This window comes from Clytia hemisphaerica, unplaced genomic scaffold (assembly GCF_902728285.1).
Source record: "Clytia hemisphaerica strain Z4C2 unplaced genomic scaffold, Clytia hemisphaerica genome assembly, whole genome shotgun sequence".
Lineage (NCBI taxonomy): Eukaryota > Metazoa > Cnidaria > Hydrozoa > Leptothecata > Clytiidae > Clytia > Clytia hemisphaerica.
In genome coordinates, this window is record NW_027103841.1 from 189,479 (window position 1) to 261,567 (window position 72,089).

The 72,089-nt window shown below is 34.2% G+C and overlaps 1 protein-coding gene and 4 long non-coding RNA genes across 6 annotated transcripts; 2 read left to right on the forward strand and 3 right to left on the reverse strand.

Moving 5' to 3' along the window:
* Window positions 1-27,100: 27,100 nt before the first annotated feature.
* Window positions 27,101-29,130, reverse strand: LOC136807511 (uncharacterized). The gene is made up of 4 exons (XR_010846685.1): window positions 29,045-29,130; window positions 28,831-28,887; window positions 28,654-28,681; window positions 27,101-27,163 (listed from the first exon to the last, which is right to left on the reverse strand). It is a non-coding gene; the product is annotated as an uncharacterized lncRNA (long non-coding RNA).
* A 7,648-nt stretch (window positions 29,131-36,778) lies between these two features.
* LOC136807512 (uncharacterized) lies at window positions 36,779-38,346 on the forward strand. The gene is made up of 5 exons (XR_010846686.1): window positions 36,779-36,864; window positions 37,010-37,168; window positions 37,358-37,467; window positions 37,629-37,970; window positions 38,209-38,346. It is a non-coding gene; the product is annotated as an uncharacterized lncRNA (long non-coding RNA).
* An 8,960-nt stretch (window positions 38,347-47,306) lies between these two features.
* LOC136807504 (uncharacterized) lies at window positions 47,307-48,344 on the reverse strand. The gene has a single exon (XM_067064088.1). It carries the CDS (start codon window positions 48,342-48,344, stop codon window positions 47,307-47,309), a length of 1,038 nt encoding a protein of 345 aa, XP_066920189.1.
* A 563-nt stretch (window positions 48,345-48,907) lies between these two features.
* On the forward strand, window positions 48,908-50,021 carry LOC136807513 (uncharacterized). Its single transcript, XR_010846687.1, has 3 exons — window positions 48,908-49,000; window positions 49,257-49,342; window positions 49,973-50,021. It is a non-coding gene; the product is annotated as an uncharacterized lncRNA (long non-coding RNA).
* A 9,389-nt stretch (window positions 50,022-59,410) lies between these two features.
* LOC136807514 (uncharacterized) lies at window positions 59,411-63,220 on the reverse strand. 2 transcript variants are annotated; one of them, XR_010846688.1, is made up of 4 exons: window positions 63,162-63,220; window positions 59,884-59,997; window positions 59,611-59,679; window positions 59,411-59,493 (listed from the first exon to the last, which is right to left on the reverse strand). It is a non-coding gene; the product is annotated as an uncharacterized lncRNA (long non-coding RNA). The 2 variants fall into 2 exon arrangements; XR_010846689.1 differs by lacking the exon at window positions 59,611-59,679.
* Between the last annotated feature and the right edge of the window lie 8,869 nt (window positions 63,221-72,089).

Consider the following 72,089-nt stretch of genomic DNA (forward strand, 5'->3'; position numbering starts at 1 on the left):
CCCTACCACCCCCAACCGCCACTTGACCTTTTCCTTAAGATTCATGTAATAACAAGGAACTACCAGACACTATTGGGAACAAGCAACCTTAATTTTTGGAATAAGATCGGAATAAGGAGGGTGGGGTCACCCTACCACCCTAACCGCCACTTGACCTTTTCCTTGAGATTCATGTAATAACAAGTAACTACCATACACTAGTGGGAATAAGCAACCTTAATTTTTGGAATAAGATGGGAATAAAGAGGGTGGGTTCACCCTACCACCCTAACCGCCACTTGGCCTTTTCCTTAAATTTCGTGTAATAACAAGTAACTACCATACACAAGTGGGAACAAGCAACCTTGATTTTTGGAATAAGATGAAAATAAGGAGTGTGGGTTCACCCTACCACCCTTACCGCCACTTGACCTTTTCCTTAAATTTCGTGTAATAACAAGTAACTACCATACACTATTGGGAACAAACAACCTTAATTTTTGGAATAACATGAGAATAAGGAAGGTGGGTTCACCCTACCGGTGCAAGTACTTCTCCTTAAGATCAATGCAATAATAATAATAATAATAATGATATATTTCTGGCATTTCCAAAATTTACATTTGGCTCTTCACCTGAAAATTCTGTATATAATATATGTGCAATGTCTAGAAAAAAAATTGTAAAATAACCTGGTAGTATACTGAAGAAAAATTGGGACCGTATGCGGACAAGCAGATAGGGACGAAGCGGTGGGCTAGTATGACGAATAAAATGATTAGGATTAAGAAGTATAAGGGGTAAAATGTGAATAGTGATAGAGCTAGACTAAAACCTAAACAAATCCGAGTATCTGAGTATGCTAGCTGAGGCCATCGCAATGTGTGCTATTATAAAAAATTAAGGAATATATTTAAAAAAAAATACTAACATAATGTTATAAGCTAGACTAGACTAAGGTTCAAGTACTATTGGTGGCTAGAGGTAAAGTAAGCGAAATAATAGATCTAAGAACTCGGTGAGATAGAATCACGACAGAGCGTAAGATAGAATGAGTAAAACTTGCATAGATTGCAACACCGAAGGCTGTGTAAAAGTGTACTGGACCTTGCAAAACACGACCAGTATTTTAACATAAATAAGTGAGCTATCAACTATCTAAATTAAATTAATTGAAAATAATTAAACATCAAAATGGAAAAAAAAAAACTTCATAGAACTAGAATATAATAAAGTCATATATATGCACTGAAGAAAATACAGACTAAGTAAACCTAAGAACAGATGGGCTAAATCTAAAAATCAGAATGGAGACTAGGGAACCAAGGCTACGAGTAGGGATATTAGAAGAATTGAAATCAGAATTAAATTTGAAACTAAAATGGCGCGTGAATCAAATCGAGAATTAGACTAAAACTAGGTATAAGAAATAATATAACATAGAAAGCACCAGCTAGGAAATAGCGAGTAGCAACGCAGGGACTACAGTTGGTAGAATATGGTACTACTGCAAGCTCCTAGCTAGGGCTTTGTCGAAAAAATATTTTTTTGTTTCTTGACAAAAGGCTTTGTAAGTTTCTGAGTCACGACAGTTAACAGGTAGTTCATTAAAAATTTTAGAAGCTTCAGATTCAAAGGAACCACTAACGTTACAGGTTTCACGCAATTTAGTTCCACCAATTACATCCGTTCGAGTCTTGGCTTGCACATATTTCTCCATAGGGAGGAATTTGGGCCAGTCATTCATATTCACTGATTTCCACGCAAGCTTAGCCAAACTGTATTCGGTCCGTTCTTTGACAGGTAGCCATTTCATATCTATTACGTCAGACTTGCGAGAGTAGCTCTTCCGGACGAAGCTAGCTGTGGCATTTTGGACTCGTTGTAATTGGTTGAATAGATATTGTGGTGCGTTGTGAATTACGGTATTACCATAGTCTATTTTACTCAATACAAGAGATTCTGCCAATTGGCGTCGTACACGGTATGGTAAATATCGTTTGATGAGGGATAGACTCTTCAGCGTGCCATATGCTTTAGTGACGATTTTTTTGACATGTTCATTCCATGTTAGGTTTTCGGTGAAGATGATTCCTAACAGCTTGAATAGGGGAACACGCTCAATCACATTTTCGTTATTTGACTTGATTTCGAATTCAAAATTATGCCTCCTTGCCATTTGAGATGTGGCAAAGAGCATCGATTTAGTTTTTCTGGCGTTAAATATCAAGTTCGAATCCAGCGACCATTTCTCAATTACGCTAATATCAGAGTTCATTTCAGTGACACAATTTTCAAGCTCGTTTGGTTTGGTGTGGCGATATATTGTCGTGTCATCAGCATATTGAACACATTTTGCGGTGGTTTTTGTTGCCATGTCGTAGACGTAAATGTTGAAGAGAATGGGTCCAAGTATGCTTCCTTGGGGGACGCCATTAGTAACTGTGAGAATGGATGACTTCTTGTCGTTGATCTGTACGTACTGAAGTCGATTGCTCAGATAGTTGGAGATAACATAGAGTGACTTTTTTGAGAATCGTAGTGTGTGAAGTTTTTTGATAAGAGTTTCAAAATCAACTGTATCAAATGCTTTTGAAAAGTCAGCGAGAACTGCAAGAGTGATTTCGCCTCGATTCATCGCTTTCAGGATGTCGTTTTTGATTTTGATGCAGGTGGTTATTGTGCAGTGACCCTTTCGAAAACCAGATTGATGTATTGATAGTAGTTCTTCACTTTCTAGATAGTTTGTCATTTGTGTCATAATCAGTCTCTCGTATACTTTTGAAAGGATCGGTAATATGGAGATTGGACGGTAGTCGCTCGGATCAGCGGGTGACTCAATTTTAGGAATAGGGCTGATTTTCGAGATCTTCCACTGGCTAGGAAAGACGGATTGTCGAATGGAAGAGTTGATAAAATGGCAAATGGGACTACAGATTTCATCGATGGCGAGTTTAATGTATTTCGACGGTATCTGGTCATGGCCGGTTGAGCAGTCGTTTCGAAGATTACATAAGGCTTTACGAACGTCAGCGTAGGAAACTTCGTTTATGTCGAATGGATTGTCTTGTGCAGGTAATTCGTTGATGAGTTGATGTAGGATTTGCTCTGATTTAGGTTTTGAGTTAAGAAGTCTCCCGGCTGTTGTGTTGAAGTGGACATTGAGTGTGTCGGGGTCAGCGGATATCTTTTGTGGTGATGGTTTCAGGATGCGATGGATGGTTGACCATACTTCTTTCGGTCTTTTGGAGGATAGTGCGCGTCGGTAAAAACTGGATTTTGTTACTCGAATAAGAGTTTTTTAATTCGTTTCGGATTTTACGAAACAGATCCCAATCTTTTTGCTCGGACTGCGGGGAATGACATTTGGTTCGTAAATAGTCTCTTTCCTTTTGCTTCTCGCTGATGTTGAGATCTTTTAACCACGGAGCTGGTGGGCGCGTTAATTTCTGCCTGATGAGGGGTGCGTGTCGGTCTAGACAATCAGTAAAAAGTTTGTTAAATATGTCTAGTTTTTCTTCAGCGGTATCAAAAGCGTAAACAAGATTGAACGGTATTTGTCTGATATCTGTTTTAAATGCTGCTAAATTAAAGTTTTTCTCATTTCGAATAAATTTATATCTGGGTTCAAACCGTGGCTTGCGTAGATTACATATGACGAAGGCAGCATCACGATCGCTCATTTCGTCGCATGGGATAACATCATCGTGGATGACTTTTGAGAATGAGGTAACGATATGGTCAATGCAGGTTTTTCCCTTCCGGAATAAGCGGAAACAGTTAGATACTATTAGGAATAAGAAAGTGTCTTACATTCAAGTGTATCGGATACGTCCAGTGAAAAGTTGATTTTGAAGATTTTCATATCGTCAATTGTCTTCAGTATTTCTTCTTTTATATTTTCCGGAAGTGTTGGACGAATTTTCAATTTGGCAAGTGGTTCACCTTCTTCGAATTCAGAGAAAACTGGTTTTTCCAATAAGGATAGCCGATCTCGCTTATAAGCTTTTATTCGCACGGCTTCCCAATAGAAATGCATGGCTTTGTTCATTAGTTTTGTTGAATTGTGATCTTTCAACACTTGACATAAAGATCTTGTATAAGCTTCTTCGGTGCCGATCTTTCCTTGCCCTGAAAGAAAGCGCAAGAGAATTGATTTACATAATTTGAAATAAAACCTGACAGTTTCTTTAATATGCTTTTCTATGATTTCTCCATTTCAAAGATAGAATTTAGTTAAAATTTAAAAACCCTAATGTGATATTATAATGAAATCTTGTTTGAATTTACCCATTTTACAGATAGAATTTAGTTAAATTAAATTCTTAATAAAAATAGCCTAATACCATTGCGTAAGCTATTTCTTGTTCACATTGATAGTTAACATTTCTTCATTTTACAGATAGGATTTAGCTTGATTTTGGAAAAAATAGTCTTATGACATTGCTTTAGTTACCTCTTGTTTGAATTGGTCGGCAAGATGTGACATTAAGACCAGCAAGCATGATCTTTTTGGATATTTCCGATTCAAATTTTGAGGCACCATATTTTGTTGTGGACAGAGCAATCCAAAATGCCACCCCTGAAGTGATAAAAAATATTATAATTAGGAAATAAATTTCAAAGGGCGTTATAGGAAATTAATGGACGTCAGTTAGAAAATAAGAAATATAGAGAAATCTTCGTTACCTGGTATAAGCGAGTCGTCCTCATCGTAATCTTCAAATTCATTGTCATTTTCATAACCAACAACATCCCGTTTTTTCTTCAGCTCCTCTCTCAAATTGTTCGATACCATTGCACACGTGCAAGAAAAGTATGCCACAACATTTTCAAAGGAGTCAACAATATTCTCCAGTTCGAGACGCTTTGTATCGATATTATATGCAGCTACTCCTAGATCTTTTTCAACGACGTCCCATAAACATCGAATAGAAACTATGTAGAACCGATCTTTAAAAATTGGAATGAGGAAATTCCTCAATCCATTTCTTACAGTGCCATCTCTCAGTGTTCTTTGAACTGACATCTTGTTCACGCGAAGTGAACACTGTTTGATACTATGCCTTATTGGTATATATTTTCGCGTGTTACAAATTTTCCTGGGTACTTAATTTCGCGAGTTATTTGGTCAAATTTTTCGCAAAATTTAATACTGTTTAAATTTTTCAAAATTACAAAATCGCGAAATTAAATACACGCGAAAAATTTTTTCTTAGTATTTTGTTAGTATTTTTACATCAAAAACGTTGTGTTTCAAGCAAAATCAGTCTTTTTCTTGCTTTATATTCCCACTTTCTGAAAATACCTAGTTTAGTGAATCTCGAAATTTAATACACACGAAAATTTTCCAGAAGTCGGCAATCGCGAAATTTAATACACACGAAACACGTAAAATATATACCAATAAGGGGGGACCTTTACAGAGTTGTATTTTAAAACCGAGATTATACTTTTCTCAGAGTAGAAGGAGGTAATTTTTCCTAGGACACTCTTAGATTTTTCATGACACAAACTCAATTAACAATAATGACATGATTTTGCTCAGTACTTTTTCCGGATATACAGTATTTATTTTTAAAAGACTATCCATTTACATAATTTTTGAAGGGTACCCATTTTTAAAGTGTTGCTGTAAAAGTTTAAATTTATTTTCTTGATGTTATTTATTATTGATGAAGTTTTTATTTAGTATAGATTTTATAGAGTAAACTTATATTTTCGCCAAGATCATTCATTACATTTTATCACTAATTTGTTGTTAAATTAATTGACTAAACCTTTTTACACTCGTAACATGGGAAAAACTTTCAATTAAACACATACAATTTTAGGCGTGAATAAAGGATTCAAACAGAATTTGACCTACGAGTAACGGGTGTGAAACGTAAAATTCGATGTGGGATTTTCACTTTCACACCCGTGTGATTTGATGACTTTTTCCTGTGATCTTTCCTAAGCTGTGTCGTCATCCATTAATGTTTTAAAAGCAATTATCGTTCGTAAAAAAAGTTTCTCAAAATCTGATGCGTGGAAAAAAATTCATGAAAAGGGTACTTTTACACAGAAGTCTTCTCCAAATCAACAGATTGTAATTTTTGAAAACCATTGATATTTTTCGGTGTACTTTACCTTTTGTTTTGAAATTTTGGGAACTAAATTCTTGTAGTTTCATTTTTCTTCATCTCAAAATTTGAAGCGTGAATAGAAATCTAATCAGAAGGAATAACTAATTTCGTTGTAATCTCTATGAATAAGAATTTCTAATTAAAAGTGCGTTTTCAAATAGTTTTTAAGATAGGTAAATATTAAATGGTGCTGAATTCAAAAATATATATTTTATTTCGATTAAAAGGACTGAAGTGCCCTAAATTCCCGCTCAAAAATCTTCTAATTATGTGAATAATTTTCTAGAATTGAAAAGAATTCAATCAGTCGTGAGAAAATACGCAATTAAAAATACGATTAAAACAAAAGAATGCAATTACTACTTCGCACATTCAAAAGAAATCCCAATGGCACTAAGGGACCCCTCACAGGCGCACTTCATTTTGAGGAAAAACGCTTGATAACTCTTTATTAATTCATATCTCTATGAATAAACAACGCCAAAGATGCGCTCAGGCTGCAGGAAGACATCGATGCCATGGAAAAATGGTCAAGGGACTGGTTAGTTTCATCCAAACAAGTGTCATGTTTTAACACTGGGTAAATTTTGGAACATCAAATATGCCCATCCCTATACCATAGCTGGATCTGTTCTAGTACATGTTGACCAAGAAAAAGATCTAGGAGTGATGATCGATAGTGACCTGGCCTTTGAAGCCCATATATTCAGTAAAATCACGAAAGCTAACTCTATCGTTGGCTTGATTAGCAGGAGCTTCGAATTTCTCTCACCAGATATGTTTCGAACGCTTTTCATTGCATTTGTCAGACCCCATTTGGAATATGCACATGTAGTATGGTTCTCCAAGGGTAATCAAACATATCAATGCAATCGAGGGCGTCCAACGAAGAGCTACAAGGCTAGTTAGTTGCTGTAGAGACTACTCATACGAAGATCAGCTACAACTCATCAATCTACCTAGCCTAAAGACCAGGCGGCAAGTTGATGATATGGTGGAAGTTTTCAAGAGCCTCCACATTTATGACGATTCTATAAGATCAGAGAAATTTAGAAGAAGATATTGTTGAAGCACGATCCTTACAAGTCTTCAAAGAGCGATTCGAATTTATACGAAACTTGTAAATCTAGACCAATCAGTGTTGACCAAACAGAGGTGGCAACTGTTCAGGCACATCTTGCGTTTGGATACCGATACTCCAGCGTACCAGTCAATGTTACGCTATTTTCAGTTCCTACTAAAAGAGAGTTTCAGAGGTGTAAAACGCACAACCATTGTAACAACTTTAAATAGAGATCTAGAGCTTATTGAGAAGATTATCTGAGACACTGATCAGCAGATTCGATCTTGAAGCCCTCGGGACTTTCGCTTAGGACAGAACAGCCTGGCGTTCACTTGTTGGACAGGTATACTCAGCTACCGAAGCGAGTAAATCATTTATTTGATGTATTTGCGATACGGTTTATTAACCCTTTAACTACCAATGACGAGTATACTAGGCATAGCCCTCCTGTAATGCTCAGTTTGAGTTAGAAATCATCATTTTTGGTCTAACTCGTAGGAATTGGATTAGGTTTCATTGTCAAGCAAGAAAAAATGAGTGAGTCCGCAAGGTTTTAAGCTAAAAAGTCAAAAAAATGCAAACATTTGACAAAAATCCACTTTTTAAAGATTTTCAAGAGCAGCCGCCGGTAGATTTTTTTGAAATATCTGTTCTTTTTTTCCAGGAAAGTAAATGTTATGGATAAATCTAGGAGAGACTTCCATCAAAACACCCAGTTAAAATGCATGGGTCGATTTAAAAACAACAAAGCTAGTTGCATTTCCACCCTTGATTTTTCTACACTTTATACGAAAATCCCTCATGACAAGTTTTTGTTTGTTCTAAATGAGTTGACTGATGTTTGTTTTAATTGGGGTGATGGGGAGGTGTTGTATGTTACTAAGTCTGGTGCCAGATGGGTAATGGGACCTTTCCATAAAAGAGTGAATTTTACTAGGGATTCTTTTAAGGAAGCTGTTAAATATTTGATGGAAATTGTTTTTTTTACTTTTAGGGGTGTCTATAGACAAAAGATTGGTTTTCCGATGAATTCGCATCCAGCACCATTCAAGGCCAATCTTTTTCTGTATTATTATGAGTCAGCTTATGTCAAAAAGATATTAAAGGAAGATATTTTTATAGCCAGGCGGTTCTTCTAGCCATTAATGATGATGAGTAGAAATGATAGAAAAAAGGATGTAAATGTAATGTAATGTTGAAAAGTCAGTGTTAATAAATTCATTTTAAAACAAGTTTTTACAATTTGGCAGCAACTTTAGGCTGTTTACTTTTTGTGTTGTCTGCTCGATGCCAATTTTTCAGGATGTCATCAAAGTCAGAATCTGTCAATTGTCTGAATTAACAGATTCTCGTGCAGTTTGAAAGTTTCTGTGTTGTCATAGACTTTCGTAACATGGTGCATATGAGTTTCATCAAAGAAAAAGAACGTTCAACTTCTGCTGTTGATGGTGGAATAAGTCCAGCCAGCTCTAATATGGCTGGAATGTGTGTGTGCTGAACGTAGAAGTTAGACTTTTTTCCTGAGTTTTTTTAAATTTTTCTCAATACTTATTATGCGCCTTCTGTCACTTAAGAGTGCCTTTCATATGATTTAAGGTCATCTACGTTGGGTGGAAAATTTAATTGATCGACTAAGGTGAACTGGGATGTCTTTACTTATTTGATCAACTAGAACTTTAATGAAAGGCGGCTTGATTGTGTTAAAAGCCTCAGTGTCTAAAGAAGAAGACGACCTTTTATCCCGCATCAGTAAGATTCTAACGATTTCATTGGTCAAAAGACATCACGTGCAGGTGGGATATATACCGTATCTGTCTCCCTCACGTTCGATTGAGAAAAAAAAGAAGACATTGCATATTGACGAATGTGCTTTCGAATGTTTTGATCAAAATTCGAATGTTTTGTTTTGAAAATAATTGAAATCGAAATTAAAATGGTCGGGATTGAGAAAGTCAACAAACAGAAAATATTCAAAGTTATTTTGATTTTTACTTTTCATGAGTTTGTATGGATACAGCACGACTTTTAATTGCAATGTTATAAAATGCAACTTTCATGATCCCACTTTCACTGTTTGATTTACTTTGTAGCTCTTTGATGTAAGTATCTACTTGATGGATAATTCTGAATTTTGTTCGTGCTTTTGGAAAAGATGAAGGGACTTCAACGGGATAAATCCGTTGCACGGTCGTCTCGAGGTGGGATACGGAATATACAGGGATCAGTAAAACCGTATTGGGACTCGGCAAGCCTCGCCACCAATACGGTTTTACTGACCCTGTATATCCCGTATCCCACCTCGAGAAGACCGTGTAACTAATAGTCTTGAATCTAGATTCTGCAGACTTGGATGTAATTTCTAGGAATTCATTCAGCCGAGAAAAGTAGCTACCAGTTGGTTCCTCTGGGGTTAGTGGTTTCTGTTCCAAAGTTTTGACTGATTTTTCCACAGCTGGTGGAATGTCCAGAAAGTTTAATCGAGAGCCCTGCAAAACAGTTTGGGGTGAATTCGTGCTTTTTGAAATATCTACCAAAAAAATAACATGGCAATATTTTTGGCTCAACAAGTTTATCACGTACGCCTCTTACAGCAGGGTCGTGCTTCCGTAGATACATTGAATCCAAAGGAGCATCTAGACTTTCGAATCGGTCTAAAACCTTTTCTGCTGCTTTACCATGGCTCAACCATCTTGTCACAGCTGTCTTTATTAACTTAAGTGATTTGAGTCCATAGGCATTTTGAACCTCATTGAAAATAGATTGTTTAACAAATTCAGTAGGAGGCTATCAAATTTTAAAAATCTGAATATCTAGGGATCAAGTGTGCATAGGAAAGAGCTAGACGATGGTTCCTGCAATGGATGCAGTGGAAGTGTGAAGTCGCTTTCTCTAAATGATTTGACTCTATCATATTCCCCAGCCATCCATACCAGCAAACTTTATTTATTTATTTTGCTGATCTCTAACTCTTTTTCTCGGATTTGTATATAGTAACGGTTTACTTGGTTTTGTGACTATCAAAGCATTCTTTTGAGGAAATTTAGCAAAATTTGGAGTAAATGTTTTAAGATTTTCAGTTGTTACACTGTCTATGTGTCCTCATAGTGTTCAGATAGTAACTGCATGACCCTCCCTGATCAAGTGTTTTTCATGATTGAGAAAAAATAATGAAAAATGAGTAAAATAAAATGATATCAATTACTGTCATCTTCTTTAACATCGTTATAGCCTTCAGACCATGTTTTTGTAACAAGGTCCTTCTCAAGTGTTTCGAATATTGTGGTAGCATCACATCTTGGAAGATGTTCCAGATCAAGAAAATGATTCTCAATACTACCATTGTTGACAATCTTTGCAATTTTTCTCGTCCGTTGACTCGTCAAGCATGATTGTGAGATAGTCACATTTTTTAATCCAATCACTGATGTGCTGGATAAATTGAGTTAGCATTTTTATTGGAATCAGCCTGCTCCAAGTAGGACTTCAAAACTTCTTCCTGCAGACCTTACCCCACAAACCTCAAAAATCTTCGTAATTAGTGGTGTGTGCTCAGTGTTTCTTCATGATAAAAACTGTTATTCTCAAAAGTTTGATTAGAGCTTTCTTAGTAATCTCAGAATCTTTCAGATTCTGCTTCTCCTTTTTTTCCTTCAAAGATTCAAAACTATGTTGGTTCTTAAAATCTGAAAGTAAAAAAAATAAATAAAAACAAACAAATCAGTTTTAATTTTAAATAGGGCAACCACAAAACTGTTGCCCCTTATGAAACTAATGGGGGATTACTTTGCCCCTCAATTTTCCTGAGTAGGTGAATTTGAAAAAAGAATTGAATGAACAGTAATGAGGAATAAGCGCAACTATTGTTAAGTGTTGTGATCAATCGTTCTAGACAGTCAAAAAGTTTAAAAAGATTGCATATCTTGTCTTATGTCAACATTCAATAGTCTGTCCGTGTTAGTTTGTTAGGTATTTGGATGATCTTGTACACTATACGTCAATAAATAAAATATGTTATTTCTTAAGTTCATATAGTAAATAGTCTGCTTCATTTCATTTATTTATTAATATTTAAAGGGGGTCCCCCAGCGGTTTGCGTGAATGCGTGAATGGGTATTTTCGGTTGCGTGAATGCGTGAAAATTGAAAAAAAACGCGTGAATGCGTGAACGTGAAAATCCACTTTTTGATTGCGTGAATACGTGAATACGTGAATTTTTCCTTTTTTCCACCAATTATGGGTTGTTTTCCCGATTTTCCAATGTTTCCCCGATTTTTCCCGAAAATTTCCCGATTTTCTGAAAAATCAGATTATTGCATGAAACTCGAGGAAAATTTGCGTGATTGCGTGAATTGAGGGTCCGCTGGGGGGCCTCTTAAAGAGGAGCATACATCAGTTAAATAAATGAAAATTTACAACTGCTATCAACGTCACTCCACTCACCCAAATCGTACACTCGCTTCACATCACACCTATGAAATTAGCAAGCATTCATTCAAAATACGCACCGTTATAATTGTTTTTAGCTTTTGTATGTTTTGTATGTTTTGTTGAATCGTTGTGTCCCTTGAGTGTACGTTTAGGATGATCCTAAGGTTTTGAAAACAAACACTGAGAACTGTTTCTGTGCACTTGGACCAGTTGCTAGAAACAATTCACAATATTTACACTTGTATCCCCCTTTTGCATGGTTATAATATAACCAGTCGTACGTACGGCAAAATTGTTCCATATTTGTTGAGCGATAGTCAATTTCATTTGCACTGGCATCTATGATGATGGTTTCCTCTTTTGATCTAAGATACAGAGAGACGATTCATAATTTAGACATTTGAAAAGGTTGATGGTTCATAGCTTGTCAAAATTGAGATTTCCGGTCATTGAAATTAATAATAAAGCTTAAAAGAGAAGTGTTTGTATACCTTGATTCTTCTAATTTATCATCTCCACTCTCTTCTCCTAATTCTTCCTCTTACTTTTATAAGTTGGTTTATCATTCTCATCTAGATTTAATTCAGCAATTTCGTCCGAGTCTTGAATTTGTACATCCAAATCCGAGTCAGCTAATAAACAAAAAGAAATACTTGAGAATAAATTGAACTTAGCACTAAAATAGTCTTTTCAATGCTCCCCCTTGTGCTTTATTAAGATCTTATGGTCAATTTTAGTGAAAAACTAAATCTTCATAAAAATTGAAAATAGTCGATAGAAAAAAACAATTATATAATATGTCTCTAGTAATCTTATAACTCAATTAATCGTCATCTTCAATAAAGGAGAAGGGTGACATATAAAACTCAAGTAAAAGAATCAATGCAGCTGCAGCTTTTTAAGTATCCTTGACAAAGGTCAATCACAAAGAAGACGAATCCGGAAAGAAGATTATTGGGCGCAAACAAAAGTTTTGTACAAAACTACGCAGAATTTACAAAACTGCGCAAAACATATAGGTTTTACGGACGCGTTTTCGCAAAGAGCGCCATGCTCTTCGTGTAAGATTGCCCATTATTCTTGGGATTATGCCCAGCAGACACTTTATCCGGTGAGTCCCCTTCAACCAGGACCGATGTATTTCAAAACACCTCGGAAATGTGCAGTTTTTGGTATTTGTAATGACGGAATAAAGCTCCAGTATGACTACTAGATAGATGAAATTTGTACGACTGAGAAAGGGGCTAATGCGACTGTCAGCTATCTCCACCACGTTTTCCAAACTTATGGCATGGGAGAAAAGGATGCTTATCTTCACGCTGATAACTGTTCTGGTATGATTAATTTGTTTTCAAATTTTACTCTTCTGTGCCTAGTTGGAAAATTCTCAGAAAGAAATTAGTATAACATAACTTTCTGTAATTCGAGTCTTTCTCTGATTCGAAGAAAATTCAGCCCTAGAAGATCGAATTCGAGAGAGTCTACTGAACTTTTTTCGGCACCATGAGCATCAAATTTTTCTGCGTCTTTTCTTTATGTTAGGGAGATTTTGAGTCATTATAAGCTTTGTACTCTATTTTTACAAATTGACTAAAGTTCTATCATACCAGGCTCAACATTTGTTTTTCAGTATTTTTGAGCCTCTTTGTTCTTTCAAGGATTTATTATACACTGGATATACAAGTAACAGATTTTTGCCGATATCTCGTGTTCTAGCTATGTCCCTATGTCCGCAGTAATTTTTCACTCTCCTTGCCTCATTAAATCATTTTTCGAAGCATTTTTATTGCATTTCTTATCGAAAATCACTCATCCAATCCCAAAAGAGACTTAAAACTTCCCTGTGAGAATCAGATTCTTCTAGTTAATTGCTAATTATAAGTCGTTATGACGTTTCGAGCTGTGAGAGGGATGCAAAAGACGTGTTGTTTATAAGAAATTGAATGTTGACACCGGAAATGTTCAAACTTCAACTTCAAAAAAACCACCTTGCCACCACGTGCCTCCGAAAGATTTTCATACCACTGTGGAGCCAAGACACTGCGAATTTCATCCCTATCGCCGAAATCGCTGAAGTGTGCAGCAAATCAAAGTTCGATTTCCCCGTTCTTGTTGGCGACCACAACAAGGAAATCAATGTTGTCACAGACGATTGGACAAAATATTTTGAGAAAGACTTGAGCTATCAAGGACATTTTTCAATACCACTATTTTCGAATGATTAAGGAGGAACCTGGTATTGTAACCTGCTTGCAATCGCTTGATTAGTTTAAATATAAACTTATTTCTTTTTTTATGATTTTTGTTGGCAAAAAACGTTTAGAACATCCCAGACTTAGTCAAAAGTTGCAAGAAAATGAATTGGCGAATCAGAAACTTCTTTTTTGTTTTTTAACCGTATTGATTATTTGTAAAACGTCTCTTTAAAAATGGTGGCTAAAGATGGCAGTTCAACAAAAAACCGCGATAAAAAAAGCACAATTTCAAGCGTTTTAGAGCTGTTTTCTTCCTTAAAATACAGCCCTACAGAAATGTTTTTAATCGGAAAGTTTATACCGCTGCTTTAGCCGCAATTTTTACTGTTATGTTTTTATTTTTCTTTGCATTTTACAGAACGTTGAATCTCTTAGAATCCAGTGTGAGTGTTGATTTGTTAGGTTTTTTACATGTTTTTGAAGAGAAAGAGAACACGAAAGAGATCTATTTAAAGGCTCTCCGGTGAAGCGTTTGGCAAACCTTTTATATCAACTAAGCAGAAGTAAAAAAGTATATATATATCAATCTCTATCACGAACTGAAAAGTTTGCAAGGCATCGCGCAGAAGAATCTAAAAACAACAACAAACCTTGGATCAATGCAAGAATTATTGCACTAATCAAAGAAAAAAGTAAAATCAATTACAAATACTACAAGACCGGTTACCCAGAATATAAAAAAGCACACAAAATTTTAAAAAATCAAATCAACCACGAAATTCGACGAAGCAAGTACCATTATTTTAAAAATTTCTTTGTAAACAATGAAAATAACATCAAAAAACACTGGAGTGCTGTTAACTTAATTCTTTCAAAAAAGAAATAGGACCTAACACCAACCTCTATTAAAGATGGAAATTTGATCACAGACTCAGACCAAATAACACACCATAAACAAATACTATACCAATGTAGCCTCTGATCTTGTCACAAAACTTCCGAAAACAAACACTTCTTTCAAAACTTTTATAAAATCAATGAAAAATCCCATTGATAGTTTTTACTGCAGACTAACCAGTACTGAAGAGGTAAGTAAAACCATAGATACATTGGATGAGAAAAAAACTGAAAACATTTTCAAGATCCCAATAAGAGTTGTCAAAGATCTAGGTGAGTATATATCTGAACCACTAGCCCACATTTTTAATGCATCTTTTACAAAAGGAACCTTCCCTGATAAGCTCAAGCTGGCCAAGATCATTCCCTTACACAAGGGTGGAGACCAAAGTACACCCAAAAACTTTAGACCAATTTCAATTTTACCTATCTTCGATAAAATATTAGAAAAACTGATGCATGTTAGACTCAACTCCTTCATAAAAAAAAACACAAAATCTTAAACAATGCACAATACGGATTTCAAAAACATAAATCAACAAGTCTAGCATTGATAGATCTTCTAAACAAAGTCTCACAATCTCTCAATAATAAATTATTCTCATGTTGTATCTTTCTTGACCTAGCTAAAGCCTTTGATACAGTAAGTCATGAAATAATGCTCCAAAAACTTTCTCATTATGGTATTCGTGGAGTCTCAAACAACTGGTTTAAATCATACCTATCCAATAGGAAACAATGTGTATCAGTTGGAAATTCTTTATCAATCCCTCTAACAATCGACTGTGGAGTTCCACAAGGTTCTATCTTGGGACCCCTCCTTTTCATTCTGTACATCAATGACATCATAAAATCTTCTCAAAAACTTTACTTTGTCCAATTTGCAGACGACACGTGCCTCTTCATGGAAAATAAAGATAAAAAACTGCTTTCAGAAGAACTCAATCCAACTAAACAATGTCAATGATTGGTTAGTATCAAGCAAACTTAGCCTTAATGTAAATAAATCAAACTTTCTTTTTTTCAGCAACCGAAAAGATAAAGAACCCCCTGAACTGAAAATCCAAGGGACCACCATAGAAAACAAAGAAGTGGTTAAGTATTTAGGTATTATGATTGATAATAAACTTAAATGGGATCATCGCATGAAGATGGTCTCCCAACGAATATCTCGTGGTTTAGGTATATTACATTCAACTAAATTCCTAGTCCCACCTGCCCTCCTATGTAATTTATACCATTCTTTTATTCAGTCCCACCTGTTATATGGTATCCTTGCCTGGGGATCACCATTGAGTCACCTTACAAACATAAACAAACTTGTAAATAAGGCTGAAAATATAATACAAAATCACACAAATACTAAAATTCTACACATTGACCAACTTTACCAGATTGAAAGCTGTAAGCTAATATTCAAACTTAAACAAAAGACTCTTCCAGAAAATGTCAAAAAATACATAAACGACGCTAACCATAACCATGACCTTGGCACTCGTCAAGGTGACCAAGGCATGTTCATTAACCATCTAAATACATACTTTCCTTTAAACAGTCTTTCATGTAGATTCTGGAATGCTCACTGTAATAATATTTACGAACAAGACATGTCACTCTCATCTTTCACTGATAGATTGAAGAATAAATTCTTGCAATAAACAACTAATTTCTGATACGAAATCAAGTCGTTTGTATTCCCTTTACTTTTTCTCTTGAGGAATCATACATACCATGTAAATATCTGTAAATAGTTCTTCCTCTGTTTCTCTTTGTTCAATAAATTTCATTTACTTACATTCTTGTTGCCAATAGGCACATTTAAAGCTGTCTTTGCCACTATATATTTTATGTTAAGTCTATTTATTTTTCTTAGCATAGCTTATGCTAATACTTACATTTTACTTATATTTTATTTAGAAGTATATTATTTAGGACCCATTATATTTATTTTAACTATTTAGCTTTTAGGAACAACCATTATCCTTTGTATCACCGCTAAAATGATATTTTTTTTAGATATTCTATTTTTTAAATGTACATAGAACCAAAGCCCAAAAGGGCTGACTTGTGTACATAGACATATTTCGGAAACTATTATTAGAAAAGAAATCATATCATAGAAATCATATCATATCAATTGATGTTGCGTTTTTTGTCATCTCAAAAATGAAGTCCATGGCATGACCTTTACGGCCAAAGTGAAATCAGCTTTTCTATTTCTGAAATCAGCTTCTCTTCTTCCCAATGTCGAGTTACAATTAATCCGAGTTAAAAAGATGATTTATGGTTAGCCCGAGTTGAGCCTAATCCGAGTTAATAAAGCTACTAAGAGTTAATCCGATTAGAGTTAATCTAAGTTCTATTCTAATTCCGAGCTGATCAAATTCGAATCGGAGCTTTAAAGTGAGTCAGAATTAGCTCGAGTTGATCGAGTTCGAGTTAATCCGAGTTGTTCATAACCGAGTTGTTTTGTCTATCTAATTCGAACGATTCTTTTTTTATTGATCACCCTCTCTATTCGAATGATTCTCTATATCGATCACTCTGTCTAATTCGAATAGTTTTCCATATATCCACTATTATTATTCTGATTAATCCGGGGGCACTTTAAGCCCGGGGGCACTGACCTTGACGACCGGCAGGGAGGTGCCGCTCTAGATTGAAAATTGGACCCTGTCCGTAACTGGTTTTTGACGAAAAATGGACCCTGTCAGAGTCAAAGTGCTAAAAAATGTCCGAACTTTTTTTTAAAAAGTGCTAATAAAATGACAAAAAGCTGACCCTGTCAGAGAGCCATATCTGGAAATTTCATGATTTTCGAACCCATGTCACAGATTTCCAGAGGTTGAAAAATGGATCCTGCCCAGCGATACCTAAGTGCTCCCCCTGAAGCATTAAGACGAGTGTTAGCCGGGGGGCACCCATAGCGTCAGTTAAGGCTAGTTTTGAATTTGAAAAATTGCCTCGTTGTGCTGGTTTGGTACAGGCTAATTTACCCCCGGAGAAGTCAAACTATGACAATCTTTTGCTTTACTATCGTACTTAAGGGGCCCCCTACTTAGCCTCAACTTTAAAAAACTTTGCAATTGCTTTTTGGCTCGTTCAATAACGATTTTCGTCTAGAATATCCAAAGCTGCCCTAATTGCCGGGTAGGGGCTTCCTAAAGGCCACCAGAAATTAGAAGTCAAATGTTTTAAAAATCTGTTGACTGTTTTTCTTTTTTCAAATAAATACTAACTGAAGATAAATATTAAAAAATAAATTCTATATAAGTATTGTTTTATCAACTTAAAAATTATAAAAATATATCACCTAAGTTGCAGTTTACGGGGACTTGAATTTCAAGCCTGGCTTACCCTCATTGAGAGAAAATTTACGAAACAACTGGCTTTATAGACTATAGTTAATGATAAACAAAAGATTTAAACAAGAGTAGCACTAAAAGAGTGTTTAGCACTAAAAGAGTGTTACTAACCTAAACAAGTTTTTACGCGCTCTCAGCGTTCTCAGGTCTAAAAGACCTGTTTTTCTTAAAAACTTCCAAGCATACCCTTTTGCGTTTGTAATAACAATAGCTAACATAAGATCGAAATGGACATAAGAGAATGAAAGACCTCTGAACCATTCAATTTGTCCGTTGGTTTTACAGTGCGTTATATTGTATTGCGTTGTAGTAAGCGTGTCTAACAGCGTGAGACATTCGAAAAATTCAACCGGCTGACAATTTTTGCCATTTAGTCGTCTCGAAATTCAAAGGAGCAACAAAAGCTAACATAAGATTAAACATCAAAATAATACTAAAAGTCAAGCGTGCAAGCATTAGTTTAATTCATAGTAGGCCATAAAGATCTGACTTATTCAAATTTACATTAAATTTGACTAGCATTTTTTATGAAAATCAAAATTAACATAAAAATAGGGGGATAATCGACTTTTTTTCTCGATCTTTCACCTTAACAAGTTGTTTTTGGACGTTTTTAGGTGCTGATTCTGCCATTTTTAGCACTTTGGCTAACTTGGTTCATACTAGTTCCAGTCCTCTTAATTGACCAAATGCTTAAATTGTTATCCTAAAAGAGTATTACTTGTACAGTTATTCTATTGATTAAAAATACCTTATAGTGGAGCCATGTGGACATCATGAAAATGTTGCAGAAAATCACCAAAATTTTCCTTTTTCTAGTATTATTATAGCCAACTTGGTTCGAATTTTTACTGCATTCAGTATTAAATTTAGACGAAACTCAATCATTTCAATGAAAATCAAGACACAAAATCGTATCTAGGATCAGAAATTAAAAGCATTATTGCAGGGCTAAATTGGTTATTTCTATATAATTAATTCGTTTTAACTAAATGCTATACTTTGAAATCACACGAACAGAGTAAACGGGTCTCCCAGCTAGATGGTGGTATGCAAGAAATTCTCGAAAATCCTTTTAGGCGTTTTAGTACACACTATATGTCCAGGATTTTAGTACCGACCTCCCCCTGAAAGCAGTGGACCAACCCGGGCAGATTCTTTTACAGAGCCATGAGGTATATTATTGCTCTATTAATTGTTTCCATGATAAAATCAAACTTACCACGAGTGTTGGGCATATCTCTGATTGGATTGCCATGTTTTTTAAGAAGCACATACTGATCTCCACCAACCTGACGGCGAATCTCTTTACAAATTGTTCGAACATTCAAATCATTCATTTCTGAAATGGTTATCGGAATTTCAAAGATCGGATTTAGGCGATAGACAATCTTCTCATTTTCCATCTCTTTCTTTTCTACCAATTCGCACATTTCAATAGATCTTGTTGATTGCTAGGCAGTGGGCACTTCAAAAGTGCTTCTTTTCTTTTGAACCCAGGAACAGCCCGGTCACCAGAAAATGACAGAAAGACAAGTTGCCTCTTCGTCCTTTTGACTTTTTGGTTTTGTATTCTTGATCATCATCTTGATCATCATCAAAAATGCTTCGAACTTTTGACTTTTTGGTTTTTTGTTCTTTATCGTCATCTAGATCATCATTAAAAATGTTTCTGTCCTCGAAAGCAACCAATCTGACAACAGAAGCTCTAGGTGGAATTAAAAAATTGCTCTCTTCATCAGGCCATAGGTCTCTCACATTTGTTCCCAGTCTTACTTTGAGATGGGCACCTGCCCTTTTGCATTGGAATGCTTTGACCAATTCTGTTATTGAAATTGGGCGATGTGTATTTATCACTTCCTCGTTAACCCTGCCTGTCTAAGGACATGGAGGAGAACAGTAAAAGTTTGACTGATTTTGAATATGAAACTTATATTAGGCTTTTGGCAACCAGTTTTTTAAAAAATCACCAGGGCAGCTTTTCCGTTTCGTCATTCTGTTGTTCTGTATTTTGTTTCTACCCATTGTTTATTTGTAATACTTGAAAAAATTTTCTTCTAGGCCGAATTATTCTCAAAAAAAAAATTAAAGACGAAAAACAAAACTTTGTTCATTCTTGACGTTTCGATACTTCTTGTATCATGATCACAAATCAAAATTTCAAAATCACATCTAGCAATTATAGGTCATAAAATTTACATAATTGAACGCATACAAATAATCATTCAAAAAAGCTCTAGAGGATAAGAAGATACCGTTTTATTTAAATCAGGTTTCAAATCCCTAATGATTAAAGATTCTTTTATATGGAGTTCTTCATCAGTTTTTCCTTTTTCATAAACCTTTATGTTCTCTAGGGACACGTCGTGCCCAGATAAAAACTTTGGAATTGTTTCTTTGTACGATGTAATAAATAAGTATAAAAAATATAAAAAGAAGCATAACCCAAAAATAAACATTTCCTTGGATTTTTAAATAAAAAACAACAAGAAAATAGAGTCGATGTTGTAGGACCTACAATGTTTATTTTTGGGTTATGCTTCTTTTTATACTTTTTGAAATTGTCTGGCACTGTTGGATTTTGGTAAAAAATAAAATAAACTTTTTATTACTTTTATTACTTTATTTTTGCATGATGCATGTAATTTATTAATCTCAGTGGCTGATTTCACTAATCAATATTTTGGCAGAGACACTTGACACTCAAACATGAAAATCTTTTTTATTTTCTTATTTTTTTCCAAAAATATGTCACAAATGCAACTGGTTATATTCTCAACTACCTAGTAAATTAAACAAATTCCCAATTAAAAAATTAGTAAGATAAAGATTTTCGGCAAATGGTTTTTAGCAGAACTAAATACATCTATGGGCAGAAAATCAGAAAATCTAATAACAGAATCTTGAGAAAATCCCAAAAAACTAGTTTTTCCGGCACATTTCCGACATTTTCGGCTGGAAAATTTTTTTTTCTCGAAAATCAGGCTCAGTCACTTTTTGGGCATTGCCATTTTGCATCATTGTGCCAAAAATCAGAAAACACTAATGAGCCAATCCCGAGAAAAGCTAGTAACAGATGAACGGACGAACGAACGGACAAACAAGGGTTAATTTAAAGGACCTCTGAGGTAGGTTCAAAAATATTTAAAAATACCAGGGTTCGAATTATAGCTTCGCACTTCGCAAAATGCGAAGTGAATTTAAGGTTTAGCGACCCAAAAAGATTTGCTAACTCTAAAATGCGAAGCTAAAGAAAAAAAACTATCTTGCTACTTTATTCATTCGTTTGTCTATTATATACTTTATAAACTCTCTACCTCGGAACTTTATTCACTCGTTTATCTATTGCGTTATCGACTTGCTACTTTATTCAATCGTTTATCTTTAGTTTACAAGCTCACTACTTTGCAGCTTTATTCATTCGTTTATCTATTGCTTTATCAACTCAAGGAACTTGATCAACTCAATACTTCAAAAATTTATAAACTCACTACTTCGCTTTTCTAGAGAAATGCATTAAAGATACTTTCGCATTTTCTTCCAAACAACATCGCAAAATACTAAAAATACTTCTCAAACAGTGAAAACGTTTTCGCCTGCGTCGCTGCCTTTTTTTTAATTTATAATTCGAACCCTGAATACTCTGAATACTACTCAACAAATTGATCAGCCAAATTTACTGTAAGTAAACATTTAAAAGCTTCTTCCAATGGTAAGTGGTCTCCATGTACAACAGAGCTGAAGAGGTCTCTACCAGTTGGTTGGTTTGCTTGAAACACACAATGTCTGGATTGAAATGCATGGCCAATAGCACCCAAAGGGTCATACCCAAAACCAGCATTCCTTGTTAGAGTTCCTCCATTTTCTTCAAACATCCTTACAGCCTCGGGTGTTGTTGGAATGAGCATTTCATTCAGGACAGCAGTTTGCTTTGTATCTACCATATTCTGAAATGGAACACAACCGTTTCGACCAGGGACTCTATGGAAATTCCAAGAATTGATTAAGTGTTCAGCTGCTTCTGTTGCAACGTATATGGAAATCCAAGATAAGCTGTACTTAATGACTGGGTCAGATGTGTCAAGATCATCTTCCTCACAAATCCTGATCATGCTCTTTTTATAGGGTATTTAACCCTGGAATTTTGACATTATTATCTGTGGATTTTGTTTGTTTCCAAGGATCTTTTTCTTGAGATGAGCTGTGTCTTTTGAGCAGTTCTTGAACAAAAAGACATAACCAAAATTCTTTGCCATGATCAACTCGAAGCTGATTCCAAAGTCCATATTTACTCAAAGCCTTTCGATATACAAATTCATAGATAAGAATAGGGTTTTTAACTTCCATGGCTGCATAACCACAGATCATTCTGGAGCACCCATCAATCATTGCTACGTGTGTGCAGCCAAATGTTTGTCCTATTTTCTCATTTTGGTCTATATGGACCTTGTAGCCAAAATATGGAGCATAATAGGGTACTGGGTTGGTTCTTAAAAGAACATCTCTAGTTCTGGCATCAAATGCATCAGGTGCCATTCTTCTTAATGAACTTGACACTCGTCTTTGTGAAACAACCCCTTCTGAAACACCGAACATTGCACGGATACTCCCTTGCATTAATGATCTTCCATAGCCATGACCATAGTTGATAATGAAATTTCCTACAATCCCATCCAGCTCATCATCTGTCAATCTTGATATTCCATGATTCCTGCAGTACCTTCTGACACTTCTTCTGCTTAAGCCTCTTCTATTTGGGTAGAGGTCTTTCAGAAATCTGGCAATATTCTCATGGGAGTAACCCTGCTTTATCAAATTATCTACCTAGACAGGCTGCACCAGATTTTCTAGAGCTGACATCTATGAACAATAAAGAGTTTCTTTGCAAGGTTTAATGAATCATTCACTCCACCAATTTCAAAATCTGTAACAGTTACGGAAATCCTTGCATTTGCCAGGGTGTGCAAATGAGCTAGAACGTGTAAGGCAAAAAGGCGAAAATTAACAAATCTCAACTTTAAAATGAAAATGGCATAAAACGAAAACGAATGGCATTTTCATTTTCTCTTTAGAAGATTCTTTAGCCTTTTTAGAAAATTTTTGTCTACGGGTTAAAATTTTGATCTGTGCATTTTTTTATAATCAAGTGTAACATTTTTCCACTCTGTGTTGTGTAAATGCAACGGGTCGCAGTGATCGAGTGTATTTATGCAAGGATTTCTGTGACTGTCTAAATGATTGAACAAATCAAAATTGGTCAAAGAAAATGCCATATAGGCCACCTTCGATTATCTAGATAATTATCGATTAGGCGGCGATCAAAAATATGTTGCGTTCGGGTCGTCCGACGGACTGTTTATTTACAAGAAAACCCGATCCGGAAAGTCGGTAAAATCGCCGGGTTTTTTTGGGCGCTGTTCGCCAGGTTCGGATCTTTCCCATAATGGCGGGCACGGGCAAACGAAGCATGTCTTTGAATCATTATTTTTTGTTTACTTAACCCACATTGAGTCCCGTTCAAGTTTTTTCATGTACCCTTATTGAAATTTTCATGTCAAAAGTCAGCAACGCTGTAGGGCCAATACCCTGGGGGTCGAAAGTAAGGGCCACTTTAAGGTTAACACATACGCGCGCACATTTAGTTTGGCAAATTAAAGATGGCGGCATAAGATTCTGTTGATTGCTTACTTGATTCATCCGGATTTACTAGATCTTAAAAATCCGACAAAATTTACTAACGACCGACCGACCGACCGACCGAAGATGTTTTAGGACCCGAATGGAACATATTTTTGATTGCCACCTTATTCCAATCACAATCAAACGTTCGGTTGGTGGCACCCCTGGTGAAAAAAAGCTTCAACAATTCTAGAAAAAGCAAGAACAAAATATGAACTCAGTTCAAGAATATCCCGGCTGGTTCAAGAGAGCAAATTTCATGAATAAGCTTGAAATTTCAAGCACCAAAATTAGCTTCAGAAAAGGTTGAATAAGCTTGAACAAGCTTGAACTAAAGTCAAAAAAATTTTCATAGAAATTGTTCAAGCAAATTCAACCTTTCATGAACCAAATTAAGCAGATTCAACCTTTCATGAACCAAATTGTTCAAGCAGATTCAAGCTTTCATGAACCATACTTTTCAAAACTGTTCAAGAAAGTTCAAGCATTTTCAAGCTTTAGAAAAAATGGTTCACGCAAATTCAACTTTCTGGTCAAGGAAGAATACTCACAACATTAATATCAGAAAAGAAATATCGCAACTAAAAAAGCTCAAGCATGGCTTTTTGTAAACATACTATTTCCAGATGGCCAACCATCACATTACCCTATAGAAATGTTTCTGGCAAGGTTTACAGATCAAAAGTTATAAAATTTTGTTCAAAGATAACATTGTTATAAATCGTTAACATTAAAAATAACATTCCCAAAGCCTTCAAATAACTAGCATATCAAAAACAAGAACATGCAGTAAGAAACTATTATCCTGCCGGAATTTGCTGTTTTAAAATGTATATTAGAACCAGAACCACCTGACTTAGAAGACAAACATTTTACCAATAGAAGTATTTACCAAAGAAAATCCCTATTCTATCATATATTTTCTTATCTTTAGTACATACAAACATAACCCAAACTTTTCATATCACCAATAGTTATAACTGAAGATAAGGATCGAAAAAATCAAACCTTTTTATTAAAAGTGAACCACCTGGAACCACAGTACTTGCCAGCCAAAGCCAATCAATTTAAAATGTTCCAAAAATAATCTGTCCAATGGTGAAGTTTGATAAATATTTATTGGTCGATATAATTGTTTACTTTACACTAACAATGAAAAGTTATAGAATTAAATGTGATAGGTATTAGACAAGAAAAATTAGACTTCCAAAAACATTTTCAGTAAAACATGGGAAAACAAAGCATACCATAATTCAAATCCAAATGAACAGGCTACTTTCTAGAGGTTTTATTGTTGCTAAATCGATTTCAAAGAAATTTGAAAAAGATCATTCCGAAAATCGTTATAACGGAAGATTCCAAAAACAAAATTCCAGAAATCCAAAACAAATTATCATGATGTATTTGACTTTTTCTTTTCTTAATGAACTATATAGAACAGCAGAAGAGCTACAAAACAAAATAAACTAATCCTTATTTCCCTTCGTAGCAACCTTGATGACATTACCAAAAGCTTTGGTAAACTCGGACTTTTGAATATCCTTGTTATACTGACTCTTCTGGTATTTTTTCACAAGATCTTAAAATAAAAAAATGTTAATTGATATTATATTTTAGAAGGTACATTATGATGGAAAACAAATTAAGAGAGAGAACTTTAGATATTCAGTCAGGTTGATATTATAACTTGAATACTCAACTTTGAAAGCTTCTTACCAATGATAAAATCTTTTTTTTTCGGGGAAGGCCTGGCTTTGATGTATGGTCTGGCCTTGTTCTTTTCCCCTCCACAGAACATGACAAGAGCTCATCTTTTGTGAAAAGCTTCAAGGTCATTTCTCTAATTGCTTGGTTGAAATCTGACAATTTTGATACAGTATGTGGCCCCCAAAACGGCGATCAAATTTGAAATTTCTCTCAAATCTAGAGGAAAAGAGATTTTACAAAAAAACTTTGCTGCATGAAAACCTTTAACATCTCTACTTTATTTCCTGGAAGTTCTTTTTCAAAATTTTCAATTTCAACAATATTTTTCAATCGCTTAAAGATAGGTAGCTTTTTTCTAATGGCCCCCAAAACGGAGGTTTGAAATTTTAGCGATTTCTCGAGATATCTTTAAGATATGTTTACAAAATTTTGACCATAGTTTTGAAATATGATTTAGAGGGTTTTGGGTATAAATTTATTTGATAAAATTTTTTACAGTATACCCCTGGTTGTCAAAATGCAGGTTTGGGGCCCCCAAAACGGAGGTGTAGCTAAAATCAAATTATTAAGCCCGGTGGTAAAAGGGGGAAAAACTATGAACATATTTGTGTTTTCCCTTAATTTTACGACCCGATGGATGTAAAATTTATGATTTTTATGAAATATTTCAAGATTTTCAATATTGCAAAGTCCAAACTGAAAATTTAGAAATTTTCAAAATGACAATTTTGATTTAACAACGTCTTAATCAAGTTTTTGAAAACAAATCTCTTTTGAAAATAGTTCCATTCATGTATGGTATAAGCTGTGAAAATTTTAGAAAAAAAGCTTAACTGAAACTGAAAATATTAAGCTTTAAAGATATTTTTCTCCTATATTTTGCAAAAAAAGGACATAATTTGCCGTTTTTTTTTTGCTGATTCAGCAAAAATTTTTACATATAATGTTAATTTTTTGTTATAAATTATTAACTCAAGGTGATAGGAATAGAATTCCAAGAATTTTTCCTTTTTCTCATATTTAGAATTTTCGGTTTGTCAATGCTGATTCTAGGGCTCCAAAATACTGGTTGACCTTCAAGATGCTATATCTTTTACCCAGCCTCTAAAGTCACAGATGTATTTGCATTTTCTGAACGGCATTAGGTGTAGAAAGTTTCCTATACCCCGTTTTCATAACTTATTTTCAATATCCAAGGAGCTAGAGTGAGTTATTTGCAATATTTATCTAATTTTGGTGTTAAAATATTTCCTTTAGACGCAAATATGTTATTTTGAATCCGTCTCAAACCAGCAAAAACATGCTTATTTTTAAGTATAACCATCATTCTTTCAAAATAAACAAAAATCGTTTAATTCTGATAAATCTACAAGTCAGAATCTTCATTTTAATGAAAACCTCCGTTTTGGGGGCCGTCTCCGTTTTGGGGGCCATATACTGTAACGATTTCAACTCTTTCTATGAAAAAAGGAAAGACTGTTTTAAGAGCAAAGGTATTTCAGGTTGTGATTCAAACTGGTTGTGTGAGCTGCAAATCCTATGAAGCTAAAAGGATTAGGAAAGGTACATTGGGTACAGATACTTATATATAATAAATCAGTGGCAATAAAAAAGAGAGAATAAGGTTTCTTTTTTAGAGATTTAAAATTCTATAATCACCTTAAGTTCTTTACTCATCTCATCTTCCTCGTCAGGCTCCGGTTCAGTGTCACCTGGTGCTTTCTATAGTGAAAATAGCCATTTAAAAGTTTGTTTTAAAGCTAACCTATACATAATGCGAAGTGTAATGATCATGTATAAGTAATGCAAAATATTTACCTGGTACATCAAAAATATTCTATAGATAAAAACAAACAACATTTAACTGACATAAAAAGCTCAGAATATTTCATCGCGAGATTTTTTATAATAAATTAAATCTGATTCTATGATATGAAATGTGCAATAAAAATTTGAAATCTTCTCTATTTATTTTTCAATTTTAAGGTATTATAAGGTGAATTAGATAATTTAAATTTTTGTTTTTTTAATTTTTAGAAATTTTAAATTTAAACTTGTTTAGTCAAAAATTGGGTTTTTGTTTTTCTTCATTCAAGGTAAGTAAGTACCTTGTTCTCAACAAGCATTTTGATAATATTGAATTGCTTTTTCTGCTCCTTCTCCAGTTTAGCTATTCTGCTATTTAATTCATCGCAGTTGCAGTTTTGTGGCTGTTGATATGGTTGATAAAGTTGTTGTTGTTCACTAAGTTGCCGTTGTAGGGGTTGCAACTGTTGTTGGTGAGATGACTGTTGTTCTTGGATAGGTTTCTGTCCGTATGGTTGCAGTTGATAGTACTGCTGTTGATGATGGAGTTGTTGGGGAGTTGTTTGAGTGATTGGAGAGCTTTTTGATTGATGGGGTGTATTCAGAGGGGTACGGTAAGGACTTGGTTGGTTGTTGATTAAATTATTTGAAAAACCAAAGTTTGGTCTAGGCAGGCCAGTTATATTTTCATTTTCTCCCTTGTTCTCTTCCTCATTTTGTATCTCTTCCTCCAATACTCCTGTATGAGACTTGTTTGAAAATAAGCCCATAAAATATTCTTTTGGGTTTTTCGGTCTCCTGTTTATTGACCTTACTCATGAGAGGAAGTTTAGCGTGAGGTGACCCCCCTACAACTGTTCTCCTTAGGGCATCTGGGTCACTTGTGAAGTTTTCGGGTTGAGGAGAGCTCACAAGTGTATCTGAAATTGATTGTTAATAATGTTTTAGAGGTCAATTAATAACAAATTAATAAAAAATTTATCGACTTAATTTAATAACCTTTATGTTTAAGATTTATAAAACATCTTTTTGTAAAGCAAACCAAAATTTGAAAAAATCACAATGGCTTTTGCTTCCTAAGTTTGTACACTTACAGTTAACATTATTTATAAGACGAAACATTTCATTTCCTAGATATTTTAAATGTCATCTCTTAGATATTCTCGATTCCTTTTTAGTTACAAAAATATTAGCTCAAAATTTTACAAGCATTAGCTTTCTGAAGCTCAGTCACTCTCATTTTCAAATTGTAAATCAAAAGTGCATAAAAGAGCTTTAAGTTGAAGGTTTTTAGCAGATAAAAGCATTTATTCTCATTACTTTATAGTGTAAAGAATTAACAATTTTTAGAAAAAAGTTTGAAATAAAAAAGCAATTATATTTGAATTGACAGAAATGTAGTTTACCTTGGGAAAAATTTTCCTTCTCCTCTGCCTATAATAATAAATACAAATATAAATTTGCAATACTAATTTAATACTTAGGTCACAAATGTTGCAGAAAAATACACATTTTGATTTAAGAATTTCGATTTAAAATCAATATATTTAATTTAAAAATTTCGATTTAAAATCAATATGTACCTTTTTCAACAGTTCTTTTTTAAAGTCTTGGTGGACTATCTTTTGGGCATGAACAATCTTTGATAAAAAATATATTTTCTTTGTTATTAAAGTTGTTAAAATGAAGGGAAGCAGCAAAGTGTGTAACAAAGACTGGAAAAGTAGACTAATCTGGCACAGCATATCTGAATCCTATAGGCTCTGTGCGTGTCTAAAATATGAATAAGTCATTTACATTCTTATCAACAGGTTGTTTCTTTGAGGTCTTTTTTTTGTTTTTGTTCTTTTCTTCTTCTTGTGAGCAATCTTCCTGAAAACAAATTTGCTGCAATTGTAAAAATCTAATTTTTCCATTCTGGTATCTATATCAATTAATTAAAAATTTGAATTGGACCATCCAAATATAAAAGCTTGAAGTCATAAAAAACTGTTTTGAGACATAAAGGATTTTTCAGGTGCTGCAGCAGCAGGGATGTAGGTCTACGTTTTTTCAATGCATCACGAAAATTACTAATATAAAGCCCAATTCCGCTTAAATGCCTTAAGACAGTAATGTTTCAAGTGATCGCGACCTTACGTCAACAAGGTTCCAACTCTGCAAATTACGGTTTTGAGTAAAATGCATTTGAAAATTCAGTGACTTTAAAAAAGACCTTAGTTTGAAGCTTGGGTCTTCACTTTGCTTTTTTCTGTTACAGAAATATAATTTTAGCATGAATAAACCTTTAAAGCTGTGAAAAACCAAAATATTAAAGAGTTATTAAAGAAATAAAATTTTTGATAGAACCTTGTTGCCTCGAAGACTCAGAAATGCGCAAAGTCAACAAAGTTCCATCTACTAAAAATACCTCATTTTTATAAATTTTAAAGAAGAAAAGCATGCAAAAATATTTAAAAATGACAAAAAAGACATAAACTAGCTTTTCCAGTTGGAATTTTCACAAATTTCAGTTTCATATCAAAGAAATCTTCTATTTTCATGATAGAACCTTGTTGACCTTAATATTATTGGAAAAGACATTATCGCGGATCGCGCTAAGGATTTTTGCTTAAAGATTTTCGATAGAACTTTGTTGTAATGTGTCAAAGACCAAATTAACTGATAGAACTCAGTGGAATATGTTATTTTGAGCCATGGAATTGAGATATTTGAAAGTTTACAGCATTAACAATTAGTTTTTGGCATATTAAACGTTATTAACCAAAAAACTCAAATTTTTCAAAATTCATGATAGAACCTTGTTGAAGTAAGGTCGCGTGATCTAGAGTAACAAAATTTAAAAAATATTGCATGTGAGCGCTAACCAGTAACGCCTCCTTAGTAATTATGAGGCTATCATTTTGAGTATGTACTGTCAGCTGCTGTCAGAATAGAAACATAATAAAATTGCTTTTCACAACTTGCTCTTGGAACAAAATACAGAAATCTTAACAGATTTGTTTTACTTTCTTTTCAACATACTCTTTTTTGGAGTTTCTCCTTTATCCGTCTCTTTGTCCTGAAAAGTTGATTTTAAGTTGTTTCTTACTTTGAACTATTTTGAGTTATACATTAAAATAAATGAGTATTTAGCATACTCTCAGGTACCTAATAGCCGGGGTGTTTGGAATAAGCGAGAGGGTTGGAAAAATCTCAAATATTTATAAGCAGGGGGGGTTGGAATAAAAATGTCCTGGGTGGAAAACTTTTGAAAATGAGGCTAATACAGCAGAATTAGGACAAAAGAGGGAACATTGAAAAACATGTTTCCAAAAATCAATAAGTGGGGTGTTGGAATAAGAATGTCCTGGGTGGAAAATTTTCAAAAAATTAATTAGCGGTTGGGACGGCTATTAGGAACCCGAGAGTACATAGAAATGAATCTACAAATAAAATAAAGAACTTAACTCAAATTCATCCAAGGAGCCAAAATAACAATAAAACATTTACCTTGTTTGTTTTCTCCTTAACCTCAAAATGAAATCCTTTAAAAAACGTAAACAGAATTTATGTGTCTTGGACATTTTAAATATGATGTTTTTCAAAAGATGGAAAAGTGAAAAACCAGTACGGAAAACATCCAATTGACAGTATATGACTCAAAGAAAGCTGCACAACAAACTTGTTTCCTATCATCAAGCAGGAGAATCATTGAGAGACCTATAATAGTACCTATATACCGTGAGATTGGGTAAATTGCATCAGTGGAGGCTAACATGCATTGCCCTCAAATGAATGACCTGTCTGACCTAGGTTGTGCCGTAAGGGGAGCCATCCAAACTCAAAGTTGCCATGAAAAACCCTCGATTGGACGTTTGGGAAGATGGGGTAAGTAAGTATTGTGGACGTTTACTTTTCACCAAAAAAATCAGTTATAGTTAATTCAATTCCAAAATGTTACTTAGTAATGTTTCTTTTTGATCGCCTCGGCTGTTTTGAAAACCAAAACAAACGGTCCAATGTTTATGCCTCGGATTCTCTTTGTTTGACTGCCTACACAGTCCTCAAATTTTTGCAGACGGCTGTTTTTTCTTCCACTTTATATTATGGAGATAATAAATAGACCTTTTTTCAAAGAGGACATCCTGTTGAATAATTATGTAGTCCAGCTATAAAAACAATGATAGAGCCATGCATAATTACTGTATCATGCATATTTTAATAATTATGCATGGTTTTGTCATTGTTTTTCTGCTGGACTACATAATTATTCAACAGGGTGGCCTCTTTGAAAAAAGGTCTATTCTGGGAATATCTCCGTTATTTTTTAAATGTAACCTTTAAAGATAGCTGATAAAGAAGCAATGGAAGGAGGGTTGAATATCTCAAAATCAAATTGATTGCCACAGCGACATTATTTGAATGGGGTGGGGGTTAGTAAACAAAACGTCTAATTAACGTTTTTTGTGGCAAGTCTGAGTTTGGATGGTTCTCCTCTCTAAGTTGGGATGTTAACATTGGCTCAAGTTATAGAAGATCGCAATAGTCTTGATACTCAGGTTATAAAAATTAAGTTCGTTACCGTCATCGTGTACTTTTTTCTTCCTGGCTCTCTTCCCCTCTGGCAACTCTTTGAAGAAGTCTCTCTTCGGAGTAATTTCATCAATTACTCGATTTCTAGCTTTCAGGTTTTCCGATATGTGTAAAGCAGGCAGTATGATCGCATATCATAACATAATAAACCTTTTGCTTGGATTCAAAAATTATCATGAGGTCTGCGACATAAGCCATATGCTCTTAAAAATTTTGAAATCTTGGAAGAAAGCCATGAAACTTAAAAGATACTTTTACCTCTCACACATTGAGTGCGTGTGACAATAATCGCCCATTGCCACTTTAGTAGGGGGAAATTTGTAAAATCGCTCGATTTTTTTAGTCAAAGCACTTGTTATACATTTTTGGAAAGCTAAGGGGTAGGGGAATCAAAATAACTTAGGTGCCAATTTTGTTTCTGACACTTTGGTGTGATTTTCGGACAAATACGACAGTCTCGGGCAAAAATCATAGGGTGAAAAATTAGTGAAAATTTTAACTTGAGAAAACGGAGACCTGTTGTATATTTTTGGAAAGCTCTCAAAAAATTAAGATTAGTGATATATTGCGAGTATAGGTGATTTCAGTACCTAACTCGAGATATTGAGCTTCCGAAAGCGCTAAAACTGGACAAAACAGCTGTTTCTGGCTGAAAAACACTGAAAAACACTGTTTTTAAGGATTAAAATCTCGAGTTAGGTAAAGAAATCACCTATACTCGCAATATATCACTAATCTTAATTTTTTGAGAGCTTTCCAAAAATATATATCAGGTCTCCGTTTTCTCAAGCTGAAATTTTCATTATTTTTTCACCCTATGATGTTTGCCTGAGACCGTCGTGTTTGTCCGAAAATCATACCAAAGTGTCCTAAACAAAATTGGCACCCAAGTTATTTTGATTCCCCTACCCCTTAGCTTTCCAAAAATGTATAACAAGTGCTTTGACTAAAAAAATCGAGCGACCTCATAAAAACGAACAAATTTCCCCCTACTACTTTGTCACTCTTAAGATTTCACTCTAAATTAAAGCTTACCATGCAAACTGTGAATAGTATCAGCAGCCAGATAAAACTTTGATTTGTTTTCTTTCTCTGTGCATTTAAACTGCATTTGAATTTTATCTCCCACTCGGAAGGAACCATCATCAACATTATTATTCTTCTCAGCCATTGTTGGCATTAGCAGAACCAAACGCTCACATGAAAAACTGTTTTCCTGACTCCAATGAATGTGACGGCATGGCTGAATGTCATTGTGAAGATTGACACTCAAAATATAATGATACACAAGGTAAAATAAAGGTGATACTGCCAAGTATTAAGATTCTTCCCTCAACAGCACAACAGCACGAGTGACGTTGGTAAGGGTACTACACGAGGCGATAACCTAAGAGAGAACTTGTCGATCGATCGCGACACGCGATGAAAAGGAGCAGAGCAACTACCGTGGCATATTGAAGGCTAACTTTCTCGCTCGATAACACGGCGGAAACAAGCTCCGTTTTTAGGCTCGACGCAAGATGGCGGAGAAAAGAGGTCGTGGCTTCTTTACAAAGACGAAAGACAGATCTGGACTTATTTCGTACTTTCCAGTCTATTTTTCGTAGTTTTTCTGACTTTCTGGTTCTTTGTGTTTTATTATGTTTTCTAACTTACTGAATGACTTACCGACAGATCGCCACCTGTGGGATTCGAACCCACTAAATGCAAAGTTCCGATGTTTTGAAACCCATTGCCTTATCCACTGCGCCACGGATTCATGTCAGGATAGCGCTTCTGACGGCTATTTATATTGTACAAACTGCAGACCAGACTGTAATAACAGAAAATCACAAAAGAGTGCTTGTTTCGAGCTCCAACCCTAACCCTAACTGTTAATAACCCAATTCCTAGCCAAATCTGATACGTAACCACACCCAAACCACACCCATACCCAACCCTACCAGGTCGCCTGCAGGTCCTGACACTATTCCCGCATACCGGATCCGAAAAATAGATACATGTCTTTCGTCTTTATGAAGAAGCCTTCACCGAGAAAAGACCGAGGTACGAAATATTGCAAATTGATAAGAATGGTTTGTTTTTATGCCCATTTTGTGCTACAACATCACTTTTCCTTTTTAGAGTACGCTATAAAGGAGACCCCTGCAAGAAAATAATGAAACATTTCATACTGACATGTCCAATAAAGGATCAAATAAAGTCAATCATTCAAAGTATATAACACTTGTTCATTTATCTAATTTGAATTTTTATCATTGATACTGTCTGATGCTTTTCCTTTTTACTCTGGTTTATTCTTTAAATTACTGGACTTCTGCTTACTTTCCAGGAGATGGAGTATGGGAAAAGATATCCCTCTGTCTAAACAAGAGAAAAAATCTAAGCAAGGAGAAAATTTTAACCGATATCACAGATGGCTCAAAGTTAGTAAACTATATAGTAACGGTTATTATTTATTTCAGGATAAAGGATAAATTTCTTTTTTGAAAAGTTGATCTGAAATTTCCATTTGAACTGTTAGAAATTAAATATTCTTTGTATATCAATGAATTATTACTTCTTTAGGTACAAAAAGCTCTGCCAACCTGGAAATGTTCTGCATGAAAATGATAATTTGACTGTTATTTTCAATACTGACGGAGTGGCACTGTACAAATCCTCACGTTTTGAAATATGGCCTGTATATATAGCAATCAATGAAATACCTGCCAAAGAAAGGTAAATTATCAACCTGTCACTGAAAGTATTATATTCCAAAAAGATGTTCTATATTGAGGATTTCCATTGGAGAAAGCTTACTCTCACCTTATCACTTTTTTCATCTCTATAGATTTCAGTGCAAAAATGTTTCCTTATGAGGTTTATGGCAGGGAAAAGGAAAACCACCAATGTATGCTTTCCTGACCCCTTTTGTTCAAGCTCTTAAAGATTTTGCAAATGAAGGTATTTATTTTTTGTTTAACTAATTATCTATTGCCTTTTATTACTATGCTATTGTACGTTTGGAAGCAAATCAATTCACTCATGTATAAATATTTTTCCATTTTAGGGATGTCACTGGAAAACGGGAAGCATTTACACATATACCCAATCGTTTGCTCAGTTGATTTGATTGCAAAAGCCGCAATGCTTTCTATGAATCAGCATAACGGATACAGTGGCTGCTCAACATGTTTGCTAAAAGGCGTGCATACAAATAGGGTAAGAATGTTAACCCTATTAGCCCCAGGGGGGTAGAATCTACCACGCTGGAGCTCTTTTATCTATATCTCGGAGAAAAAATTTTCAAACGACTTGAAACTTTCTGACTTTTAATAAAATCTTATTAAGAGTACTTGTACAAAATTTTAGGGTCATAGGTTGTCCAGATCAGGTTTTATGACTTTATTGTGAAACATGACATAAAACCCAGCTAAAATCCTTAAAACTCAAAATTTTAAAGTGCTGATAACTTCTAAACTATTTATTCAATCATTTTCAAATTTTGACACGTGATAGGCATTGATAATACAAATTTGAAAAATCTAAAGAAAATGATGACGTCATCATTTATGACGTCATCAAATTTTGAAAATTTTACTCATCTTCAGCATAGATTTTAAGAAAAAATCTTCATGGAAATTGCAAAACCGGCAATTATGTTAAAGAACAGTCTTTTACCTTTCAGAATCTTCAAACAGAATCGAAATATCTTTATTGGTTCGACTGTAATAGACATTTTTGTAAACCATATATTTGGGCTTTTTTCCGACAGGTGGAAATTTTGTGATGACGTCATCAGTTTTTGAATGACGTCATCAATTTTTTTTTTCTTCCTGCAAAATTGTATTATGATGGAGAACATCTGTACCAAATTTCATGGCCATAGCTCTTCTAGATCGAAAATAATCGAGGGTGGTAGATTTTACCCCCCCCCCCCCTCGGGATACAAAAGTCAAAAAAGCTTGGGGCTAATAGGGTTAACTCAATTAAACAAAAACTTTATATTGATTTCTCTATTAAATAAGCCCTTTATTTATTTAAAATCTGAATCATTTGAATTACTTTGATTGCATATTTGAAGGTCCACGTCTATCCTTATGAAGAAGCAATCAAATCAAATAAGCGATCAGATAAAGGTACGCTTCAAGATGCAAAAGAGGCAATGGAATCTGCTGAAAAGGTGTGTCAATTGTTAGAGATCAGTCGTCGATCCAGATTTCTTAATATCTTTAGTTTGAGAGGTCTTCAGGCTTCTCGTTATTCAGAATTATCTCACCTAACATTGGTATCCTGATTTGAAAGCTCAGAGGTGCTGACGCCTCATTCAATTTTAGATTTGAGGAGAAATTATAGCATCCCAACAATGCCTTTTTACTTTAAGGTCAACGGGATCAAAGGACCATCAGCTCTTCTTGCATTACCAGTATTTAGCATCACAGATGAAGTAGTTCCTGATTATATGCATGGTATTCTTCTTGGTGTTGTCAAATCTTTGCTAGCATTTTGGTTTGACCCAGCTGAACATAAGAAGTACTATCAAAGCTTCAAATGTTATCCAGACTATTTCATTGGGTATATGGTGAGAAAAAAAATTATATTATGTCAATCAATTTAAAGCAAAACTATTCACCTTTTCAATTGCCAATAATCCAATCTATAATTTGGAACATTTATTTCAGGTCAATGAGGCCGATCAAATATGAAACCAGTTGATAATATTTCAAGGAGACCCCGGCCAATATCTGGGAACATTGCTCATTTTAAAGGTAACTTCTTTTTACCTCAGTAAAGTAACAATGAGTTTACAATAGGTCAGGGATTTGTAGTCAACATGTTTATTGCTTGATTCTTTATTTTAGCAAACGAATTGAGAACCTGGCTCCTTTACTACGCCCTTCCGTCTTTGAAAGAAATTTTGCCTTCCCTTTATTGGAAGCATTTTGCGCTTCTTGTAGAAGCAGCCCACATAACTCTATCTTCACGTATCACAACTGATGATCTCGATTGGGCCAGAGAATGTCTTGATCTCTTCTACAAACACTTTTGTGCATTTTATGGTAAGTTTTTTTTTTCAAGAGGGAATAATTCCCGGGATTGGTTATATGTTCTAATTCATTCTTTATGCTCTAGAAGGAAAAATTACTCCCTGAAACGCATTTAAAATCACATTAAGCTTGGTAAAAATGCTTTTTTCTTTAACAGAGGATCGTAAGTCTGGATTGAATGTTCACAACCTGCATCATATCCCAATCTTTGTAGAATACTGGGGACCGTTATGGGCATGGTCTTGCTTTGGTTTTTGAAAGCTTAAATGGTGGAGTTATTAAAAAAGTTCATGGAACAAGGAACAGTTGTTTACAGGTGATGATTCATACTTTTTAAGTCAGCCCAAATAGTTTTAGGATGATTAGTGGAACAAAATAATGTAAAAGTATTTTATTCATAATTATATTTTTTACAAACCTATAAGTTACCAATGTTCATAACATTATCATTAAAAAGACTAATGCTCGCTCCTTTCTGTTATTTTAAAATCTATTTTTGATTTAGATTTTCAAAGCTTTCAATGCCTTAAAGACAGTTCATACCCTGATGTATGCAAAAAGTACAAAACCAATCTTGAAAGAGACGTTGAAATCTATTTTGATAAACTATAGAAGGTATATTAATTTTCAGTATTTTAAAAAGATGGATGCTTACTTGAGAAATTAGTTGAAGTGTACTTAATCTTTTTGGAGTAATTTTTGCTTGATTATCTTGGAATATTTAGCTTAGTAGTATTTTTCATCATTATTACAATGTCATTAAATCATTATTTCAGGAGCACAAGATCTTGGTTGAAAGTCAGAGAAGACTGTTTTCTTGGCGGCAAAGGGCTTAAACTCAAACATAGAGACTTTTTAGAAGATGCGATGAAATTTCTTCAGCTTAAATTCCAGGGGACGTACTATTCATCACTCGAGTACGCTCGAGCTGCAAAAACTGTCAATTATGTTGCCATGATCAATTTGAACGGAAGACTTTGTGTTGCCAAGATAAATTATTTCATTTTCGACAGAGAGGAAGTTTTATATTCTGGAAATGAATTAAAACTGAAAGATGACTGGACCATACTCGCAGAATGGAAAAGCAGTAGATTGATGCGTGTAGATACTCTAAAAAAGTAATCTCTTAAGTTATTTTAAACTCGATGAATATCTAGCTAACCTTACATTTCTAGTAAAGAGTAGTCTGAGGTCGTGTCATAACGTCAAACTCCTGTTAGTTTGTGATTTATTGTGGATTTCTTTCTAGTTCAGCACATGACCAATTTTTTATCATTTTCTAAATTTGAGAATTATCAATCCAATGGGGTGTGGTAGACGTAAATTCTCCATTCACTTATTGTTTTCTATTTTCAGATCTCTTGATTTCATTGCCAGCGTTGATACAATCGTTGAGAAACTGTTCTTTATTGATGGAAATGAAAATTGTGTCTGTGTGTGTAAGATTCCATCCAAATACACTTGAAGGAGACTAAAAATTTTAGTTTATTTTTATTTTATCCCTTTAGCTAAGTTTTGTTTATTTTTTATTTTTTTAGTGAAAAGTCAACGAATTTCTGAGAATCTTTTATTAGAAATTCAGGTGTTGGGTTCATAAGCGGAATCCTAAAAAGATGAAATTGAGAATGGTGCAAACCATCGACAAAGTAAACTAATTTCAAAATATTTTCACAAAATCAGAAATTCAGAAAAAACAACAATATGGCCACAATTTAGCAGGAAATTACTGAGGGTATTGATAGGACTATCTCTCGCTTTTCAATGTATTATTGTCTTCGTCTTCCGAGGTTTGTCTTTTGCTTTCTGATGCGTTCATTAAAGTTAATCTTATCAGCTAATATGTTTTTTACAATTCCTTTTTTCATTTCAGCAAAAATAATAATAATAACAAAAATAGTAATACAGAGTTGAAGAAACTGACAAAGAATTTGACAATTTGAATTTTGAAAGTGTATGGTTTGGCAAACTTGAAATCAAAAAGGGTAAAGTTTTCTTTAAAAAAAGGTTAAGTTATTTTTTATTATTTCCCTGAAGCCTTGTTTAAGAGTTCAAGCTGACAGAGAACATTTTCAAATACTTGGACTTTGCTTTTTGCATTTTGAGAAAGTGAGTTTTAGTTCAAGTATATTCAAGCTATGTTCAAGCTTTAAAATACTATCCCAGCTAGTTCAAGAAAATTCCACCTTCGACTTTTTTATGAATTAGGTTGTTCCATAAAATTCAAGCTTTGTTCAAGTTCCTCTAATCTTCATATTCAACTAAGATTGAACATAAAGATTGAATAAGCTGGTATTTCAAGAACTGTTCAAGCTGTTCAACGTTTAATTCAAGCTTTTTATACCAGGGTTACTTAAAGTTTTTTCCGGAGTTGTGTAAATTGATGATAGAAAATCTAAATAATGAACCAGTTAAAGTTCAGGTGTTGCATGTATTCCATTGCTCTATTTTGCTGAGAAAGATCATCAGCCTTTCTGTGCGGATTGAAGATTTTAATCAAGATTTAATTGAGGAGATGAAAATAGACTGTCTTAAGCTTTTTAAATGCTGTTGTCTGTTTTTCAAAAGCCAAACCCCAAGTCTCTGGACATTATGTCAAGTGGCGCCTGTACACGCTAGTCAAACATTCCAAAAGTATGGGTTTGGTCTTGGTTGTAACTCCATGGAAGGACGAGAGCAAAAACATCAAATAATAGCAAAATATGCTGAAAACACAACCTTCAAAGATCGTTGGGAGCAGATATTCCATCATGAATACATTAATTTGATTTACCTCCGTGAAAACGATTTTGATCAACTTAAATATTTCAAAACAAATAATAAATATGTTCCAGATTTCAGTGATGATAAATGTAAGAACTGTCTCATGAGAAAGGAAGGAGCATCTTGTTTTCTTTGTTCACACTCTAGGTATGAGAAGGTTTTGGAACATATAAAAAAATTTGAGAAAAAAGGAAAGTAATATTTTCTCACTAAACTTCTTCTTGTGTCTTTTTAGTTTTCTATGCTAGGTTAGTTTTCTTTTGATTTTCAACTACCTTAAGGGAACTAATTTTTGCGGGAACTAATTTTTTGCGGTTTTAGGCCAGAACCGTAAAATTAAGTTCCCGCAAAATTTTTCAAATGCCAAAAACAAAGGTTGAATAATTCACAGTACGGCTCTAATTTTCTTTCAAGTGAGTAATCTGCAAAATTAAGTTCCTTCAAATATTAAATATTAAATCTTGAACTGCGAACCGCAAAAATTAGTTCACCTCAGGTAATTATAACTTAGTTGGATAGCTTTCTGAGTTTTTAAGTACACTTATATTTTTAAGCAAAAGAGAAAACATTTTTAACTGTAAATATTAGAGATGTGTTTAATACTTAATATTGGATACAGTAAACTTAGAATTTGTAAACCAATTACTTGGTCATAAAAGAGAAATGGATTGATTTAAGAAACTTTGAAACGGAGCTTACTGTTCAAGTATTAATTGACGATTTTTTAATTTAATCATATCTTCCTAAGATTTCTATTCTGCAAACCCAAGAGTCGTAATTTCGTAAGTTTTATGTTCGTATCTTAGGTTATGTATTTCTATTTTATCATCTACTCGATTTATTTTTGCTGTTTTGCTGTATCGCAGAATATCAAATAGCACGTATATATTTTAGTCTCAAAAGTTTCTTTATGCATTGGATTAGGAATGTACCTTATTCGAAGAAATTTTGGCAGGAATTTAATTTGGCAGATGGCGTATTAAATTTTGCGGGAACTTAATTCTCGTCAAAATTTCTTCGAATAAGGTTTAGAGTGGCCACATACAAGAATTTCAGTCTCAGTACATGATTTTAAAGCAACAAGTTAAAGAACTGGAATTCCTCTTAAATTTTAAACTTTTACCTGCAATATCCAAGAGCTTCAGAAGTACGTTTTTTTTTTCAGCTCATAAACTTTGAGGTTTTGCCCATATGAGTGTTATCTTTTGTGGTGTTTCTATCCTTTATTTTTGTAGATATTTTTTTTTTGTAGATCTTTTGCCTCCCATTATTTGTAGATTTTTGTCCTATTTTTGTAGATTTTTTCTCTGAAAATGAATTCCAGGTTCGTGGCCATGAATATGGCTGGATGAAGCATGGCCATAAAACTTTAAATGGCTGGTTGGAAGTAAAAAACATTTCATGTGTGTATTCTTAACTTGGCTTGATGACTGATTGGAATTAATAAGTTTTTTGACTTTTGTCCACTTAATTTACATCAAATTCCTACATAATCTGTTACATAAAAGTTACATTTCAGAACTTTAAATTTTGCCCTTCTTTACTCACATCTTTGGTCAATTTCGCTCATATTTGTTCATTTTAAAATTAGGTATTTTCATTCTACCTTTCTCCATGGACTTCAGTTTTAAACTGATCTTTATTGGGCATTGTAGAAAGAAGTGATTTTAGATGATTGTGTTTATAGAAAAGGCTGTATTTTGAAAATTATTCTTGTTGTTCTTTCATGCATCTTTCAACTTTTTTTTTGAATTTGTTTCTCTCTTTCTCTCTCTCTTATCTTGCAGGTAAAACCAATACAGTAAATGACATAACTGAGTATTGCTATCATGAGTGGGGTTTGTCGATGGTTGGTGAATAAATTGCTGGATACATTGAATCAACACGTCCACTAGGTCTAGTTTGCATCACGTCCATTTAGTCAAGAATCGACAGAAGAAAAGGTAAAATTTCAATCTTTTAATTTCAATCATAATTCCCGAGGATAACTAGCATCTGGATTATAATATTGTAATTTTCAAACGTACTGGGATTTAGTAAAGTAAATATAATTTTAGGCACATTCAAGATATGTTTTTTCAATCGGTCTATTTAACAACGATTTAACCGAATTTTCAACATATGTATTGTTCTTCTTTTATTCTTCTAGGCCGCTGACGTATCCAATACACATTCACTGCTGCTTTTTATTTTATGAAATATATCGCTCACTGAATGTTATTCTTGTTGAAACTTTGTGTGTCTTTATGTAATTTCCGTCTAGGTTCCGATATTAAATGCAACTGTAGCTCACCAAAGTCCACTTTATGATATCTGAAGAAATTTGGTAACATTTTGATAGAAGATTGCACTTCGGCGCCTTTACTGTTAGACGCTTTTTTTTATAAGAATAGTGTACTTTGGATGAGGATCAAGTATATTCTTAAGAAATTGCCAAAATTGCGGGTAAAACATTCTTACCGTATTCTTAACTTAGATTAGACTTAAGATATTCTCATAAAAAAGCGTGTACCATATTTCCTCCAATGAACGCCGTCACTAAGTTTATATAGTTTCGGAATAAACGCCACCCTCAAATAAAATTCGTTGGTAAAAAATTCTAGTGATTTTTGCGTTTATAGGAAAAACCAATGAAGTATAAGCCTGAAGGGCTAGAATCGAATCTTCATGGTTAGATTTGAAGTTTTCCCCATCCCACCAAAGCTGCGCGGCCTTGAGCGACCCGCCTGATTTTTTCTACAAATCACAGATAGAAGCTAAAATTTTCCCCATGCTTTCAATAAATATACCATGTATTCGAATCTTTCTATAATTCGAAATAATTATTCCGTTTCAAGGACAAGCCGTATATATATAAAAGTTGCGAAGCGATCGAGGCAGGTCACTAAATTCGCAAGTTGCAAGCAAAAAGATAGAAAGTATTGAATGAGCCCGATAAGTTCTTTTTTCTAACGTTATAAGGGTCTCACCAAACAAAAAAATGATTTATACCTTATTACATGAATATAAAAATGGAATTTAACGGCCTTGAAATTAACATGAAATTTCTCAATTCGTGTTAATTCACTTAATTACACGTCTCCTAATACTCATGTAAGGTAAGTAAAAAATATTCGAAGAAAATTTTAAAATCGCGTCTTTTGTTCGGGAAAGCTTTTCCACCTAAACCTAAAAAGTAAATTATTTTTAATTTTTGGTTTTTATTTTGACTCATTTTACTTCCGGTTTTAAATTCCTCGTGTTCGAAAATCGAACTTTCGAATCTTTCGAATTTCGAATGTTTCAATAAAAACAAACATTCGAATCCCCCCTGCCATAAATAGTTTTTTATTTTTTAGAATTCCAGGGTAGACAGACTTTCCTCAGTAAATGATTGGTGACTCGATGATAGTATTCATGGTTTCGAAGATTTTTACATGTAAATGTTGATATCAAATCTCGTCTTTATTTTAGAGTCCCTTGCATACAACCAAAACCGAATCAAAACAAAAGAATCCTCGGGGTCAAGCACTATATCCGGTTTAAACACCCAGTCGGTCTATTGAGACAGGGATGTGAAATACTGTACTGAGGAATTTAATCTTTAATAACCATACCCAGTTACGAGTTAGAAATATTGTATCAAGTTACATCATTATCTATACACAAAAGTTTAAAAGTTTAAGTTCTATAATTATAATAGAACTATTTAGTGTGGTATAAAATCCTAAAGATAAATATATAAAGATAAACCAGAGAAAAAGAACTAAAATTTAAGAAGATTCCTACAATTCCTTCAACCAGGGTTTGATTCAACAATGAAGCAAAAAACCTCAACATTTTTATAATGGCTGTATTTTCCAAAGTGGTGAAGCCTATAGGGTTTTTAATCTTAAATCTGCTGGAGACAAATGTTTGAAAGTCTTACCATTGATTTAGGAGCAAACTATTCACATTAAAATAATTCTATCAGCTGTAGCACAGAAATTTAAAACAGTTAAAAGTACATCATAAATATCCATAATATCATGTTTTGATAACTGTCAAGATTTGTTCATGGACACATATTTCGATATTTTACAAGTCATTTTCATTTCCAGCTATTTCTAAAATCCTTTTCCAGAGCCCACATATTTTCGAGCAGCCAAGTCAAGATTTAAAGAACAACGACAAACAATCAGTTCTCTTTTCCACTGAATAAGAGGAGGGATAAATTCTTCCAGATTATCCATAACTTGAATATGTTCGTCCCCATTTCAAAGCATGCAAAAAGGCCAAGTTCATGTTCTTGCTCACTCTCTTATAGTAATAATCGCTGCTTTGCAAAAAAGGTTTTTTCACCACGTATGCAGGTCATTTTTCAGCTTTCCTTTTCTGGAAATGACACAACAACTCTGTTGAGTCTGTCTTGTCAATGAAACCAGATGAAACAATAAAAATTCCCATCTTCTTTCTTCTGTTCTTTCTCTTTGCTACAGTTTCAGCTTCTTCTTTTCAACCAACATCTTACACCTCTTCAACTTTTTCAAAACATTCAACGTTTCATTTTTATTTCTCACAAAAAAGTAAACATTCGAAATTGGAAAGATTCGAAGGTTCGAAAGTGTCTGTTTTTTCAATGCTCGAGTCAATGCAGCGACTTCTTAAAAGGGGGCACCATGAGAGCAGAGAGAGAGAGTTTGAGTTTTTTGAACGCTTCGACCGCGCGCTGGTTTTCCGAACCAATCAGCTTTCTGATATTTGAACGCTTCGACCGCGCTCTGGTTTTCCGAACCAATCAGCTTTCTGATATGGAGCGGGAGTAAAGAAGCTAAAAATGTACGGGAACAACGGAATATCTTTAATGGAAGTTACCTGACTCGGAGATTTTCGGCGCCGTAGAGTGGTTCTTTTTCTCGACGAAGCCATCCTAAATACAATCTACCAAACCGATATTGTAACGCCTCTTACCTAGACGAAAACAACCGGGATCTGAATACTTAACCCACATTTAACAGATGGAAACTAAATTTTCGTTTTCGTCTTGCGCTCCCCTGGGTATATAGAATTTAAAGGTACATGCACACTATAGCAAAACTGCTTCGCTCATGTACATTCGCTTCGCAAAAAGTAAAGAAATTAAGAAAGTACCTTATCGTGGGAAAGTGACGAAATTTTTGACAAGTGACGAATATTTTCCCCGGCCTTAATGCGTTTACCAACTACCAGCAAGTGACGAATTTTTCCCCGATAAGGTAATCGAGTTTGCATTGTTAAGCCGAATTTAGAATTGTTACGCGAGCGTCAGGGCAATCTGCAGGGTTACAGCTTCCGCCCGAGCGCTCATTTTACGTTTTTTTGGCCGGAAGAATCTCGGACTGGCCAAAAGCTTGATTTATTTCTAAGATATAGTAATATACGTTACGTTTTTAAGTAAACTTTGCATAATTTATACATTCTCTTTATTGTTATTCCAATTTTAAATAGGGGGGATCTAAACCGGGATTGATCGGGATCACGGGGATCTAAAATTATGCGCGCTCGGCCGACTAATTATTTTACCCGGTCCGTCCCCTTGCACAAATAAAACCAAAATGGCTACCGAAGCGGTAGGGAAAGAGTTTGCTTGTACAGTAAAGTATCAAGTATTGAAGCACCTAAATAATTTTACTACTCTACTACTAATTTTACTATACCTTGTGCGGAAAGCTGTATCCGCAAAAAATTAAATTTACAGTTAACTCTCCCCAATACGAATTGATTAATATTCCCCTTCATTATAAAACATTACTCTCGGGTACCTATTAAGCGTCCCCCCCCGCTAATTAATTTTTTCAAAAATTTTCCACGCAGGACATTCTTATTCCAGCCCCCCCTCCCCAATAATCAATTCTTGGAAAAATGTTTTTGAAAATTTCCTTTTTTTGCCCGTTTTCTTCTGTATTGGCCTGTTTTTCAAAAATTTTACACCCAGGACATTTTTATTTTATATATAGTAGACTGGAGACTTTTTATACATCACATGAATCAAATGCTCAAAATAGGCATATCAAGCTTCAAAGGAAATTTAACTTTCCCTTATATAAAAAGAGTATGCTGAAAAATGTGGCAATGGGACGGAAATATATTGGAGTCTCCATAACTCGAACCCGTTTTACTTGATTTTCCTACGATTCTTAAGCTATCTTCGCACTCCATAGCTCGGAAAATCCTCAATTCGAACGATTTTTCTTTCCCCTTGAGTTCAAGTTATGGAGACTTCAATATACTACGATACTTTAAAAACTTGGACTCAGGAAAACTAGAGTGACATCTTTAAAAAATACAATTTCTCCTAGTTTTAATAAATTTAAGAATAAAAAGAAAATCAAAAATCAAATTGAAATATATTCAGCCAACCCAAAGTAAGGATAAGAAGGCTAGCCATGTAGTGATAGCCTTGCCTGTTCCAACCATCGAAATGGCCTAGGAACCAAAATTATTGAGAAAAAAGCTAGCCATGTAAAATAGCCCTGCTTCTTTCAGCCATCGAAATGGCCTGCATTTAGATCTAATCTAGAACAGCCTTTTAAAATGAATCTACAATTAAAAAAAATGAAACAAGTTTGAAACAAATTTCTTTGATTTGAAAAAAGTGAAAATTTCATGATAAGTGATTAAAAAACCAAAATTAATAGGATGCGTGAAAAATGAAATTGTGAAAAAGGCTACAGTCAAGATGTCAGAAAGTCATTAAAAATATCAAAAGCTGTCTATAAAGCCATAAAAAACAAACAAAAGTAATACTAGAAAGTAAAAAACAAATAGAATAAAAATTTTGAATACAAAAATCAGGCAAAATTTTTTTTCGACAAATGTAAGCAAATGTTTCAGACTGCAAGTAGGCATAACCATTGTTCGAAACTTTGAACATGACCCTTTCATGTGGGAGTTAGAATTAAATTTAGGTCTTCTTGGCCTTATTGCTGCTGTTTGAAGACACACAATTTACAGTCTGGGAAATCCTCTCAATTGCACGCTTATGTTCCGAGGCCGTAAGCGCGCAATTGCACGGTTATCAAAATCGCAGAATTTTTAAACGTGTAATAACAAGCTTATCGAAATTGTTCTGAAACGGGCGGTAAGCGGTAAAACGTGCAATTGCACCCTTTATTATTCTGACACGCAATTCCTTCCGAAAGCTCTGTTGAATTTCAAAAGCCTAGGGCAGTTTTACTCAAAATTTATCGCAGAAGTAGATTCCTTAAAAATGGATTGCCCGTTAAACCATGCCTTTGCCCGAATTAGAGAATTCTGAACCCCTTGAAATCCCTAAGCAATTTCAACCGGGGAGGGAGCGAGCGTAAATTATAACCATGCAATTGCGCGCTTACGCCCTCGGAACATAAGCGTGCAATAGACCTTTTTTCAAAGAGGACGTCCTGTTGAATAATTATGTAGTCCAGCAGAAAAACAATGATAAAACCATGCATAATTATTACAATATGAATGATACAGTAATTATGCATTTGTTTTTATGGCTGGACTACATAATTATTCAACAGGACGTCCTCTTTGAAAAAAGGTCTATTGAGAGGATTTCCCAGACTGTTTAAGCAGTAGACTTGCTTCAAAAAAGTTTGGGTTAATACTACTGTGAAATCTAGGAACACACCTCGTACAAGCATTAAAAATGATGTAAAAGCAAGGTCAAAGATACCTAAAAAATTTACATAAAAAAGAAAAAATATAACAAATTAAGCTTGTTTACTCTCCCAGTGTTTAAACCATTTCAAAATGTCAGGAGAAGTTATTCTTTTGGAAACTTTATGTTCCTGCATTTGACTTTGAAGCTTAGTCAGGATTGAATCGTCCTTTTCATTTACGAATTGGTACAAATATCCAAGTGAGTAAATATCTGTTGCGGTTGATGTTTTTGTTCCCCATACATTGCGTAACTCATAGGCAAGATACAAATATTTTGAATTGTAGCGTACTCGTTGTTTTTCTGTTAACCTGTAAATTTCAGGGCACTTCCGAAGGGTAGCCTTACCAAAATCTATAAACACTGGCACAAGATTCGATTTTAGCATTACATTGTTGCTTTTGATGTCGTTATGTAATACGCCTTGCCTGTGCATGTGCACAAGACCTTTAATGAGCCCATAACAAACTTTTATCCATTCATTCTGTGTTAACATATTGTTATTTTTGGCATTGTATATCGTCATTGTTCCGCAATCATAAAAAATGTATTCCATGACAAGTTTGTCATCAAGAACGCCAAACAAATGAGGAAAATATATAGTCTTTTGGAGACGTTGAAGGATAAGTGCCTCGTGATCTGCATCGAAATAATTTACCGTTTTCCCAGATTTCACAGCACATTGACAATCAATTTTGTTCATCCTCCCCAAATAAACCTTGCCAAAAGCACCATCACCCAGGATGGTATCCGAAATATCTACGACTTCAGACGAAAGTTTATAAGGCGTTGCCTCAAACATGTTCCGTTTTGATAACACCCTTGATTTCGAAGTACTCGTAAGTATTGTAGTGCAGTCTTTCTTAGCAGCCTTCCTCATATTGGTATTTTCCCGTTTCACTTGAATGTTCTCTTCTTTAACTTGGCCATTCTCTTTCTTGATATGTTCATTTTCCTCCATTATTCTTAAATTTTCATCTTTTACTCTTTGGTAATTTTGCTTTAGTTCTTTCTTGTTATGGTTCTTTCTTTGCTTTTTCTTTTGCTTTCGTCTTTCATAAGCAGCAAGGCTTCTCTTAGCTTTTCCCATTTTTACTTCTAAAAGAAAAAAAACATACATTAAAACAAGTTATCAAATTGAGCTTCCATATTCTTTCCCGATCAGATCTCTCCTTTCTGTAAAATGGCGCACTTTTTCGCATGCTCGAAAAAAGTTCTATTGATAATTGCCGTGAACGAAAACAATTCTTATCAATTAAAAACAATAAATCGTAATAGACTCGGCCCCGTACGAATCACCTAGGAAAAAAAAACAACGAATGCTTCCACGAGGTCCGAAAACTTTAGTTGCACAATTTAAACCCCAATCTGACCCGCCGTGCCCGGTATCTTATCGTTTATTGTGACTGTCAACTATACTATATATTACCTGATGTGAATGAAAATTATAACATAAATCCAAAAGATATTGTCTTCTTTTGGGACGAGATGGAGTTTTTACAAGCCCTTATTTGATTTGGTTGGTCGTTAACCAGTAATAAAACAATTTTGTTACTTTTTTTCTAAATAACGCATCATGATGTTTATTACTTCAAATGACCAATTAGTGAAGTATCTTATAAAACTTCATCTCATCTGCTTCTTTTGTTAAGTTTAAGACAATTGAAACGAATTTTGAAGAGATACAACTTAAGAAGAAGATTGAACAATGATGAAAATATTGCTGATGTTACTGAGGTTATACAGGTATGTTTGCTTGTTTGTTTGTTAAACTTTTTTGACCTTAAAAATCATAACCATTATCAGGGATTTAAAGGAGGAAGATGAATTTGGGAATTTAATTTTTATAAAGTATTGACTTGAACTTCTCTCTGCAAGTTCTTTTGAAGAATAACAAAAAACTGATGTAGGATTTCCGCACAAGAGATCTAGGATGAGCAACTATACGACATGTCTCAAAAGAAAAAAAATACAGGATCCTTTTTTTTTAACTTACTTTCAGTCTGAGCTCCTAAGTGATGGTTGCAACCTTGGATATCGCAGTATGCACCAAAAACTTATCATTAAATATCATCTCAATACATCCAGGTGAGTATCTTTGAGTAAAATGTAGGAAATTTTTATTGGACAAAATCGTTATAATTGCTCCTCAAATTTTAAAAGTTTTATTGACTGTAAAAAAGAAACTTCATTTAGATTTGGCTGTTACGAGTGTATCATAAAAATTATGGATAAGAGTTCAAGAAATGGAGACTTGAAATTTAATAAAGTCTATGATTGTGTCATTGATTGTGTTGATAAACTTGCTAATTTGCAACCAAAGTTATAACTAAATTTAGATCAATTAAGATAGACGACACAAAAAGAATTGATTCTTGGTCCACATTTTCCTCTGATATAAATTAAATTTTTTTTTCTTCAAAACAGTCGAGTGAGCAAACAATCTATTAGTTAACTTCTTCCCTTCCACGAGTTGAAGTATCCTTTTTATAATGTTAATATTAACTGTATCGTACATCTTTTGCCCAAGTTCAGGCCTCAAAGCCATCCGGGTTAAAATGTTATGAATGTTAAATCCATTTAATTCATTCTTCTGTCAATTTTTCGAACAACTGGTAACTAGAATTTGTCTGTTCTTTGAAAAAAGATTGACCATAAGTCCTCTTACAAACCATTAAATTTGACACATTATTTGTTATCCTATGTAATTTTTTCTAGGGAACAGGTGAGGCAGATATTAGGCCCTTTGAACCCTGAAGGTGTGGACAGCAGAAAAAAAGAAGGCTTCGACGTAGGACATATGTTTGTAAGGTTAGTAAACTCATTTTTGCACTTAGATTTAGAGCTATTTCCTATTGAATCAGTCAAGCCATAAAATCCCTATTTATTTACTACTGATAGGTAAAAAAACAAAAATATTCAATAACGATTTTACAAAGATTACTCTTTGTAATCTCTGACATTTACCCTCTGTAAAAAGCCCTTTTCAGGAGGGGTTGTGTTGATAGCAAATTTTGTTATTTTTTTTACAATTTTTTACAATTTTATTAGGAAATTTTACTAAAATGGTTTGTTTTATCTACACAATAGTGAATATACTACACCCGTGGGTATTTTGGCTTTAAAATTTCAATATCTGGGTTTCACGGGTAGGTAAAAGGGCATTCCGATGTATTTTACACTTGTTGATTATTTCTTTGTCTCTTTTATGTATTTACCGATCTTGTATTTTTTATTCAGGGCCCAAATGAATTATGGCACATGGACGGATATGATAAGCTTAATCCTTATGGATTTGCAATTCATGGCTGCATTGATGGGTAAATTTATTAGCGCAGTACGCAGTAAAAATTGTGTTCTTGGTAACATTTTTTATTTTAATGAAATCTGCTTTACAAAATAATGTTTAAAATATTTGAGTGGGAATTCACTGAGGAGAAATTTTCTGGGGGGTTCACCAGGTGGCAGTGTCTGCGAGGGGGGATGCTTCACCGGATGAGGGGATTTGCCAATGGGAGTTGTCAGGGAATCATAATAAAATACTGTATTTGAAGCAAAATGTCCAAAATTATTGCAAATTATTGATTTTATGAAATATTTGTCTGGATGTTGAGGATATTGGGTATCGAGGGATAAGGATAAGGGATCGATTAAAAGCCAAATGTCTAGATATATAGGGGCTGGCTGACTCACTTAGAAGGTAATTAAAAGAATTATGAGTGTCAAAGTTCAATAATTTCTAATAACAGTCAAATTACATAAATGTTAAGTTTGACGACCCCAAGGTAAATTTTTCTTGAAAAGCCTTTTGCGCACACCATACAATGGGGATTTTGAGATTGTTTTTATCTATTTTTAGAGAATTGAAGCATACTGGAGCAAGCTTCGGCCAACAGTGACGCAATACTGGATGAGTCATTTCAAGGTGATTAAACTTCCTCATAAGTTACGAAACTAAACCGTTTTGAGTCATTCTTTATAGTTTAGAACATATCTTGAGGATTCAAAAGGGAAACTTTTTAAAATTCTATTTGTGACGTTTCATTCGAAGTTTTTTATCTTGATCCACTAACGTGTATTATTTATCATTCATAAAATAAGGACATGCGTGATTCTGGAGAGCTAGACGAAACAGACGATTTATTCAGGTAAAATCTTCAATGTCTTTATTCTAACCGAATATGCTCAACTGATTTAAATGAAACGAAAAATGTGCGTTTGAAATAAGCTAGACGAGTTAATGAATTTTACTCGTGAAATTGTTTTGCAAAGGAGTAAAATTGTTTGGGGAATTTCAGGGTCTTGGAAATCCAATAAGTGCTAACAATACGTAAGACCAGCATGCATGATTTGACTCTAAAGGCAACGAAATCGTGAAAATATTGTCAAACAAAAGTGACATCGATTCCAGTAAACATTCAAAAAGTATTTATTCAACATTTTTTGAGTTTATTTTTTAGAAATATTTCGCAGATAAGGCCTACTCAAATTTCTGTTGAGACTAAACTTTTGATTTTCGTGGATGACACCCAAATCTGTGAAATCCGCGAAATTTAATCCTCGCAAAAGTGGGGTGACTTTCCCAAAAATCCCTAGGAAAATTAAGGTTTTGGTACTTTTTCAGTGAAATTTCATAAAATGGGGGGAAATGCTATTGGGGGGATTTTTCCCGAAAAAATTTAAAATCATCCCCCTTACAATTAAGCACAGAAGAGTAGTTAACAAACATTTTGATTACTTTTTGTTTTACAAAAAGAATGGTTGTCCCTTTTTATATATCTTAAAAAGTATGGAGGAAAAAGAACGGATAATGCAAAATCTGCATGAGCTGAAACGATTCAACGAAATCGGTGGCTTTAGCATTACAGACGACTTCACCATCAACGAAAGAAAGATTATTAAAGATATGTACCAAAAGGCGAAAAAATGATTTCGTTTGCCATGTAAGAGGAAGCCCTAGAACAAACCTTTGCCTAGTTCGAAAACCTAGGACAAAGACCAAAACAAAGTCTTCTCTGTCCATATCTTCTGACGTCTGGACGACAGATGAAGAATTAGACAATATTTTATAAATCTAAAATTATTTCGTAGAGGTCGATAGACCTGTGAAATATATATGAATTAAATATAACGTGTTTTTACAGGGATTGTCTGCGCTTCAGTTACATGAGCCTGATACAGAGATATTTAGATGAAGCAAAGGAGCTGCACAATTCGCATAGAATCCGTCGTTATAATTTCCAAGAATGTCCGAGTGGACGGCCAAATGTAATTTATGATATCCCAGAAGTTTATGGTAAATGGATTCTTCACATATTCCATTATTACGTTTGGTGTTAAAATCGTTCTGTAATATCTTCGACTTTAGATATTATTCAAAGGCTTCTTCTTTTCATTAATGATTAAATCCTATTCAGATAATTCAATCTTACTCTCTTTTACAAAACTTAGACGCAGGGGATTACATAGTACCTGTGACAGATGAAGATATTGAAATCGCAAATGAAGTAACCACCGAACCTCTACTCAATGGTTGTTCCGTAGAGTTTAATGACTTGGCTCATTTTATTATGCAGGAGTTGAATGCTGAAGAACCAGAGAATGCTGCTGAAGCTAAGCAACTATATCTAGATATGTGCTCTATTATTCGTAATTTTAGATTATTTTTCGTAACTGGTCTTTTTCACCTAATAATTTATTTAAAAGTGGATATTCTTCATTTAAACTTTTTATTTGTGTTGCCCGTAGCGCCACAGCAGAAATGAACAAGTACCCTGTCAAAGCATTTCTACTTTGATTCGAAATTTTTGTGTGTGATTGAATTCCCCTTCTCCAGATAACAGTTGTTAAAAGAACCCATCAAATTTCGCAAATTTTTTTTGTCTATATTCAATTGTTTGTATAAAATTTCGACAAATTTTTAAGCTGAGGATTATAGTATAAACATCCAGCGACAAAGATCAAATTAAACTATTAATATTTGAATAACATATCACATAAATTTGGTACGCGTAAGAATATCTAAGGAAAGATAAAGTGACTCAAAAGACTTCGCAAGTTTGGCGACTTCTTGAAGTCAAAAAAATCTTGGTTGCGACAAATTTAATTTTACCAATATTTTAACCGTTGTTATTTATAGTTGTAGCTGTTGTATATTATTAGTTGTAAAAATAATTGTTTAAACAATCGACATTTTTAGTAATTTCTTAGACCACCCAAGAATTAGAATATACTAGCCAAGAAAAAGAGAGGGAGAATCGATCAACTCGTACTATTCCATTGTATATAAATAATCCTTGATAGCAAATTGCTGCTTGGTTGCTTTGGGAAAAAGGCACGCCCTCGTGAGAATATTAAAGTTGATGAGAAATTTTATTTATAAATTCGCCAAAATTTCATACCGCAAAATTTAAATATATAGGTTATTCGCCAAAATAAATTCTCGCCAAATTTAATTTTCGTTCAATTTAGTCTATTTCTCCTGAAACCATTTTTCCCTCTTTTTTTTACGTTAAGATATTTTAACAAAAACGTTGTTCCACTAAAATTAATTTTAGTGAAATTTAGAATTTTTTTTAAATCGCCAAAATAAATTCCACCATCATTTCTTCTCTTAATTAAGGTAATATGAATGTCCGTTCATTCGTTCGTTTGTTTGTCCGTCTGTTACAAGCTTTTCTCGGGATCGGCGCATTAGTTTTTTCAGATTTTTTGCACAATGATGCAAAATGGTAATGCTCAAAATGTGATGAAGCCAAATTTTCGTGAGAAAAAAATTTAGGGGTAAATTTGGGCTGCCTAAAAATGGGTTTTTTGGACTTTGTGCAAAATCCTGTCATTAATTTTTTCTGATTTTTTTATGCAGGGCAAGTTCTTTAAAAAATGACTGAAACGGTTTTTCCCGGAAAATTCTTTTTTGCCGTAACAGACGGATGTTCGTATTTTGGGGAAATTCCCCTTAACCAAATAGGTATTGCCAGGATCGGAAATCTCTTATTTCGCCCAGTGTTTGGCATTGCCATTTTGCAAAAAATCTTGAAAAACCGTCAACGGAACTTGAGAAAAAGAAGAACCATTTTTTTCGGCGTTTTCGGCTGTTCCTTAGACGATGCTATCGTCTGTTTAAAGGTTAGTAAGCGCGGGAAAGTATGTATGCGCAGAGTCAGGGCGCGAGGGCGGTTTACGGAAAAATAGTGGCGGTAGAGTTTTGGAACACATTGGTATCGTCTACACTGTAAGCACCTCCGCCCCGGGCTAACCACCATTTTCAAATTTATCCCGCCTCCTAAACTATTCCTTTTTTTAGTGATCTTGTGTAGACGATAGGATCGTCTAACTGTTCCTGCAACAATCTTGAGTACCATCATCGAGGATCATTTTATGCAAGTAAGGAAAAAAAAGAATCTTGATATGGGTGTGTCTAATTTTGACTCCTCTGACGTAATCCTTCCACCATATAAGGACACAGATATCTAGCATTTTAATTGCTTTCAGAGCGCGAGATCAAAAAAATTAGGTGGCGAACGCTATTTCGCATCTCTCAAACCAGTGAAATTGCTTGTTTTCACGTGATTTCTTTGGTAGGAAATCCTACCAAAACTTGCATCACTTTTCGATAAAGGCCGCAAATCTAGCCCTTCGGGCTTTACAGATCTGTGTATAAGGGGCGTCATAATTTTTGCCATGAATGATAAATAGGTTATCAGACATACGCGTATCTTATCATGGAATAGGCTGACAAATTGTCATAAAAATCCGTAAAAACGGTGAATTTCGGCATATTTCTGGATATTCTACCAGCCGAATTTCCGCAAGATTTTGGACTCTTTGTGTGAAAAATCAGAAAAAACAAATTATAAAATCTCAAGAAAATTAGAAAAACCACATTTTCCGCCCTAACAACCGGTAATTTTTTTTTGAAAATCGAGCTGCGTCAAATTTTGGGTATTGCCATGTAACAAAAGTCCTGAGATAAGCTATTTTTAGAGAATTGAAGCATACTAGAGCAAGCTTCGGCCAACAGTGACGCAATACTGGATGAGTCATTTCAAGGTGATTAAACTTCCTCATAAGTTACGAAACTAAACCGTTTTGAGTCATTCTTTATAGTTTAGAACATATCTTGAGGATTCAAAAGGGAAACTTTTTAAAATTCTATTTGTGACGTTTCATTCGAAGTTTTTTATCTTGATCCACTAACGTGTATTATTTATCATTCATAAAATAAGGACATGCGTGATTCTGGAGAGCTAGACGAAACAGACGATTTATTCAGGTAAAATCATCAATGAAATATGTCTTTATTCTAACCGAATATGCTCAACTGAGTTAAATGAAACGAAAAATGTGCGTTTAAAATAAGCTGGACGAGTTAATGAATTTTACTCGTGAAATTGTTTTGCAAAGGAGTAAAATTGTTTGGGGAATTTCAGGGTCTTGGAAATCCAAGAAGTGCTAACAATACGTATTTTAAAGACCAGCATGCATGATTTGACTCTAAAGGCAACGAAATCGTGAAAATATTGTCAAACAAAAGTGGCATCGATTCCAGTAAACATTCAAAAAGTATTTATTCAACATTTTTTGAGTTTATTTTTTAGAAATATATCGCGGATAAGGCCTACTCAAATTTCTGTTGAGACTAGACTTCGCGGATTTTCGTGGATGATACCCAAATCTGTGAAATCCGCGAAATTTAATCCCCGCAAAAGTGGGGTTACTTTCCCAAAAAAACCTAGGAAAATGAAAGTGAAATTTCATAAAATGGGGGGAAATGCTATTGGGGGGATTTTTCCCAAAAAAATTTAAAATCACCCCCCTTACAATTAAGCACAGAAGAGTAGTTAACAAACATTTTGATTACATAATTTTTGCCATGAATGATAAATAGGTTATCAGACATACGCGTATCTTATCATGGAATAGGCTGACAAATTGTCATGAAAATACGTAAAAACGGTGAATTTCGGCATATTTCTGGATATTCTACCAGCCGAATTTCCGCAATAATTGGACTCAGAAAAAACAAATTATAAAATCTCAAGAAAATTAGAAAAACCACATTTTCCCCCCTAACAACCGGTAATTTTTTTTTGAAAATCGGGCTGCGTCAAATTTTGGGCATTGCCATGTAACAAAAGTCCTGAGATAAGCTCGAGCATAAGAACTGACACCACCTGTGATATATCCAAAACGAAAAAAAATTATGAAAAAGAAATTGAACGAGGAAGAGTACTTGTAATTTAATTTTATGTCAATAAAATAACCTAATATAACATTAAAAAACTAATGGTGCATCATAAAGCATAAAAGTAGATCTTGCGCAAGTGATTACGAAAATTTATGCTCTTTCACTCTCTCGCATACCTTCAGGGAATAAATTAATGCGGAATTAATTGATGCGAATTTGGCCATTTTTCGCAAAATTAAATTTCGCAAAACTTGAAAATTTCGGTCGTTCGCATTAGTAAATTCTAATTTTTTTCTCTAAAATATTGCTGATTTTAGAGATGTAAACCAAAAATATTCAATTTCTGGACTCAAGGGCAAAGTCACTTGTATTTCCATATTTGAAATTATTTAAAACGTAATAAGCGCCTAAAGCAGTTGCTTGAATGCATTAAAGATCCTTCCATAAAAACCAATAGCGCTCCGCAATGCATACGTCATAATTATTACTTTTCACTTATTTTGACATTTGTACGAGTTGCAATCCCACAATTCAACGCGGCTCAATTAAAGATACATGCAAGTTGTTATATATGTTATATATGGAACTCGCACAAACACATTAATAAACCGCATTAATAAATTCCGCAATAGCTCTAAAAATGACCCTAGTCGCATTATTTTTTTCCCGCAAAACATAAATTTCTTTGGGGGTCACCCGCATTAATAAATTCCGCATTAATTATTCCCTTAAGGTAGGTGCCAATTCTTCTCAAAACTTTTGATGAAGACAATCAAATAAAACAAAATGTCAAACCCCACCGAATGTTATCAGGATGGGATATAATGGACAATGAATTGATCCATTACGACAGGGAAGTCGTATCGAGCATAGGAATAAATGATAAATTTTGAAAAAAATAAGACATAAATCAGCATACAATAACATAAATACGAAAATAAAAATAGAACTTTGTGATGTTAGGAGCCATAAGGGATTCGGTGTCAACATTGTTGTCAAGGGAACACAATTTCAATGAGCTCTTACGTTTTACCAAATGTTAATTGTTAATTCCTTTAGCAAAACAGTAAAACTAATGACAAAGCTCAAAATAATATTTCATTTATCACAGTCCAATAAAAAGGCCTAACAAAATGTTAACAAAAGAAAGAGTGTAAAAGTCAAAATATTCTTGTAAAAACCTCTTTGCTATAAATATTAAGGAAACAAAGATTGGGCAACCAATAAACTATGATGATAAACAATGTAAGAAATAAAGAGTCAATAATTACTGTCACACCTCAAAAACATAGGAAACAGAATGTTACCAATTTGAAAACGACAAAATGTGAAAATTAGAATTTTACAAATGAAATTGATACAAGTTTTAACGCATGTTCCAAGTAAAAATCAATTTGAGGATCCTAACCAAGTTTGACAATAATGAACCCATTTTCGTTATCTATTCATCCAAACCTTAATCGCTAGGGTAATTACAAACAAACTAAGAAAATACAGAAATACCCCTGTAAAACATTTACTTCAGACAGTATATTGTCAACAAAAGAACAGAATAAATAAATCGTGAAAGATGACGGTAGAGCTCGATCCTAATCGTCGTGAAGTCTCCAGGATAACTTGTTGCTTAAAACTGAAAGAAATTCTTGCCTAAATCTCATGAAACTCGTGACCATTCTTGGCAGAGTTAGGATTTTAAAACATGTCGAAGATTTAGGTGCAAAATAGGTTGCTTCTACAAAGTTAACTTTAAGCTTTTCTCCTTCGACGAATGATGACGTCCCAGTCGTGAAGCTAACAAACGATGCTAGTTCATCTTCACTAACACTTTCTATAAAACGATGTAGATGTGTGGTGATTTTGCCATCGAGGACACAGTGCTCATTAGGGTCTAGTGTTTTAATGATTGATTTTGCACAAGGTTTCGTCGACAGCAAGCAAATGTCGAACATTTCTGGTGTGAGCTTTTTCCAGAAAAGACCCATACTTTCGACCATTGTTTTGAAAGCAAAAAATGGCTGTTTTATTAAAAGTCGGTTAGCAGTTTCTCTACATAATCTGAATATGTTTTCACTGGTAGGCTTTTGAAAACATCTAGCTTCACTTAGAATGTTTGTGATAGATTGAACACTATCTACCTTTCCATCGGCAAAATCATTAATAGTTTTGCGTTCGTTCGCTGGCAGGTAGTTTAGAAAACTACGTACAAGGTCTTCATCATCTAGATTTCCAAACAATTCAAATTTCATTGCGAACTAAAAGTTAATGAAAAAAATAGCAATTCACAGATGTTCCCTCCCTTTTGTGATTTTGAGAAGGCTCTATGCACTACGATTAAAGTATGTATATTAAGCTGTTAGATGTATTGAATTATACATTTTCTAATTATAACTGACTATTTGAATAATATCCTGTTGGTATAATTTCTTTCTTCTCATCCAAACACTCCAGAACATCTAGGTACCTGCCAGAGGACAATCTATCATGAAATGGATTTGCCAAGTGGAAGACATCGTCACATACATGACAAAATGATTTGTGACAATCCATGCAATAAAGATCACCAAGTCGATCACAACACACATTACAATGTCCATCCAAAACTTCCCTAGCCTGCATTGTCCTCCAAATATTCTTCCTCAGCAAATCCCAATCTTCTTGGCAGGATCTTGATCTTTCGAACCATGACTTCTTCTTCTATTTTGTTTTGACAAAGTTAAGAAGCGTTTCTAACCAACTATTCACTGAAATAAATTAAAATAGCTGATCGTTATTACTCTGTTACATTAACACCAAAAATGTTTTTTTGCCAATTTTCCCCCTTTTTTATGAGGGTGGATTTAATCTTACATAGAGTCTTATAACAGTGAAAATTTTAAACAATGTTTTTTCCTTAATTGTCTTCAAGAAGGGATGATATGATACCTACTTTTTGTATCACTTTGTGAATTTATGTCATTTAATTCATTATCGATGGTGTCCACATTTTCTGCAATTTGCCAGTTTGAATTTTCTACATCAATGTCCAAAACTTGCTCATCTGCAGTGATTACTGATGAAAATAACAAGAAAGAGTTGAAATTTCAATACATACAACACACACAACTCTATTTAGATTTAGGTACCTCAATATTACCCAGTGTATAAAATAATGTAACTGCACATTTACCAGTATTTGATATTCTTCTTTTCATTCGATTGTTATGTTTTGGTCTCTTCAGCTTGAAGATCCTTTGACCTAGATTATCCAAAAAAAAGAGAAAGAATGCATGCATTTAAAATTGAACAAGACAACAAAGCTTAGCTAAAAATTAAACCTTTCAAAAGTTTTTGTGCAACAAAATTCAGGCTGAAAAGTTTGAAACAGGGATAAATCTCTTTGGTCTGTATTGATGACAAAATTTAGAGTTTCAGTTGTCCCGCACAAACAAAATATACTAACCAGTTTCAGCAGATCTCTTGAGTTCAACAAAGCAAATCTCTGATTTTTTCTTGGATTTTGCTTTAGCTTTAAGTGATTTGTTAACTGCCACAATTTGTTTCATCAAACCAAGACCTAAACAAAGTGATGTGTAGACAAAGAATTTTTGTAATTTTGAGGTTTTTAGCAACCTTCACAATTTTCCATGGGATGAATATATCCTCTTTACAAATAAATAACAATTTTTCAAATCCATTCATGTTAAAAGAAAAGTTTTAGTGATTAAAATGATGCTATCCAGTGATCTGCAGTGTTAAGGAAAGTAGAAAAATAGAAAAAATACCCGGGGGGGTACTTAGGCAAAATGGGTGCCGGGTATGTGCGAGCCATAAGGGTACCTTTTCTCAAAGGGGTACAAATTCAAATGTTATTCTCTGAAAGGGCCCCAAAATCACAAAAATCAAAAATTTCTCTCTCAAAGGGTCACGATTTCCAAGAATTTTGACCAAAATTTGGTGAAAATCAAACCAAAATTTGGAAAAAATGGACCAAAATATAGGAAAAAGTCTCTCAAAGGGTCCCAAAATCACCAAAATTTTGTCTCTCAAAGGGTTGATTTTCGATTTTCGGCTCGGACATACCCGTCACCTCGCAAACCTAGTACCTAGTTCCCGGGGCCCCCGGGAAAAATTAATCAAACCTTCAAAATTTCATATCTTGTATAGCCAAGGTGATAAGTCAATAGTAGTAAATTTAGTTGCAAAAAAAATGGTGAAAACATGCTTTCTTTGCAAAATACTTTTTATATATGTCCAAGGCAGCTAAAATACTTTGTTTTTCAAAAGTAACTGAAGCCTATTCCCAAGGGCAAAAAAAAACATTCTTGGTTTTATCTAAAACATCAGACATAATGCTACATGGATGATATTTTTCAGAAATATCAGATGTTACAACTCAAAAAATTCTTGAAATTTATAAATTCTTGACCAGCAATCATGATCTAGATGACTGATAAATGATAGATTAGCACTATTGATCACCCAATAAAATTAACTAATAAATATTAATTAGACATTTAACAAACCTTGATTATCATTGCCGATTTTTATAATCTGAATGCAATATTGCAAATCATTTAATCATCAATTATCAATCTCATATCATGTAATCCAGACTACTGTCTTAAAAAATCTAAGAGTTTGATTAAAATTCAATGAACTTCTGCAAAGTATGACAACAGAAAACGTTCAGCAAACCTGACAAATATTATAGTTCCACAAAGTTCGACCAGTAAATTAGTGTGCAGAGACTTTAGAGCTTTGAGTAGTGGCCATCAGTTTAACAGGCACATCATGTGCATTATTTCTTCAGTTTTTTAGTTCTGTTAGTTCGATTACATTGATTACTTCAATCAAACTCAATAATCAGGTATATAAAATTGTGAGTTCAATTAAGTTTAATGACAACAAAACTTAATAGAAATTTATCGAGCAACAAAGTTTGATTCTTTTAAATTCTAAAAAATTGGTTTATGATTAGTTCCATTAAAAAGTTATGTTTTTTAAAGGAGGTTATTATTAATCTTAGAGATTTTTAATTAATCTTTAAGATTGAATAGAGCTTTCGGGATTCTATGACATCGTCTTAGAAAAGTTCAGGTTTCTTGGTACTTGGACAAAATATTTTTTGTGGTTAAATTTAAGATTGGACATGATAATTTTTTAAGGTCTTAAATCATTCTTGTGTAAATTTAAATTACATAAAACTCATTTTTTAGATTGAGATATCGGTTTTCATGTTTCATATCAGACCAGATATCGGTCTATTTCTCTTTTTGGTTGAGGTAAACAAATATTTTGGATTTCTTTTTGTTTTCGATCAAAGATTGCTTCACGTTCATATCTATTCAATGCCATCAAAGGGTGATATATTGCACTTTTCTGCCATACTTTTCACTCATTTTTTTCCCTTTGTTTTACTCAAAATTCCAGTCATCAAATTGAATCTCTTGTTTACAGATTGAAACATGTGATCAATTACAATCTAAACCTTACAAAAATTCGCCTTCGTCTTTAAAATGTACATATTGGTTATTTGGTAAAATACACTGTGCAAAGTATGGCAGAAAAGCGCAATGTATCACTCTTCGACGGTACTAAAGAGCTTGTATATAATTCAAAAAAGCTGAGTTAGCAAACAAACATTGTCTCAAACCAAAAACTTTAAGACACAGTATGGTGTTTTATATATGCAGTAATGGTCATACATTAATCAAATAATCTTAATTCAAATATTGATGTGTACCTTTAAAGAGAGTACCATGGATAGGTGATATCGTGAAGTCGGGTAACTTGCATCAGTGGAGGGAAACTTGCATAGCCATCAAATGACTGATCAATCAAAGCAGCAAATTTTCAAAACAAATGAACTACGCAGCTCTACTCTACCATTTTTGTTTTGATTTAATGTTATATTTTAATGGGCCATTCCAGGTTTTGTCCATGAATGGGGGGGGAGGGCGGACGACACAGAATTTCCGAGAGTAAATTGGTTTTGAAAAATTCAGAATTTCCAAACCTTAACAACAATGAAATTTCAATTCAATCATTAATAATCAGTCAATTTCGCTCCCAGGTTCAAATTTTTATACTTACTTACTTGGATAACTTGGAAACAAAGGACCATAAACGATTCTTCTTTGATGCTGACAGTCAGTGTTTCTTTTTCAGATTTATCCACAAATATTCAGGCATATTCAGTCACTTGCCTTGTCACCACAATTTATGTAAATATACAGGCAAAACGTTAGCCTCCACTGATGCAAGTTACCTGATCCCCAGTACATTGCGCTATCTGCCATCATAAACCTTTGCACTGTGTATTTTATGGAATATAGCTGAATATAGCAATAAATGTACATTTTAAAGACGAAAGTGAATTTTTGTTACGGTATGTGTTTTGATTTGAGTTCTTCCTGATTGATATATTGACTTTTATCTCATAATCAGATCACAATCTACTATCATGCCTTTCAGTGGTTAATGCTTGTAAATGCATAAAAATTAGGCGCTGTGGACTGTGGACTGAGGTTTGATTCCCACTCGCAGTGGTTCACTTGGCAAGTGAATGAACCTTCGCCAGAGTCAACCCATGCCATGTGAGGGGAATTGGGTAGTCAGTTCAAGGTGCTGACAGGACGTTAAAAAACAATCACAAAAACTTGTTTTTCCACCACTCGCCTCCTTATGTTGACAAAATGTGACAATGAAAATGTTGAACACAAAGAAGAAACTACTTACTTGTCTTTCTTGGTCGCTTTGACTGTGATGGCTGTGAGGAACACTGCTACTCACCATCATTATTTTCTGCCATAAATAAGTAATAATATGTTGATCTGTTCCTGTATGTTTAAAAGAAATTCAATTTGAAAGTAGCCATTTTAATTTTAGATAGAAAGTTCAAATCAAGACAACAAAGCAAAGCTTTTCGAGTTGTGCAACAATGGATAAAACTCTGTTATCTTGATTTTATTTCATCCAGCAAACAAGATATAAAGTTGTACACTGACGGTATAATAATTACTGTAGGTAAAGGTATACTGTATACTTTTTGCTTGTCCTTGGGTTAGATACCCGGGTTTCTTTTTAACCGTATAGCGGTATTATCATAGTTCCGTAGTTTTGATCATTAAATCAACAAAAACCATTGATTGAACGATTAAATCGAAAAACATGACAATCATTGATTTAACGTTCGCTACTATGAAACACCGGCCATTTCTTAGGATTTAAGTCAGTAATTTGAAACAATTTACAGTTTTTGCTACTGATTAAATCTTAAATTTATCACATCAATAACAATATGTTGACCTCCAATCCTGCCTCTTTTTCGTATTTTTTTTGCTTGGACCCTACTAGAAACTCATTTCAAAGACAGAATGAATTAGAACTAACTAAAAACGCACTAACTGTACTTCAGATTAATGGTATTTCAACAAACAGAAACTAAGCAATAAATTGATTTGCTCAATTATCGAAACACCGCCAAGACAACAACACACTGTAATAATTTATTTAGCCAAACCAATGAATTTTAACTTTTGTTTCTACCTCTCAAGGTGAAGGTAAAAGAAAAAAGGATTCTTCGAAAGAGACGGTCAGAGCTCAAACTGCCCATGCTTTCAGGCTAGAATGCGGAACGTAATGTCACAATAGGATCTTCCGCTTCCAATCCATTTTGTAATTTATCAACATTTGTTTTGATTTTGTCGGCTCCGTAAACCGGGTTGACACGGTTGCAAAACCGGTAGAGATCACTTTTCAAACCTTTTTGCACTGGTTTGTATGTAAAAATCAACAAGCTTGAGATTTTAGAAACTTTGACACCGATTTCTCAACCGTTTTAAACCGGTTTAAGTCGGGAAAAACCGGTCTCAACCGGTGTGTTGCGAGTCAAAACCGAGTCAAAACCGGTGTGTGTTGTTGCTGTATGAAAATCGCTTGGCAGGACACAAATGGTGAGCAAAATAATTTAATTTCTTTGATAAAATAAAATAATTTGGAGTTTAAAACCTTAAATACCTAAAATAATTAATTTCCGTCAGGAAAAGAAACAAACAAGGGGAATAAATATGTTCAAATTTCTTTGATAAAAATAATGGAACACATCTACATCACAAACATAGATAACTAATTTGGAGATACCTAAATACCTACAATATAAAAAGGAAAAAGGCCTTTAAATTTGGCAAGAAAGAAACTGAAAATAGAGTTGCAATCTGGACTGAATCTCTATGAAGGAAAAATTGCAACACTGAAACAAGATGAACAGAATGTTCTTTGATCTAATAATGGAACACAATAATCTACATCACATCATGCAAAAAGCTTTTTAAAAAATTGAAAACTATAAAACATGAATTTTCAACCTCAACGAAATCCTTCAAATTTGTATGTAAATACCTTTAGAATTCTGACGATAAGAAACTGTAATCTAAAACATGACAATTATAGAATGTGTACTGAATATAAATACATCTGGTTGCAATACTTCCACAACCCACGACGACTTTGTTCTTTGATGACTTGCTGCGCCCTGGATCTTTGGCATCACGCTATTTTGACTTTAAGGACTCATATTTATTTCTTAGGCGTTGTCTCAGTGTAGCATTAGTGACATCATACTTCCTTAATGTTTAATCTAAAATAAACAGGATAATCATCTATGTTAGCTTAAGTGTCTCTAACACAAACTATTCAAACAACAAATAAGCTAAACTTGATCTTATAAATCTCAGGCTTTTTTTAATGTTGGATACTTCAAACTATCACGATTTTTGCGAATTCTGTTTTTTTTCTCGAAGTTAAATGTCTTTGAAAATTCTTAACTAAGCGATTGGCAAAAAATTATGCTTGCGATATATTCTTTTAAGAAAATTGAAAATCTGTAAAACTTCTAGCTTACCTTAAGGGGATTAATTTTTGCGTGATGTATTTTCATGAGGTTGTGTGTTTTTCGAAAGGATTAAATTTTGCGAGTTTTGGGAGAAGTGGGCTTAAGACAAAGGAAAATTATGTCTAAAAAACCGAAATAGCACTTGGTTATTGGTTAAAACCGACCAGAAATCAGAAATAAAAATCACCGAAAATAACCGACTAATGATTGAGTGATTTACAACTTTACTGTTCGGTTAATGGTGATCCTGTTATATGTGATAAGACGATTTTAAGGCAAATAGAAGGGACAAATTTTCAACATTTTCTGTCCCTCAGGGCGAACCATAGCCACCCACCTCTTACTAAAATAACAGACCAGACGAAAAAACTTATTTCGACCACTGCCCTTTAAATTATGTATGTCTAAAAAACTTAATTTTTGCGAGGATTATATTTCGCAAATTTTCTGAATCAAAAGCTTTTTAAAATCTTTGCAAGGATTGATTTTCGCAAATTAACGGAAAATATTATTATTCAAAATATAATTCCCTCCAGATACTTTCAGCCATTCGATGCTTTCCTTTATCGGAGTCAAGGAATATCTTTCACTTTTAAGTCAATTTTTGTTTAGAAATACTAGGAATACTTTTCTGAACCAACGATTAGCGAAAGTTGATATGATTTGCAAAAATATTTTTTCTTAAATTCGCGAAAGTAAATAAATCTCGCAATTTTTCGACCTTGCAAAAAATTCTACTCGCGAAAGTTTGTACGCATCTAAAGTACTTAAGTCGAGAATAAATAAATTCATACTTACGCAACATCGCAGACAGAATGGAACTGTTGATAGGTTTTTTCGCATTAGCACCACTGACATTCATTTGCAACTAAGCTTCTTTTAGATAAAAGGTATCAAGCAAGAATCTAACAGCAGAAGTACCAGTTCGCTTTGTTTCGAGGATTCTTAAATGCTCTTGTGTGATGTACACGTTAGATCCATTTACGAGCTCTTCCATCTAAATATGAAAATGAGACTTCGGATTTATTATTATAATGTAACAAAGTTCTAGGCGCACGAGGGCCTCTGGAACTGATCGTGATTATACGTATTTTACAATTGTCTTGTGTTGAATCTTTTCGGGTGTTTACTCCATGCAGTGTTGAGTCTTTCTTTGAAGACTTTGACTGTCTTTGCCTCAGCGACATCTTTTGGTAAATTATTCCAGGTTGGTATAGTTCGATAAAAGAAGGAATTCGTTTGTACACCACGGAGTCCATCGCTTCCAAAGTTTGGAATCATCTCAAAGTTGTGCCTTCTGTTTGGTCGCGTTCGACGGGCTATCTGGTTTGGGATGGTATCTTTTTCGTAATAGTTGATGTGCTTGTAAAGTTGGACCATGTCACAAAAGTGTCTTCTAACCTCGAGCGTAGGAAGATCTAATTCACGCAATCGTTCTTCATAAGACATATTACGACATTTTTGAACAAGTTTTGTTGCCCGTCTTTGTACTCCTTCAATCAGATTTACGTGTTTACGTAGAAACGGAGACCATACTGACTGAGCGTACTCCAGATGCGGGCGAACAAATGCACAATACAATGTTTTAAATGTAGTTGTACTCATGTTTACAAATCCTCGATTGATTATGCCAAGTATCGCAAAATTTTAATGGTGTAATGGGCGAATCAGGAACAATCCCCACTCCTGGAATGTGCAGCCAAACGTCTTGATGCTGCACTTACTTCACAACTTTCTTAACGAGGGAGCAGTTCACTACCTCTGTGAAATCTTCTTTTGAATAAGTTTTAAGTTCATCAACTGTTGAATTACGACCAATTTGAACAGGTCCCACTTTCACTGGTTTCAGAAGTTTAATAAGTTTAAGGCTTCTGCTCATCTTCTAGCTAAATAAGTATAGTTAGATCTGTGATCAGACTATTCTGTTTATTCACAATGTCACTACTTCAGTTTTATTTTTCAATTATGCAAGCTTTTAGAAACAAATTCGCTGAGTCAAAAGTGCTTTTATTATCCTAAATATTCAATAAATTACGATTTAAACAATATATTTGACATAAAAAACGAATTATACTGAAAATGTGTCAATTTTTATGACACCTCATTGTCAGGAATGTCATTATGCTTAACCCTATTAGCCCCAGGGGGGGGGGGTAGAATCTACCACGCTGGAGTTCTTTTGTTTATATCTCGGAGAAAAATTTTTCAAACGACTTGAAACTTTCTGACTTTTAATAAAATCTTATTAAGAGTAGTTGTACAAAATTTTAGGGTCATAGGTTGTCCAGATCAGGTTTTATGACTTTATTGTGAAACATGACATAAAACCCAGCTAAAATCCTTAAAACTCAAAATTTTAAAGTGCTGATAACTTCTAAACTATTTATTTAGACCAGCGTCCGAGATTCAAAAAAGGCCTTAAAAATGGTTTTCGTAGGGCACCCCTTAGATCAGGGCAAATTTTTGATATTATGCTCCTAATAGGGTGTAGAATTGACAAAAAAAATTTGCCCTTCGAATCTCCTGCAGTTTTCGAGTGAATCGATTTTTAGTTAATCGATAGAACTTATCAAGGGTCCCCCCTTTACTAAAGGTTTTTTCGAAGTCTGAAAATCAAATATCTGAGACTACCAACGGAATTCAGCGTGAAAAGTAGATAAAGAAAATGGGGTTATTTGTTAAGTTTCGACCACCTGGTGCCGAGAATGGCATTTTTAAGGCGAAAAATCGAGTTTTTGGCGTTTTCCGATGACGTCAGCATTTTCTAGGAGCATTTTCAGAAAAAATCATCCCACAGCTGGATAGCCCTGAATTAGTAGTATCCAAAAATGGTATGGTTTGTCAACTTTCAATGTATAGATCTCGAGATAATTCTTTTAAGGTGGATAAATATGCTGAAAAAACTGCTGACTCAGCAAAAAATATCGATAATTTTCAATATTTAAACCAAAATATCTCGAGATCTAGACATCGAAAGTTAACAAACCATACCATTTTGGATACTACTAATTCAGGGCTATTCCAATTGTGGAGGAATGATTTTTCTGAAGATGCTCCTAGGAAAATGTTGACGTCATCGGAAAACGCCAAAAACGTCGATTTTTCGCCTTAAAAAATGCCATTTCTTGGCACCAGGTGGTCGAAAACTTAATCATTGATAATACAAAATTTAAAAAATCTAAAGAAAATTTTTGAAAATGATGACGTCATCATTTATGACGTCATCAAATTTTGAAAATTTTACTCATCTTCAGCATAGTTTTAAGAAAAAATCTTCATGGAAATTGCAAAACCGGCAATTATGTTAAAGAACAGTCTGTGAATAATTGATGAAGTCACGTGATCAAGTAGTATATAAACCATGTTTTTTGTTGTGAAGTTAGCGTTTTTTATTTAGTTGAAATTTGAGCTTACAGAAGAAACATCTTGTGAAATTTAATAGAAAAATACAGTCCTCTTTATTTGCTTGGAATCACATGGTCCACCGAACCGGATGAGTTGCGAATTTCCATAACGTTCAGTTAGGAGTTGCCAGGCTTTATCATAATTTTCTCCATTAAGTGGAAGTCCTTGAATTGCTTGCTGAGCTTCATCTCAAACGTAACTTTGCAAATACGTGAATTTTTCAATGTCAGACAGTTTCGAATTTTCGTGGATGGTCGCAGTAAACGTGTCTCTAAACGAATTCCATTCTAACGGGTCTCCTTTGAATTTCGGGATTTCGATTTTCGGCAAGCGGACACCGTCGTTCTTTCTTTCGATGATCGGTTGTTGTACTGTGGCAGCGATTGTACCCGTAGCGATCGGCATGACGTTTACGTTAGCGTAAGGTGCTTCAAGTTTTCGTTCTAATCGTTTAAGTTTTGAAACGTACTTCTGTACTTTCAGTTCAAATTCAGTGTTGGCATTCAGTTCGTCAGCCATTTCCTCGTCGTCAGACAGGAGTTCCAAAATTTTCTCGTCAAGTTTTTTAATCGTGTCGTGCTTACTTTGTATCGTTATCCAGAAGAAACTGACCTTCCAAAACTTCGTTTGAGAGACGATGTACCCTTCAGTGGTACTGGTGTTGATTATTTCGGTCCTATCCTTTGTAAGAACGTTTACATTGAAGACGAATTAGAAGATGAACTCTACAAATCCTACACTGCACTATACACCTGCGCTACTACTAGAGGTGTGGTGCTTGATCTTGTCCAAGATGCAACAGCTACAGCATTCGTTTCTAGCCTTATTCGTTTTATTGCTAGACGAGGAAGCCCTCAGAAAGTCTTGAGTGATAACGGGACATTGTTCATTGCTCAAGAAGTGCAATCCTTCGCCACTTCGCGTAATATTGATTGGAGTTTCAACATTGCCGAGGCTCCGTGGCATAGAGGAATGCTTGAAAGACTTGTACAAACTGTTAAACGTTGTCTAAAGAAAACTATTGGCAACGCCTGCCTTAGTTTTACTGAATTTCAAACTGTCCTTGCAGAAACTGAAAACATTGTAAATTCGCGTCCTTTGAATGAACTTGACGATGATGATTTAGAGGAACCATTGACGCCTAATCATTTATTATTTGGTCGAAAGTTGAGTCTACGAAATACAAACGAAAACGTAGTAAATTTGAATGACGAAATTGAACTGTCGAAACGTCACAAGTATCTTCAAACTGTGATTGATCATTTCTGGAATCGTTGGCGAAAGGAATATTTGAACACCTTACGTCAATACACCATACAAAATCGACCTAGAGGACAGTTAATTCGCGTTAATGACGTAGTTTTAATTTACGACGACAAACAACCACGACACAAATGGCGACTCGGTCGCGTAAGAGAACTGATTGGTACTCGTGGTGCTAAGATATTTGTTGGAAAGACTAGAACTTTGATTACTCGCCCCGTGAATAAACTTTATCCCGTAGAAACTTTCAAGAAAGAAACGGTTACGAAACGCCGTACCACTGGCCGGGGGAGTGTGAATAATTGATGAAGTCACGTGATCAAGTAGTATATAAAGCATGTTTTTTGTTGTAAAGTTAGCGTTTTTTATTTAGTTGAAATTTGAGCTTACAGAAGAAACATCTTGTGAAATTTAATAGAAAAATACAGTCCTCTTTATTTGCTTGGAATCACACAGTCTTTTACCTTTCAGAATCTTCAAACAGAATCGAAATATCTTTATTGGTTCGACTGTAATAGACATTTTTGTAAACCATATATTTGGGCTTTTTCCGACAGGTGGAAATTTTGTGATGACGTCATCAGTTTTTGAATGACGTCATCATTTTTTTTCTTCCTGGAAAATTGTATCATGATGGAGAACATCGAAAATAATCGAGGGTGGTAGATTCTACCCCCCCCCCTGGGGATACAAAAGTCAAAAAAGCTTGGGACTAATAAGGTTAAGGTGTGAAAATTTTTTGGTGTCAAAATAGTTTTTATTTTGAGGATTATTAAAAGTTAGGAATTTACAGAAAATTTCATGGATATAGCGTCGTTCTTTCAGGAGCTATAAACAAAAAAATTCTACAATTAAAGTATTTGAAATTTAACTGTTTCTCTGAATGTTATAACAAGACGGACTCAATAAACCAATATTTTACCTGAGGTTTTGTGGAACACTTTTGAAGTTTTGCTCCGAGAAAATGGGGTTGAAGGTTGAAAATTTGGTGATGGTGGAGGAAAAGGCAAGTAAGCTTCTCCTTAAAGGTTGGTGAATTCCTTCTTTGTTTCCTTGGAGGTATCAGATTTTTGATGGAGTTGTCACTATCACTGTCACTGTTATTAAAGCCATAATCCAAAGTAAAAGAAGAACTGTTTCCTTTGGTTCGCATAAGAGAGGATGGCGATGGAAGAATCTTTCTTCACAATATGACGAAGAGTTTTTTGGAGTCTCTGCCAGTTAAATGCTTCAAACCAGCTGAGTGATACTTAACTCGTTAGACGCAACGTGTCTATTGAATCGCCTATCCTTTTTAAAAAAGGTGAAATCAATTTTCTCTACATTGGGAGTGTCTGCAATCATGGACAAAATATTTGAGACAAAAGGGAGTTCCCGGTGAAATTTTAAACACCACAAATGATTTTTAAGCACCTTAAACTACAGTTGGAAAGTAGAGTTTTAACATGAGACTTAAGACTTAGGACCTTAAGATCTCAGGATTTAAAAGCTCAAATTTGCTCGAATAAGGCTTGGAATATAGCCTGGAAGCCACCAAACGCCTCCAAAATCGAAGTATTCAATGAAAGAAAGTGGAAGTGCTAAAATAGCAATTCTCGCCCGAACTTTAAATTCTGAAAAGCGTTAAAATACACTAAAATCTCAATATTTTTCGACCATAATTGTGGTTTTAACTTTTTTAATAATTTTGAAGTTCAATTGTAGCTTTGTCTTCTTTTGATTGTTCTTTTATATGTAAAGTGACAGGCATGCCAATTTGTTGTAATTTTTCTTTTGGAATTGTATCTTACGTTACCAGGGTTATCAAAAAACGTTGTTTCAAAGTTCAAATCTTTTGGCTGTTTAACTGGTTTACCACCCTTCTTATAAACTCTTGCTGGATCATACTTTTGAGAATTTTTGTGCAATACATTCAAGATTTTATTTGTTGTTTTATCGTGTTTAGACATTTTTCCTAAAAAGAAGAGTAAGTAATGAATAAGAAAATGAATGTATTTGCGTGTGTACAAGTTTTTCTTAAAAATATAATTCAAGTCTAATCAATGGAAGATAGACATGGAATCAATGTAAACATTTAAACACAAGTGGTCGAAAAGGGAGAGCAG

What these genes read in the sequence shown, in the direction of transcription:
- LOC136807504 (XM_067064088.1), bottom strand. Translation starts at nt 48,344, where the DNA reads ATGGGAAAAGCTAAGAGAAGCCTTGCTGCTTATGAAAGACGAAAGCAA.